At 42.4% G+C, this 72,089-nt stretch overlaps 1 protein-coding gene across 1 annotated transcript; it reads left to right on the forward strand.

Annotated features, from left to right (window-relative positions):
- Nucleotides 1–22,667: 22,667 nt before the first annotated feature.
- On the forward strand, nt 22,668–56,771 carry GNAT3 (G protein subunit alpha transducin 3). The gene is made up of 8 exons (XM_006117150.4): nt 22,668–22,785; nt 32,151–32,193; nt 40,078–40,219; nt 48,464–48,621; nt 50,827–50,955; nt 53,006–53,135; nt 53,355–53,508; nt 56,498–56,771. Exons 1-8 carry the CDS (start codon nt 22,668–22,670, stop codon nt 56,686–56,688), a joined length of 1,065 nt encoding a protein of 354 aa, XP_006117212.2. The 3' UTR covers nt 56,689–56,771.
- The last annotated feature ends 15,318 nt before the right edge of the window (nt 56,772–72,089 follow it).

Consider the following 72,089-nt stretch of genomic DNA (forward strand, 5'->3'; position numbering starts at 1 on the left):
GAGAGACCCAGAAAATCCCAGCTCACACGAAAGACAGGACCTGGCCTCCTAATTTCCTCATTGGCCTGTCCAACCTGTCAATCAGGCTGAGCTGGAGTGTTGGCCTCTTTCCATTGTCCCTGGGGTCTGTCAGTCTCAGGGCCCTGATTTCTCATGGACCCTTCCCCTTTTGATACTGGGAGCTGGCCAACCAAAAACTCCCACTGAGTTTTAGTAAGGGGCTAACAGTCCCCTTACATATGTAAGACCAGATGTCCCTTTGCTGAGTAAAGGTCCTGCACAAGTGCTTAAGTGATGAATAACACTTGTGCTTGTCATACACACGGGTGATTCTCATTCACTGCGAGTTCCACATGTTGAGTCACTCTGGACACCCAGCCACAATGAGGATCAGTCTACATTGCAGTAGCTAGTGGGCCGTTATTGCTCTGAGAGCATTTCTCCTGAATTGTTTCACTTTGGAGACCTCTGCTGGAGTGCATGCTACACAGCACCATTTTGTGCATGCACTGCTTTGGTCTAGATCAGTAGTTGGCATCTTAGGCTAGTGAGTGGGCTGTATGGCTACGTCTAGACTGGCCACATAAGACGGAATAGGCATGCAAAGCAGGAAAGTCAGAATAGGGAAATCCGCGGGGGCTTTAAATATCCCCCGTGGGATTTAAATAAACATGGCTGCTGCTTTTATTCCAGCTTGGGGAAAAGCCGGAAAAGAGCGTCTAGACTGGCGCGATCCTCCAGAATAAAGCCCTTTTCCGGAGGATCTCTTATTACTACTTGCAAGTAGGAATAAGAGATCCTCCGGAAAAGGGCTTTATTCCGGAGGATCGCGCCAGTCTAGACACTCTTTTCCGGCTTTTCCCTAAGCCGGAAAAAAAGCGGCGGCCATGTTTATTTAAATCCCGCGGGGGATATTTAAATCCCCCGCGGATTTCCCTAGTCTGACTTGCCTGCTTTGCATGCCTATTCTGTCTTATGTGGCCAGTCTAGACGTAGCCTATAAGTGGCCCTGCTTCATCTCTGGGGGCTGCAAGATTGCCGTAACCAAGACAGTCTCCTGGGACAGGGTAATATTGCTAAGCGCATGTGTGCCTAGAATTTGTGGGGGGTGCTGAATGAGCTGCAGCAGCACTTTTACTGGATGCAGAAGGGGTGCACACACCTCACTTGAATGTCATTGCTTGACATGTGTCACTTTCATAATACCAATAGGGAAAAAAAACCTACATGACGGAAACCAGCAGGATCTAGCACCCCTGCACGGGGGCAATAGTAGACAAAATATCTCACGGGCCACACATAGAACCCCAATAGGACACAGGTGGCCCACCAGGGTCTAGACTATAAGAATGAGTTCTGGTTAAATTAACAAGTGAGTGCAGCACATGCACAATAGGAGGCAAATTTATTTTTGATTCCTCTTTTTTTCTGAGTGAGTGGTGTTCTCATTCCCAAGCAACAGAACCACCACTGGCATGAACTCATTTTATATCTAGAATCACAGGATGCTGATTTCCTTTTTTAAAACTCAGAAAGTTGGAGTAAAAGAATGTATGAGGAGGGGCAATATGTAAAAGAACCAGAGGTGATATATACAACTTCTGCACCAACTTAAGGTGCTTATGGCATGAACGATCTGATTCTCCCTAACTCTTACTGATTGCAATGGGTGTTTGCCCTTCCCCAGATTAATACACTGAAGTATATGACACCTTCAGTGTCTAGGAAAGACATAAAAATAGGTTATTATGTGTGGTCCCTGTGAGAGCCGACATAAAACCCAAATCTCAGCAAGCTGGGATGAGCTCAAGGATGGCTCAGGAGTCTTTGTCTGACCAGAGGTCTCTGCTGGGTTTCTCTGATGTTGATCAATGAGGAGATTGAGAATGTGACCCATTAGAGCCCAGCAGGTCTGTGTATGCTATCCCAGGGGAGTGAGAAATGAGTAGGCTGGAGGAGATGTAGACAGGTCAAAGGTTAGGACAATGGAGTGGAAACATATCCTTCCCCACTGGCCTTAAAAGAGGAAATGGAGCCTAGGATTGTACTGTCTCCTCCATAGAGCCCTCTTTTGTAAAGCCCCCCTCAAATATAAAATTTGTATTCACATCTTTATCCACAAAAATGAGCCATGGATATCTGCAGATCCAGATCCCTGCAGATATTTGTAGATTTTCAGAGCTCTGCTCTTCTGGACAAGGAATCTCTTTTCAGGGGGATCCCAGGAGAACCTGTGGTTTTTTCCCTCCCATCAACACTTGTGCCAAGTGATGTTTGGCCACAGAAAGAAAGGGACAAGGATGTGGCCTAGTGATCTGAGGTGAGTACTGAGAGGCAGGCACCGAACCTCTAATCCTGGCCTGTCAGATCCCTGGTCCTTACCGTCTACTCAGGAGTAACTCCAGTGAAGTCAATGGTGTAAAATTGGTGTAAGGCAATGGATAATCCACTTCTCATCTGTAAAACAGGAGTTTAATCACTTACCCAACTACCTCTGAGGTATTGTAATTAGTTAATTTTTATAAACTCTCTCATAGATGAGATGCCAAGTATAATAGTTATTACACGTGCACATATTTGCTCAACAGATACTGGTATCAGTTTAATGGACTGTGAAAGTGGCTACTAACTTTTAAAAGTTCTGTGCATTGCTAGGTATTCCGCCATGCATTACCAAGGTTTTATTTATTTGCAATGAAGTAGCACCTAACAGCACCAATCTAGCCTCAGTGTCTTATGCAAAACATTAAGTAGATATGCAATACAAAGTTCCTGGTCCAGAGAGCTAACAATTCAGAGTATAACAGGATGCAAAGTGTTAATGAATCAAACAATTGGGAAAAGGTACAGGAAGAAGGAGAAGGAACAATAAAATGAGCTAATTGACATACAATAAGCAGAGACCACTGCTTATCACCTGCCTTTTGTATCCGTACTTTGTCAATGTTCAGTTCCTTGAGTACACACGCAACATTAAGGAGGAAGTGAACATGTAACGGCCAAACAACTGCCTCATATTAATGACTGAAGAGACGTCTCTGAGAACAAACATGTCCCATTCCCATAAACCCTGAGGGAAAAGCATTTATGGAAGAAAGTTCAATTCACCACTAATGCGAATCTCAGTTGCTATTGGCTTTTCTTTTTTTTCACAACACCAAAAAAAAAAAAAAAAAAAAAAAGTCTGCGACTCCACTACTAAAACTAGACAAACCAGCATGGATTGTTTGGAATGAATGTCATAGCTGATGTCCTATTGTTGTTAAAATTCTTCTCTTCCAGCCTTGCCAATCATAGGCCACAGTTCTGAAGTCCAAATAAAGTCCACATGATTAAAGATTGCAAGATATGATATGTTCCTCTTCTGAAAAAAAAGCCTTTGTGCTCCCTGTAATTTTCTGTAAAGTACCTAATTGTCTTTGCTGTGACCTGGCACACATTGCCAGGCACTGTGGTGTACCATTTCACTTTAATTTGAGGAAACAGAGAGGAACTGTTAGGATTTTTGGGAGTAGCCAAAAGGACTATTTTGAGGAATTGGAGCTTAGTGGACTTGCTAAATATGTGGAGGTGTGTACTGGTATATCATTCCACAGATAAACTTATGAGAGAGAGAAACCATGCTGCTCAAAAGAAAAATCCCTAGATTTCTAAAGGATTTGGCCTTTGTTACTGAATTCTATAAATAGGTCTCTAATTTCATATGCTAAACTTCTTAGGTTAACTTTTAATATGATAATGATACAATCTGGGTATGCTAATTCTTTTCTAGTGTTGAAACTCCTTGTCTTTATTTGGTTACCATGAGTACAGATAGAATAATTTTTTTATATCCTTCCTTTCTCTCTCCTATTTTTTTAATACGTAAAAAACACACACTAGTAGGAGTAATAACATGCAGGGATTTGTATAGCAGTAATCACATTATTCTGTTCAGCAGATATATTGCAGTAATTTTGCAGCATCAAATTAATTTCTCGCGATAACCTTAATACATCACATTAGTTAATTCATATATGAACTGTTCAAAGTCACATGCCTTAGCTTTATTGCAGAGATCTGTTCTTCAGTCGACTTATCTGATACCTTGTTTCTTCTGGAAGTTTGTATTTCCCAAATCCTTCTGTGCATTTATTTAATTGTTCTTAGTATTTTTAATTCAATGCACTTTGGAAGCTGCTAACATTGTCATCTGACAAGCATTTAGCATGCAGCAGAACAGTCTTAGGATGCATCTAGACTGATAAGATTTTGCGCAAAAGTGGCCGCTTTTGTGCAAAAACTTGCCAGCTGACTACATTGGCCGCTTGAATTTGCGCAAGAGCACTGACTTTGTAATGTAGAAAATCAGTGCTTCTTGCGCAAATACTTTCACGCTCCCGCTCGGGAAAAAGCTTTCTTGCGCAAGAATACTTGCACAAGAGGGCCAATTTAGACAGGGAAGAACTGTTTTGTGCAAAAAAGCCCCGATGGCTAAAATGGCGATCGGGGCTTTCTTGCGCAAAATCGCGTCTAGACTGGCCACGGATGCTTTTGCGCAAAAGCATTCGTGCCAATCTAGACGTGCTTTTGTGGAAATACTTTTAACTGAAAAACTTTTCCGTTAAAAGTATTTCCACAAAATCATGCCAGTCTAGACGCAGCCATAGGGTATGTCTAATCTTGCAATAAAAGACCTCTGCCATTGAGTCTCAAAACCCATATTAATTGGCTCAGGCTCAAGTTGTAGGGGCTACAAAATAGTATGGTAGCCATTCTATCTTGGAAGCCCAGGTTCTGAAACCTGTCAATGTGGGAAGATCCCAGATTCTGGGCTCCAGCCAAAGGTATAACATCTATATTGCAAGTTTTATCCCTGCAGCCTGACCCATGCAACCCCAAGTCAATCTACCTGGGCTCTTTTTCTTTGCAGTGTAAACATACTTTAAATGCCATATATTCCCCCTCTACCCCCATTACAGGCACACCTATCCCAGTCTTTAGGATGCTTTGGGAGGCTCAAATGAGGAAGTGCTTTTAGCACTCATTCGTAAGAAGTTCACTGAACCATGCACAAAACAAAGCTATTCAGAAGTTAGCCTGTAGTAACACAGACATTTCTATACATTTTTATAGCCATGAAAATGGCTGTCCCCTGCGTAGTTTCAGGAGATACAAAAACTAAAAAGCCATGGAAAAAATAGTAGGACAAGATATATGTAGAAAGTTAACTTGGTATTTTACAATCATAGAGGAGTTTGCAAGTTAAACATGTGCCTGATTGTGTTTGATATGGGGGGGGGGGGTTAATGTATAGTATAACTGAAGTATAATTCTTTGCTTTCCATTATCCTGGTTACTTACTCTATAAATTAAACTAATTCCATGTTTCACATCTGGGAAAAATAAAGACTTAAAAAGGTGGGGCTTTGCACATCTGAGACATCAGTTAATTTTACAACCCCAGCACCACAAACCATTTCCACTGGCATAATGAGACACAGACAAGATAGCATGTGGTAGTTGGAATTAACTTCTATACATTTAACTCATATCATTGCTTTAACAGTAGGAGACAGTGGTTTTGTTAGGATTATGCTCTGGTTTCCAATTTCATCTGAAAATCCTGCTTTTGGCTTTCTTGGGCTTCAGTGTTTCCCATAGGCCTTTAAAATAAACAGACATTATTAATTAAATTGTAGGGATTGTTCTAATAATCAAAAACTGATGTAAATCTGAAAGAGAAATGCCTTTTCCTACAGAATATAGGGTCTTTCCTTTTCCCTATTACTTTACTTTTTAAATAATTCCTTTTAATGTATGATAAAATACCAGGGAAGCTGACAGCTTCACCTGCCCCGGGCAAGGTGCAGGCAGCCAGCTCCCTGGCCTCAAAAGGGCAAAGCTTCAGGCAGAAGGAGTGGAGTTAAGGACGGCTGGCCATCAGCACTGTTCGGACTATGGCACCCTTCTTCAGCTCTGCCTGGAGTGTCCCCTGCTCCCGCCTCCTCAGGAAACCCAATGTTCTGGTAGCAATTTAAAGGGCCCTGGATACTTTTGAATTGCTAGAGTAATTACATCCTTTGTCTCCCCTTGCCTCCTGTCAGCAGGCCTGTATAATACTACTTGTTAAAATCACAATAAAAGTGTTATCTTGTATCTGCACTAGGAAACATAAAGTTTAGATTGGGTTTAGTTATCAACCTCTTAGCTAGTCTAGAATAAAGCCTATGAGTAACAAATCCTTATAGACATGACTAAGATTTTCAATGTAAATGCTCCTTCCCTGAGCCATACTTCAAGAGCTATGCTCTGTCTCACTAGCACAAAGTGGGCCTTAGCTCAGCACATCTAGGCTACATCTAGACTACACGCCTTTTTCGAAACAGGCTTTTTCGAAAAGAGATTCTAAATTTCATTACTCAGATCGAAAAATTGATCCACTTTTTTGAAAAAGAGCATCCAGACTCCTTTGGGGAAAAAAGGCACCTGGAACTGCTTCTGGCAGGGCATGGGGGCAGCCTGTACTTCCTGGTGCTGAGGCACGCTCTTTGCAGAGATGCTTGCTTAAAGGGATCCCCCTGGACAGCCGTTGCTCTGCTCCTGCTTCTGGCTTGCCTACCTCCTAGAGGGAAAGAAAAGCTGCTGCAGTGCTTGCTCTGGTTGCCCTGCTTTCTTGGACACCACAGCAGTTTATTTTCTGGCTTTTTTTTTTTCTGCTTTTCATTGTGTTTTTGGCCATGGAGCCTGAGCTGCCCCTGGGCAGGCAATGGCCCCACAGTGCCATACTGCAGCTTCTGCTGTATCTTCATGACTCTGTCATGAATCTCCTGCCCTATATGGAACTGGACTACACAGAGGAGACCCTCCTCCAGGATGCAGGAGCTCTGCCCTTGCCCCCAAACTTTTTTGGAGACAGGCAGATTTGGAGGCACGAGACGAGTTCGGACTGGCAGGACCGGCTCGTCATGGAGCTCTGGGATGATGGCCACTGGCTCTGCAACTTCCGGATGCAGAAGGCCACATTCCAGGAGCTGTGTGCCTGGTTTGCCCCTGCTCTGCAACATCAGGACACCCACCTGCGGCCCACCATCCCCCTGCAGAAGCGGGTTGCAATCGCCCTGTGGAAGCTGGCCACCCCTGACAGCTACTGCTCCATGGGACATCAGTTTGATGTGGGGAGGTCTAATGTCAGGGCCATTTTGATGGAGGTAAGTCACTTTGGGGGGACAGGCCCTGTTGAGTGGGAGGTTGAGAAAGGGGGACTGCCAGGCCAACCCTGCACTGATGCGGAGGAGGAGGGCATCCTGACAAGGGGAGAGGTGGTTCAGTGGCCGGGGGAGAAGGGTGTTCTTGTCCCAAGCTCTTAGGTAACCTGTCTAACTCCCTGGTTTCTGTCTGTCTATTTGTCTCTTGCTGCAGGTGGTGAGGGCCATCAATGCAGAGCTGCTGAAAAGGCTCATCCCTCTCGGGGACCTGGCACACGATGCCTGCATATTCCGCAACTCCTATCTGTACCGCAGGTTGCAGACAGGAACATTTTTTCCCCAGCGGGACCTCGTGCTTGGGGACATGCAGATGCCGGTATGCATCATGGCCAACGTGGCCTAACCCCCGATGCCGTGGCTCATAAAGCCCTACCACCGGCCACCTGGATGTGAGCAAGGAGCTTTTTAACACTCATCTTAGCCAGGTTCACATCCAGGTGGAATGCGCATTCGGACGTCTGAAAGAGAGGTTCCGTTGCCTCCTAGAGATGGGCAAACACCACATCCTGGAGGTGGCGGCCGCATGTTGTGCCCTCCATAACCTGGTGGAGAGGAAAGGGGAGGCCTTTATGCTTGGGTGGGAGACAAGTGCTGATGGCAAGAGGAGGCAATTTGAGCAGCCCCAGATGGCTGCCATCCACTAGGCTCACCAGTTTGGAGTCCGAATCTGAGAGGCCCTGAGGGAGAGATTCTCAGAAGGAGTCCACTGACTCTCCCCAGGACCTCCTCTGTAGGGGGGTTGGCCTAGCCCACCCCTGCCTGTTCCTCCACTACCCTCACCCTCTTCCCATAAAGAATACATACACACCCGGTTTTCTTTGTAAACAGACATAGTTTTTTATTAGAAACACTATCAGTAAGGAAAATGTGATAACTGTTTAAAAAACGTTCTTTTTTTACTGTTCAAATGTTTATATACAAGGTAAATCTTTCACTTAAAACAAAGATTTTGTTATATAACTGAAATGACCTTTAACTGGGGCTGTTGGGGACTGAAAACCTGGAGGGGGGAGGGGGGCTGAAAACCTGGAGGGGGAAGGGGGCTCAAGCAGGCTGCTGCTTCCCTGATCGCAGGGTTCTGCCACCTTCTTGCATCCTGGAACCACTACGGCCTTGGGTTCGGGTGAAGCAAGAGCCAGTCCTGGCCTGGGCAGGAGGGAGGGGCAGCTGTTGGGCCTGTGAGGGCTCAGGAGCAGGAGGGGCTGAGGGAACGGGGGGGCAGCTGGCGGAGAAGGAAGTGCTGGGGGAGCAGGGTCCTGGCGTGCAGCAGGAGCAGTGCCCGTGACAGGGGCAGGCAAGGCTAGGACCTCCCACATAGTGGCACAGACGTCAGTGCACTGCTGGACCAGCTCATCCAGCAGCCTGTTGCGCCACTTAGCCTCTACCTCCGTCCTCTGATGAAGAGTCCTGTTGCGGTCCTGCAGGACCACTATGTGCTCTTTCAGCATGTCAGTGTAGACAGGCCAGTGCCTGCGGGTGCCACGTGTCCTTGATGGCGGTGCTCCCCTCTTGGGTGGAGGGTCCAGCTGAGGAGGAAAAGAGGAGACAATCAATGTCTGTGTGCACCCCTGCTGTCCCCGAGGGCATGCCGTCGCTATCAGGGGCTCTCCTTTGGACAGGAGACTCAGGGGTGTTACCCGTGACACTGTGTGTGAGTTGGGCAGCAACCTGAAAGCATCATAGGGGCCCCACAGTGGCAATGGAACTAGATGGCCCCCCACACTGCCAACCTGCCTGTGTGTGGTGACTCCTCAAAGCACTCACCTGATATTCCCTTCCCGATGTCCACGGATGCCTGGGAGGCCTCTGGGGTCTGAAGTACTGTTTCCTGGGAGAGGGTCCCTGCTGTCTCTTCCTCCTCCTCCTCCTCCAGGTGCAGCTCTCCCGTCCCTCCTTCCTGGTCATCGTCCCTCAGAGGTTGGTCCACAATATGGTGGGGTAACCCGAACTCCACTACACACAGTGGAGTCTGGGCTTCCCCACCGCTCAGAATCTGCTCCACCTCTGTATAGTATGGGCAGTCTAGACACACCCCTAGTGTCCAACAGATCTTGTCTACATATGGTGATTCCCTAGGTGACTCTTGGCCTGCTGGGCCCCATCCCCTGTCTCATTTCTAGCTGGCACTGGCTGCAATGGTTGGTGAGCATGGGCAGGTACCTGGCAGTGGCTAATTATATGTCACTTCTGCCCTTTCATTGGCCCTTTACATGCTCACTGTCTCACTGTCCTTCCTCCTGCTTTTCCCCTTCAACTCTCCTCCCCATCACGCTGTTCCTATATATCCCCCTCAGCATGACACGTCCCACTCTCAGCCTCTGATTGGAGCACTGAGCTCACCACCAGCCTGCCCAGCAGGTTCCTCCCTTCCCCTGCTGCCTTTGGCTGGGCTGGTGCCCTCTGGAGAGCTCAAGACCCTCTGGCCTGGGGCATTGGTGAGAAAAAGCTAAGCCCTGCATGTGCCAGAGCCCTACGCAGTGCAGGCATGGGGAAGCCTCTCTGCCTCTCAGGTAAGTTCTGGAGTAGCAGGGAATGATTTCTAGCCTGTTCACACACTGAACCTCCAGGCTCCATAGAAGCTCCTGGAACAGGAACTTAACACTCTTCCCTGCCCCCACCCCCAGCACTGGGTCCTACTCCTAAGGAATGTAAAACTGCTCCATCCTCTAAGCCCCCTCCTCTGCTCAACCCCCTGGCTGGGTTTGATGAAGTCCCTGCAATCAGGCTCCCTGGGCCCTGATGCACAATGTGTCCTTAGTGTTTAACCCCTTCCTGTCCATGCTGTAGCCAGGGGACAGGAGGCGGCTGGCTTATGCTGGTGGCTAGCAGCAGCCTGGAGTTGTTAGTTGCCTTTTGACAATGGTGTGGGCAGGAAGGGACAATCTGTTTCCAGCCATATGGGAGTGGTGTAGGTGTGGGGGAGGAGGGAGAGAAGAGACGAGCTCAGCCAGATCACCCCCCCCCCCCCCTCCTCCTGCCTGGTGGCTGGAAGCAGCTCCCTTCTCTTCCCTCCCACACATTCCTGGATGGCTGCCACTTGACACATTCTGCTGTGAACCCAGGCAGAAACCTGAGGAGGGAGTGTGTGGCCCTGCATGCCCACCCATATGTGGCCTAAGGAAGATGCTGTGCCAGGTACCAGGAAAGGTGTGTCCATCTTGGGGGCCCAGCTAAGAGTGGAGGGTGGAGAGGGCTGGGTCATCCGTCACCCCCCCCCCCCCCCCCCCACACACACACCATATGAGAGAATTGTACAGGACTGTGTGTGTGTCACCCCTCAACATTTTAATCCTAAACCTTAAAGGTAAGAAGGTAAATCAAAGGAACCCACATAGGCAATTTCTGTTTAGCAGGGGCTCGGTCAACTTGATGTTAATTTGAATGTTTGTAAAACTGACTGACATTGAACTCATTTGAATTTGAATAATTCTACCAGGTGTTCCGTACTCAGTAAAGGTAAAGAGGCATTATATTCTCCATAAGAATATGTAAGAAGTCAGGGCCTCGCTTATCTACCCACTCATCTACCCCGCCTCCAACACTCCCCAAAAGCTCAAGCAAATAAACTTGACACCGGGCCAGGAGTGAAAAGGGGCAGCAGTTCTTTTATTGCTGAGACTTTGGTGGACTGAAAGAGGTTTGGGCAACAGTTGCAAGTACAGGTGGGAGTATGACGAGGCACAAAGCTGCAAATGGGGGAAAAAGCACAGTTAGAAGAGAAACAGCATGGCAGGTGAGGAAAGAGCCAACATGAAATGGAATCCTATGTAGTAGGAGAAAGTTATGTGAGGCCTTGAATGTGTGGCCTAGGAGCCTGAATTTAATGTAGAAGGAGAGAGAGAGAAATGAAACTATTATACTAGTATCAACCCAGATTGATAGTGACTCAGATTTGTTACCAGCTCATGTGCTCTCTGTGAATTCAGGTGGGGTCCTATTAGCAGACATATTCGAGATCTAATCTTCCGGTCCTATTAGAAATGTTTCCATATCTCAAAATCACTGCCACAAGTGGCATTGATTGGCTCTCTTATTGATAGGCTACATACTAGATGTGCATGAAAACAATGATTTTCTTGTTCATAAATATGACTCCTGCAGCTGAGGGAAGAAGCATATTGGAGGGCATTTTGTGGGCTTATTTCGGTGTTCTCAGTAGGGCAATTATTAGTAACACTGGACTCACTGAGCTGTTTTGAAGTCACTCTGCTCTCTAAAACCAATCCGGGTTTGCTAGATTCCTAGGTATCACTTCACATTTGAACCCTTGAACCCATTTACTAGTTTCACTAACTGTGAAAGGTCAATCTATGTGCAATTTCTTGGAGAGGAGAAGTGAAGAGGATTATTTTTGTTCATCCGCGGGTGAAGTTTCCTGTACAAATGAATGGGAACACCTTTTCCATTCCATAAACAAATGCGTTTCTGAGCTACGCTAGTTACAATCCCATTCAAGAGAGAAGTGATATTTTTCCCCTTTTTGATACTGGACCAAAAACAATTGAGGACAAAGGTCCCTCTCACTAGGAAACACTGAGCTCATAAAGTTCCTCCCCTGAGTATGGGGCGGGGGGAAGAGAGAGGAGAGAATGCATTTCTTTCAGAGTCCTCTGCAAGAGAATACTGATCTTCCTAGGAAAAGTACTAGCAAAACCTGTGGACAGCTAGCTAGAATGCTGCAGCATGTGGGGTATGGTTATTAATATGGTAGCAGTACCATAATATTCTTATTCTCATCATCACCAAACAGTGACAGGCTCTACTGCTATCCTGGAAAGCAACATCTGTGTGGATGGAACCTATCCAGCTGGAAGCTAGGAATAGCTCAGGATCACCCACTCACTGATCAGAATGTCCTGATTCATCATGGCAGTGCATAATGCCGAATTCTATATTGTCTATGAAGAATAGCAGGACTGAACAAGCAGGGGCTCCACACTGTGGCTAGATATTTTGCCCTGGCTTGGTGCAGGATGAGTAGGGAGCATGTCAAGGGGGCTTTAATCACACTTTCAATGCACAGATCTTAGGAATACCAGCAACTTGATTGTTCCTTGATATAAGATCACCCATGCTTACTGCTGTCTGCCCATTTGCTTGTGGGACTGCAAGGACAGCTGTCTGTCTCCAGGATGTAGGGACATTTCGGCCATAACCCATTCCTCAAGCCACATGCTCTCCCTGCACTGGGAACTGGAAAAAAGAGTGGTATAGAAATCATTAAGTCAGCTGAATGTTACAGGAGGATTCTCTTAGTCAGGGGTATTGTTTCGCAGACTGTAATATATCAGGCTGGTCTGGGCACTGTTGGAAGAGTCAAACGAGGGCAAATTGCTCAGAACCAGGGCTAATTGCAGTCTAAGACTGGGGTCCTTCCCTAAAAGGTGCCAAACTAGGACATAGAGCACTTCAGCTGCCACTCTGGCCAGCAAGAAACCTCAAAAGCAAATCCCCTCAGACATCCCAGCATTCCCTCTGCCACAACCAGCAACACACCTTACACAGATGAGAAGTTATAAAAACCAATCTCACCAACTCTGAACAGGTTCTCTCAGTCCTAAAGGACCAGCAACAGTCCCAGTCAGTTTATACAACAGATCTTACCCAAAAGGCTATGTCTAGACTGCAGGCTTCTTTCGAAAGAGGCTCTTTCGAAAGCATCTTTCGAAAGAGCCTCTTTCGAAAGATCGCGTCTAGACTGCAGGCGGATCTTTCAAAAGAGAAATCCGCTTTTTCGAAAGAGAGCACCCAGCGAGTCTGGATGCTCTCTTTCGAAGACGGCCTCTTTACATTGAAGAACGCCTTCTTTCGAAAGAGGAACTTTCGAAAGAAGGCGTTCTTCCTCGTAAATTGAGGTTTACCGCCATCGAAAGAAAAGCCGCGTTCTTTCGAAATAATTTCGAAAGAACGCGGCTTGAGTCTGGACGCAGGGGAAGTTCTTTCGAAAAAAGGCTACTTTTTTCGAAAGAACCCCTGAGTCTGGACACGGCCTTAGAGTCTAAAACCTAAAGGTTTATCAATAAAAAAAGAACAACAATGTTGAAAGTAGGACTGGCAAAGAAAACAAAGTGACCTGTCCCTATCTCCTTAGGCCAGCAGTCATTGGATACTTGCTTGTCTGTTGGTTCCCAGCCGCATTCCTCGATAGCCAGTCACTGAATAACCATTGCTCACAATAGGTGGTGGAGATCTATTGCCATCTCCCAGACAGAGAACATTTAACATAGAAGTACAGAGCCCATATTCACAACTTTACGTATAAAAATCATACACGTATACAAGTGGCATGCTTAGAGTCAGCACAGCATAAGCTTTCATTAGACACCTCACTTGGCCCACTTTGCACAGAATTTAGGGCAAACACAGCAATGGGTTCAACACTGAGCCACAGTTTCCTCTTATTACAACCTAATAATGTGTCACAGGCCAACATCTATCTGACAACTATTGTGCACAAGGCTACTGCAGTGGAGGTCAGCATCTGGCTCCAAGTGTCCATGAAGCAGGACAGCAAAGCAGTAGACCACCAGCACTGACATGATTGACTGATGGCACTAGTAAAGATCCCAACTGAATGGGACCACAGATCATCATTTCTTCAGCTCTGCAGTAACCTCCCAAGGGAAAAAAAGGCAAATAAGGGCCTAATCTTCATGCAGTATGTTGTCAACCTGTCCAGAACTTGTGAAGACATGGAATTCTCCTTCTGACAACCAAGACAACATTGAATAATATAGGTGTATTCCTGGTAATCTGGGAGTCAAATATTTTCCAGTAACTCTTTGGATACAGTTATGGTGAATAGAGCTACTTTTTCAGGGATAATATTATTTGACTCATCTATGCCATGAGTAAGTGGTCTCTGAGGGCTCTTGCATACCAGTATTTTCCATCTGTAGGTCCCCTGCCTGCTTAAAGGCTGCTTAAAGGCTGATTAAAGGTCAGTTCACTGAATTGGAAGGGAGTAGCTTGCTGCCTCAGCAGCACCATGGAAAAAGTGACATTTTAATCTTTTTTTAAAATTTGCTCACATGTTAATGGGGAATAGGAGGGGAAAGTTTACAATGGGTGAACGCTGCTCATCACATAAGAATTTTGTGTTTTCACTCTTGCTTCACTTCTCGTGTGGTAAGGCATTGTGAGAGCTGGCCAGTTCTAAAGACTTGCTCCCACGGGAGTTGAAGTAAGCCAGAATGGGATGTCAACAGAAAGATGTACTTGTTGTTTCTTCATGTACGAGTCCACCCTATTCTTGGCAAATTACATTTTCATTTGCTCTATTAGACATCAAGATGCAACTTTTTTTTTCCTTTAGAAAGTCTGCACCACTTAAAAAAAATACAAGCTGCCTATCAGCAGTAGGAAATGGGGAAAAGTCAAATAGCCTTATAAGGAATACAGGAGCATCATCCCATACCCCTAATAGTAAACTTGTAAATGGAGTGCTCTGTCTCAGGGGCTGCAGGGCTCTCTCAATCTTTGTCAAACTGCTCTATGTTTTCTCTGGTGTGTGGCTTAATTTCCTCACAAAGTCAGTGACTCTCCTGCTCCTAAATAAACCAGAAGCCAAGTTAATCTCATCACAGGAGGGTTAATTCTCCACTGACTTGCATTTTGTGCACTCATTTATGCAGTGCAAAGTGCGGCAGACTTGGTAGCTTTTGTGCTCATAGAGCACAGGTGTGAGTGACTGCAGAAAGTGAGAGAGTGGAGATCAACCACGTAATGTGCAGCACACCACTTGTCACACTTGCTAGTTAATAACTGGGGGTTAAATAACTCTAGAATGACCACACTGTACACAGAATGCTTGGATCTCTAATGACAGAAATTAAAGGTACAATTAATCTTGGTTTAGCTACAAGGATAATAGCTTGGGGCTTGTCTACACTACAGAGAAGATTGAAGCTGCCACAGTCAATCTTCTGGGGTTTGAATTAGTGGGCCTAGTGTAGACACATTCATTCAAACTGAGAGGGTGCTCCCATTAGCGCTGGTAGTCCTGCTCCTCACAAGGAGTAAGGAAAGTTGATGGGAGCGTGTGCTTCCCTTGACCTCCTGCTGCATGGTTGGCATCAAAACGCTGTTTAAGATACTTCGACTCCAGGTAGGTAATTAACATAGCTGGAGTTGCATATCTTAAGTATATTGGGGCATAAGCTTTCGTGGGCAAAGACCTACTTCATCAGATGCATGTAGTGGAAATTCCAGAGGCAGGCATAAATATATAGGCATAAGAAAAGAGTGCCAATCAAAAGTAAGGCTAGAGATAACAAGATCAATTCAGTCAGGGAGGATGAGGACCACTTCTAGCAGCTGATGGGGAGATGTGAACACCAAGAGAGGAAAAACTGCTTTTGTAGTTGGTCTAGAAAACACCATCCTAGCCACCATGGATATAAAGGCTCTCTACACCAACAGACTCTCTTATACTTTGGCAAATCAAAACCCTGGATCTGAACAACCCTTTATTTTGGAATGTTGAGAATCCAAATTCAGATCCAAATGTTCGAAGTGTCCCTGTTCCTAAAGAAATTAATAATTTTTAAAACCTCTCCTCTATAATTTCCCTTATTCCCAAATAACACCATTTCCACACACTGCTTTGAATACTAGCACCATCTACTGTGCATTCCTAGGATAAGTCCAGTGATATCAATTGAATTACTTTCTTTTACTGTTCAGTTAAATCCACAAAATAAGGGTCCAAACTGATTGTTTTCCATTCATTTTGATATAGAATGTAGTTAGAGATCAAACCAGAATATAATCCATTTCATTCTCCAACATCTGTATTGGCTAATAAAAATAAAATGTAGTAAAATTGTTTTTAATGAAATATTGGATACGATTTAAGAGACAGGCAGTGCGTAGGTCTAATAGTAATAAGATGTTATTTTATAGTTATGATATACCAAATAAAACCCAGTGCATTTGTTTTTATCTTTACGGACTATAAGCATGCTTTCATTACAGCTCCTCTAAGCTAGCAATTTAATTGAGGCAAAGTGTTGTAAATTATCCTACTAACAACTAGAGCCATGGGAAATTTTTATTTTAAATGCCGTGGAAATTATAGACCTGATTTTTTTAACTGTCAAGTGAGTGCAAAGAAGGTGTATCACTCTCATTCTAACCTATTTATACTCACTTTGCACTGGTATAAATGGCTATAGAAAGTGCAAGGCACTAAAGAATCATTATAGAGTCTAAAACAATGAGCAGTCCTGTGGCACCTTAGGGTATATCTACACAGCGGTGTTATTTTGGAATAATTGACATTATTCCAAAAGCACAGTGTGCATCCACATTACAAGCCTTGATTTAGAAATAATGTCAAGCTGAAAGACTTCTTACTCCAACTCCTGGTAACTCTCATTTCACAAGGAGTAAGGGAAGTTAATGGAAGAGTGTTCTTCCTTCGACTTCCTGCTGTGCAGACAGTGCCAAAAGCTGAATTAAGCTATTTCAACTTAAGCTATGCAATTGACGTAGCTCAAGTTGCGTAACTTAATTCAACTTTAGCCCTGCTGTGTAGACATACCCTTTAGAGACCAATATGTATATTATATCATGAGCTTTCATGGGCAAAGCAACTAATCTAATGAAGTGGGTTTTAAAACTCATAATATATTTTTTTGTTTCTAAGGTGCCACGGGACTGCTCATTGTTTTTAAAGTTACAAACGAACATGACTACCTCTCTGAGATTATAGGATCTAGTTCATCATTTTATTTTCAAGCTCATCAACAGAGATGAACCAACACAAAACTGGAGTAACACAATGGTGAATTAGACCCATACTTTTGAGACAGTGTTGTTCTTCCTTCTAGGCATATGACTTAGCATTTAAATTGTAAATCACTTTGGGTATGTCTACACTACAAAGTTAATTCGAACTAACAGACGTTAGTTCGAATAAACTTTGATAGGTGCTACACTAGCGCTCCGTTAGTTCGAACTTAATTCGAATTAACGGAGCGCTTAGTTCGAACTAGGTAAACCTCATTCCACGAGGACTAACCCTAGTTCGAACTTACTAGCTCAAATTAAGGGCTGTGTAGACCCTTAATTCGAACTAGTGGGAGGCTAGTCCTTCCCAGGTTCCCCCTGGTGGCCTCTCTGGGCACAACCAGGAAAACTCCTCTCCTCTCCCCCAGCCCCGGGCCCTTAAAGGGGTAGACTCTGGCCAGACGGCACTTGAGACAGCCAGCCCTGCCAGCGGTCTCTGCCCCTGACCCAGTGGCCCCACCATGAGCCAGGCAGCCAGTGGCAGCGAGCTGTCTCCTGCCCAGTCCCCCAGCACTCAGCGGCCAGCCAGGGGCCGTAGATGGCGCGCGGCCCCCTGGACTAGTGCGGAGGTCATGGACCTCATTGAGGTTTGGGGGCAGGCCCCCAGTCTCCATGATCTCCGCACTAGGAGGAGGAACGTGGCCGTCTATGGCCGCATAGCGACTGCCATGGCCTGAAAGGGACACAGGCGCTCCCAGGAGCAGGTGCGCATTAAAATGAAGCAGCTGCGGCAGGGGTACACCAGAGCCACCAGGGGTGGTGCCGCTGCAGGGGCTGACACCTCCCCTTACTTCCCCATCCTCAACAAACTCTTGGGGGGTGGGGCGGTCCGTGCCAGCCCAGGGGACAGCGAGCCGGGACCAGAGAGCCCTGACCCGGGCACACCGGAGGGGCCACCGCAGGATGTCTCAGTGTCCAGGGAGACCGTGCCGGGTAAGTAGTTCGAATTAAGTAGTTCGGGGGGGAGGCGGGAGGGAGACCAGAGACCACGTGCATGGGCCATGCCTTCCACGGATCACGCAGACACCTGTGCACGTGCTCGCATGTGCCATGCCACCCTTGGGCAGGTGGCTTCAACTGCGTGACACCCAGGGGCCATGGCCCAATAGGCACATGCTTGTGCGAAGAGACCTGACATGCTCCCAACCCCGGGGCGGGACCCAGCAGGATGCTTTCCCTTCACATGTCCCCTCTACACGGAGGCAGGGGACATCTTCCCTTCCCCCCCCCCCACCGCCCCGGCCACACTATACATGGCACAGGGACATGGGTGTGGTCTTGGGGCAGCTCCCAGTCTTGGGGAGAGCCAGACATCCTGACCATGGCCTCTGTACAAGCACAGCGGCTGTGACAGTGCAGGACATGGTCACCCTCACGTTGCGGGGTAGGAGAGAGGGCTGGGCATCATCCTCTGCGTCCCCAGGGAGAACTGCCCACTTCTCTTCTTTCTCTACAGCTGCACCAGCTGCTCATGCAGGGCGCACCACCCCGCCCGGGACATGCACCCGCACCCGTGGCCTGCACGGAGAAGGAGTACTGAGACCAGCACCTGGGGTCCTTGTGAGCCGTACACCGCACACTGGAGGCCTGGATGCGGGCAGACCTCCAGCTCCGCCACTAGCTGCTGGCTGAGGTCCAAGGGCTGAGCACAAACCTGCAGGTCCTGCTGCAGAGCATGGTGCCCCGTGCCAGTCCTGCGCCTGCTGCCCCCCCAACTGCTGTCCCTCCTCCCACTCCTGCCCCCCTCCCACCTCTTCCTCCTCAACCCCCACACCCTCTTCCTCAATGTCCACAGCCCCCACCTCAACCTCCGCACCCTCCACCCCATCCCCCCGGGGACGCTGAGGCCCCCTCCCTCACCGTGCTGGGAGGCGGTTGGCCCGGCGAGACCCCCACCCTGATCCTTGAGTTTCCCCACCCCCTCCTTTCCCTTGCTTCCCACTTCCAGCTCCCTCCTCCCAGTTTTCCCCCTCCCCTCTCCCACCCTCTCTCTTCCCCTCTCCCACCTCCTTTTCCCAGTTTCCCCCAGTTTTGTTAAATAAAGAGTTTCTATTTTTGAACACACGTGTCCTTTATTTTGTACATCAGGAAGGGGGGCTAGGGAAGGGTAAGTGGAAGGAGGTGAGGGTGGAATGGGGCACGAGCCCCCGATGGGGAGGACTGGGCTGGCTCTTCAGGCTCCTCGGGGTGGAAGCTCTCCTGCAGCTCCCCAATTGCCTCCTCTCTCTGGATGGCAGCCTGCGGCAAGTGCAGACGGGCTGATGGCCGAGTGCTGTGATGTGCCGAGTGTGGGTACTACGGGCACTCCAAGCCAGGACTGCTTTGCAAGTGGGGAACCCCTGAGAACTGTCTGTCCGGGGTGGGGGTCGGGTCCCTTTAAGCACAGCCCTCGGCTAGCCTGAGACAGCATCTCCACGCTCTAAGTCCTCCTCTGATGCCCTTCCGGTACTGCTTCCGGCCATCCTTAACCCCGGTTCAGGGTCCACTTAATGTGGCCATGCTAGTTCGAATTAGCAAAACGCTAATTCGAACTAGTTTTTTAGTCTGGATCCGTTAATTCGAATTAGCTTAGTTCGAACTAAGTTCAAATTAACGTTGTAGTGTAGACATACCCTTTAATATTAAGAATTGCATATATAGATATATTGCTCTAAAAATTGATTGCTCTGACATTAATCAGGGCTCAAATTCTAATAAACAGGTGCCTGGCACACATATTGGAATGATATGGCTCTGTGATTTCATCTCTTAAAGAAATACTGGAAAGATTTGCTTATGCACAGAGATCTTATTACCGGTTATTTTAAAGAATAAGCATAGCAGGACTGTTGACTTAACACAGCAGAATGTTTTTTTGCTGTGTAAATAAATATGCAAAACTCAGTTGTTGACACTTACCAACTGGTTTCACACCTATAGAAGAGCAATGGTTCTGGCAGAGCTACTTAACAGAGTAATAAGGAAGTCCTGAATGAGCAAATCTGCAGACCTCTGCACTGGGTTATGTTGTATTCTTGATGTGTGGGGATAATGCTCATTAGCTAATGGGACCTGCACAGACGAAAGGCTCTATTCCTCAATTAGAAAATGTCTTCCTTCTGTTCTAAGGGAAATGTAGCCAATTGATACCATGAATACTCTCTCTTTACTCCTTTCTCTGCATACTCATGTCATCTGGCACTGGCCTCCTTCCTCTGACTGTTGGTTTTCTGGCCACTGCTGGGAACAGAATCTCCTCTGCAAGTCCTGATCCCAGACTGTTGAACCTCTCTAAACTGGCACCCTTGGGACCTGACCAGCTATGAACCAGAGCATTTTCCAGACCACAGGATGTCAATATTGTCTAGCAACATAATCAATACTTCCACTGCTTACTGGGCTGTTAGAGGACTTTGAGGAGTAAATTAGAGCTAAATAACAGCACAGAACACTGAGAGCCAGGACTGGTGACCATAAATAAACTTTATGGGACCATGGGAAACTTGGCCACACCCATGAAAAGTGGACATCCTGCTAACTAAAATCACACCAGATAACGTATGTTTCTGGACCAGAGAGTTCTGGACTAAAGAGGTTCAACCTGTATTAGTGTCTCCACCCCCTCTGCAGTCATTATTGTGTCACTTCTTGTCTGAAAACATATCTAATTTCACCTGTTTCTATCTTGTCACTGGTATTTCCCTCCGTTATTATTTATGGAATAAATCCTGAAATTTTCTATTTGGTTCACTGGAAAGCCAAAGAGCCCTACTCATGGAACAGAATGTCATTACACTAGCTGCTGTACAAACACACAGCAAAAACAGGTGGTCCCTGACATAAAGAATTTCCAGTCTAGCTATAAGACAAGAGACAACAGGTCAATCAAGACAGGGGAACAAGGAAATAAGGGGACAATATCGGCCAGCATGCTCAGCAGTAGTCTCTGGAGAGGCAGCCTAACTGCTGACAAATGTTCAGTAAACATTCAAGAGAAGACTAATTTTGAGGAAGGTTTTGAAGGGGGATAATGAATGAGTTGAAGATGTTTGCAGGGAACTCTTCCCATGCATGAGGGGCAGCCTGGTGCTGGAGGCTTTCGGCATGTGCTAATCAGAGGTGAGAATCAACTTTTCCCTTCTGAGTAAGATGGCAGGTCTGGGGGAGATGGGTCATAAAAGAGCTTGAAAGTGAAGCTTAAGTCTGATGCAATAGAGAAAGGGGTGATGCACAGAGAGGAGGGACCTGGGCAAAGCAACTTGTCTAATCCTCATCAGTACGGAGTCTGAGCACCTACTTACCCATTCAATATGGCAAAACTTTTGTTGAGTGTGACACCGGTATCGTTAAAGTCAATAGCAAAACTCTCATTGACTTCAGGGCCAGGATTTCCCCCACTGAGTTTTAAAACAGTTTAAAGTAAGGAATAACTAAGAACTAGACATCATTTGAATTATAATCCCCCAATATGCAATGCATGCAGTTGGACAGAGGGGACTGAAAGGAGTTGTTTCCATCCCTTCAGTCATTTTGGATTGTGTACCAGCTTTTTCCCAGGTATGGATTATAGCAACCACTTCCATGGCACAAGTGACTTCCTCATGCCAGGGGAAATTTCCACCAGGTTGGCTTTGGAGCCCCATTGCACTGGCAAACTGGCACAGAGACATCATTGCAAGAAAGAGCATTTAATGCTTGGTCTTTAGAAAAACCTGTTCTTCCACCCAAAATCAGGGGAGAATTATATTTCTAACTAAACCTCCAACTACAGGAAATGCAAAGTGGGACACCAGGAAAGTCAAACTGCTCTTGTTGGGTAAATAAATAATAATAATCTACTACTCCTTCGACTGAAGAATTGTTTCACAATGAAACTAAATGGGGTAGTAGGAATTGGCAGGGAATGCCATAGCTTTTCCCAAAAGGTACCACACAAAAGTGTACTCCTGCAGCTACATATTGTTACAGAGTTTGAATAGGAGTCAATTCATATGCTCATATGTGTGGGCATGTTAATAATTAATTCATTCTTAAAAGATGTGATGTCATCAATAACTACCCCTAACCTCGACATTTCTATGGGGATAACAAGAACAATCTGAGCTACATTTGTATGGATTAAAAAAAATAAATACAGCCAAATGTTTGGAAGGGATTAATAAACCTGTAGGCTTCAGGGCATAACACAGCCACTGACTTCTGGGAAGAGAGACTAACTTTCTGCATAACTAAGTTATTCTGTAATTGCCCACTTCTGGTTTCTTGCACCTTCCTCTGAACCATCTGGTACCTACCACTGTCACAGACTGAATACTGGACTAGATGTACTCCTGCTGTTATCCGGTATGGAAATTCCTGTATCATGATTCTCCAGAGCTATAATAGCCGAGTAGGGCATTTTAATTTTTTGACATCATAACACACTAATTCCATGTACCTATGTAAATCTTTTTTTTTGTGCCATCTCTGTATCATGTGATGAATCAAAAGCAACTGCTTAGTCTGAAAGCAATCTGCAGTTAAGAGTCTGAATGGGAATTTTAGACTCCCTGATAACATTGCTTTTGCAGGGGCTCTTTGAACAAAAGCAGATCTTCTAATTAGAAATCAACCAGCTAGGTCAATAAACGGATTCTGTTACACCACACCATGGGTAGTGGTGTCAGTTCAGAGAGTAAGGAGTCTGCGAGAAGATCTAAAGAACTAGAAAAGAAACTCCAGGAAGATGCAGAGCGGGATGCCAGGACAGTCAAATTGCTCTTGTTGGGTAAATAAATAATAATAATCTATTACTCCTTCTATTGAAGAATTACTTCACAATGAAACTAAATTTCAATACAGTGATCAACCAGCTCTTACAATTTTACTTTAAAACAGACAATGATGTAAATATTTTTTTGTGATTTTACAGTGACTCCTGGCACCTACTTTATGTCATGAAATGGATGATTAGGGACAAGCAATTAAGGGGAGATAAATGGGTTGAAAATGAATGTGGTTTTATAATATTTAATCATTTTAGATCATTTAAATAATTGGAATGACAGAATATGAGGAACAGAAATAACTTTTAGAATAATTAGAGTAATTGCTGTTGTCATTTGCAATGTGTAATACATGAAGTAAAAGGTAATGGTACGATAAGCACACCGTAAATGTCCTAGTAAACGGACTGACACATACATCTGATTAAACCACAAATCAACAGATATGACTGTCTAATAAAAATTAATTAATTGTTTTAAATGTGCAAAACTGTTTCAACTTTTGTATGCAGTAAAAACAGATGGTTTAATGAAAATTTCTATATGTAAAAGTGCTTCTGTGTAAAATCATTTTATAGCAGATTATACAAAATTAATACACAAGGATTTTGCTATGTACCATTTCCTCTAATAGAAACTATGTACTAAGGAATGCTTGATGGCAAGCAACATGGGCAATATCACAATATTAGTTCTATGCAAGAAAAAGTGTGGAATATATCAGACCACTTATCAGTATGTATGTACTTCTATAGATTTTCTTAATATTCTTCTTAATAATTCCTACTTGTGTAATAGTTGGCATAACAATGAATTTGATCAGCTGAATAGGACTCATTATAACTGTATTTATGTAATACTAACAAAAACTTTACCATTATAGTTTATTCATACCAGATCCTCAGCTAATGTACATGAGTTTAGCTCCATTAATTTCAACTTTATGCCAGACCTCAATTTAGACCAGCTGAAGATTGAACCATCATTATTTAAATACATTATGGAGTAAATATAACAACTTAGGTATCATGAGCAATAATGAGAAGGTTCCAGTTTAGTAAACATTATTATATTAAAATATTGATTGATTATATGATATTAAGGATATGATGTATTTTAAGTGGGAAAAGTTGTAAATATATTAAGATCTGTTTAGTTGCATATCACTTTGGCAAAGACTATATACATGAAAGGTTTCTCCCTGGAAAATTAACAAAGCAACAATGTTAAAGGAATATATCTCTATAATCTACTGATGAAAAGTGCTACCTAAGGGTATGTCTACACTACAGCACTAATTCGAACTAACTTAGTTCGAATTAGTTAATTCGATCTAAGCTAATTCGAATTAGCGCATCTAGACTTAAAAACTAGTTCGAATTAGCATTTTGCTAATTCGAACTAGCATGTCCACATTAAGTGGACCCTGAACCAGGGTTAAGGATGGCTGGAAGAAGTGCCGGCAGGGCATCAGGTTAGGACTTAAAGCGTGGAGCTGCTGTCTCAAGCTAGCCGAGGGCTGTGCTTAAAGGGTCCTGACCCCCACCCCGGACAGACAGTTCTCAGGGATTCCCCACTTGCAAAGCAGTCCTGGCTTGGAGTGCCCTGAATGCCCACACTGGGCACATCACAGCACTCGGCCATCAGCCCGGCTGCACTTGCCACAGCCTGCCATCTGGAGGGGGGGTCAATCAAGGGGCTTCAGGAAAGCTTCCACTCCGAGGAGCCCACAGAGCCAGCCCAGTCCTCCCCATCGGGGGCTCGTACTCCATTCCTCCCTCACCTCCTTCCACTTATCCATCCCTAGCCCCCCATCCTCATGTACAAAATAAAGGACACGTGTGTTCAAAAATAGAAACTCTCTTTATTGAACAAAACTCGGGGAGACTGGGAAAAGGAGGTGGGAGAGGGGAAGACAGATGGTGGGAGAGGGGAAGGCAACTAAAATAATCAGGGGTTTGGAACAGGTCCCATATGAAGAGAGGCTAAAGAGACTGGGACTTTTCAGCTTAGAAAAGAGGAGACTGAGGGGGGATATGATAGAGGTCTATAAAAACATGAGTGGTGTGGAGAGGGTGCATAAAGAAAAGTTCTTCATTAGTTCCCATAGTAGAAGGACTAGAGGACACCAAATGAAATGAATGGGTAGCAGGCTTCAAACTAACAACAGAAAGTTCTTCTTCACAAAGCAAATAGTCAACCAGTGGAACTCCTTGTTGCAGGAGGCTGTGAAGGCTAGAAGTTTAACAGAGTTTAAAGAGAAGTGAGATAAATTCATGGAGGTTGGGTCCATGGAGTGGTATTAGCCAGGGGGTAGAAATGGTGTCCCTGACCTCTGTTTGTGGAAGGCTGGAGATGGATGGCACGAGACTAATGGCTTGGTTATTGTCTTCGGTCCATCCCTTCCAGGGTCCCTAGTGTTGGCCACTGTTGACAGACAGGCTAGTGGGCTAGATGGACCTTTGGTCTGACCCAGTACAGCCATTCTAAGCTCAGGGCTCAGGGTCGGGGGTCTCAGTGGACCACCTTGATTTTCATGCACACCTCCACCTGGGTGGCCAGGCTGGCAGCTATCCTGCCCTAGATAGCCACTTTCCTGTGCCTAGTGCGGAGGTCATGGATGAGGTCCACGATGTCTGCACTAGACCAGGCAGGCACCGCCTCTTGCGGACCTGGGCAGGCTCCCAGGAGCCGCCAGCCTGGTCCCGGGAAGAGGCGGAGGGCTGGGTGGCAGCGGGTGGCTGGCTCGAGCCGTGCCAGGTGCACGGTCTGCTGGCTGGGTGCTGGCAGGCTTGCACCTGCCACGGGCACCGTAGCCAGCCCGTGCCCCTTTAAGGGCTCCGGGGCTGGGAGGGGGGCAATAGAGTTTCCCTGGTGGTGCCCAGAGTGGCCACCAGGGAAAGCTGGGGAGGGCTAGCCTCCCACTAGTTTGAATTAAGTGGCTACACGGCCCTTAATTCGAGCTAGTTAATTCGAACTAGGAGTTAGTCCTCGTAGAATGAAGTTTACCTAGTTCGAATTAAGCGCTCCGCTAGTTCGAATTAAGTAACGCCTATCAAAGTTACGTCTGTTAGTAACGTCTGTTAGTTCGAATTAACTTTGTAGTGTAGACATGCCCTCAGAGCTGAATAGTTATTGAAAAGGCAGAGCTGTGTGTGACCTTAAAGAACCATGAGAAACAATGTTCCCTGAATTTTCTGATCACAGGTTAAAAAGCTTTAATTGTGAAGAACATGCAGGTCAACTGTGCAAAACAATTAATTAAAATTCTAAAAGTTGACAAAGATTTATTCAAAAACAAAAAAAATTGACTAGGTGTGCCAAAAAAATTGTTGTCCCCAAAAAAAGATTAGATAGATAGATAGATAGATAGATAGATAGATAGATAGATAGATAGATAGATAGATAGATAGATAGATACTTGTGGGAAATATTAGAATTGCCATACTGGATCACACGTCTGCTAGCTTTGGTCCAGTATACTGACACTGACTTGCATTGGTTCCTGCATAGTATGGTGTGGGAAAACACACAGAAGGATAGGACATAGGATAACCTGTAACCAGGAAAATTTTATTTTCAAACTTCCATTATTTAGAGTATTTATACTTTGAATCATATGCAGTTTTATCCCTACCAGTACTTTTCTTTTTCAGGTTTTATTATTATAACTCTGGATATGCTTCTCCAGATAAGAGTTCATTGCCTAGTGGAATCCCATTAAGAACTTAGCCTCAATGATATTCTGTGGCAATGAGTTCCACAATCTAACTGAATGTTTTATGAAACATAGTATTAGAGATGTAGCCGTGTTAGTCTGGTCTTGCTGAAACAAAAGACAGGCCTATGCAGCACTTTAAAGACTAACAAGATGGTTTATTAGGTGATGAGCTTTCGTGGGCCAGACCCACTTCCTCAGATCAAAGTGGATCTGTCCCACTAAAGCTCATCACCTAATAAACGATCCTGTTATTCTTTAAAGTGCTGCATAGGCCTGTCTTTTGTTTTATGAAACAATGTGTCTTTTAATCATTTTAAATTTGTCACCTTTCAATTTTGTTCACTGTCCTCTTGTTTTTGTCTGTGGAAGCAGGGAAAGTAGCCTGGTCTATCTTCACAAAATTGTTCATTATGTTTAAGCCCCTTAAACTGATTTTTACTGAAATTTACTAGTTTTTACAAAAAGTTCTATTCAGTTTTTTCCAATTTTCACTCTACCAAATGTATAAAAATAACTTGTTTATTAGAAAAATACAATACACTGCATGAGATACATGTACTGTATTACAATAATACAGTAGTCTGTGTGTATACACAAAGATGACTGTTGAAGTAAAACTATGTATTAATCTAGAACATACACCCAATAAATCAACAGGCATGCATGTAAGCTCAGAAGTGCTGAGCATCTGAACATACTGGTGAATCTCAAAACTACCATGTACACATTTTAAATTGTTATCACGTTAACAATTTAACACAAAAAAAGGAAGAAAATGAATATCTGTATCAGAATACATTTCGGAATGCAAGGAAGTATTTGAAAGTGTAAACAATATATATTTATTGGCTAGTAGTTCTAAGTCTACAACAGTAAACTGTTTATTCAAATGAAAAGTTTTATTTGGGAATTAGAGATATATTGTTTTCTTAAATTCTGACATGTGTTTTGAGTTCTGTCATACTTCTGGAGCAAACCACACTGATGAACAGAATTCATAGCATTAATCTGAATACTTTTCTCCCTGCCTATCTGTCCACCAAAACCCTGGGGCAGAGAACCTGGTGACATGGGAGCAGGGGAGCCTGGTGATCCGCTGACAGACTGCGGGAGAGCCCAGAGTCTGTCAGCAGAGGGGTCAGAATTGACCTCCCTTGGTCCAGCAAACTCCCTCCTCTGGGACCAGTCAGATCTGAGGGTGCTGGACCAGGGAGATTCAACCTGTAGTGAATAATAACCAAACCATAGCTCAGCCAGATTCATTTAGCTTAAATACCCTCCCACCTGCTTCAATGGGTGAGAGAGTGTCTCAGCAGTGAGGGAGTGGACATTAACTGATAGACACCGGGTCACTTCTCCCCTCAGGAGTCTCTGGCACCCATTCACCAGTTGTGGGGAAGGGTGTTGAATGGCCAGCATTCCCCAGATCCCAGGATTTAACCTGGAGTGGTGGCCATCTTGTGTTCTGTGCCCAGCAGCCCTACCTTACTCCCCCTGAGCTAGGCATGGGAACCAGTCTGACAGATGCTGTGGGTCTAGCTAATCACCCAGGGGGGTAGGGGAGGGAAGGCAGGAAGGAATTTTTTCTCCCTTTGGTCAATTGGCAGAGGACCAAGTAGCATTTTGCATTCCCTGAAGCACCTTCAGGTCACAGTGGGTTAAGTGGGAACAGGCTTAATATCTAAGGGTACGTCTAAACTACATAGCTACGTTGACGGAGCCATGTAGATTTGTTTGTTCAGCAAAGGGAAATGAAGCTGCGATTTAAATAATCGCGGCTTCATTTAAATTTAAATGGCTGCCCCACTCTGCCGATCAGCTGTTTGTCAGCAGATCAGAGCAGTCTGGACGCTCCCCTGCAGACATGAAAGTCCTTTATCGACTTCCCCGGTAAACCTCATCCTACGAGAGCTGTTTGTCAGCTCAGCACGGCAGCCATTTAAATTTAAATGAAGCTACGATTATTTAAATCACGGCTTCATTTCTCTTTGCCGATCAGCCTAATCTACATGGCTTCATCAATGGAGCCGTGTAGTTTAAACATACCCCAACTGCAGTACTTGAATGGAGTTGTTTATTCATCACAACTTGTGGCAGTTGACAATGTGACTAAAAAAGAGTAAATGACTGGTACCCAGAGATAAAAGACCTGGGATATGGTGAGGAGTCTTGGGCTTTGGGATAGGGTGAGACCATTTGGCCTTCACAGGCTGAGATCAGATCTTATGGGCCAAGGTCCCCATCCTTCTGCAGGGGCAAAGGTACTAAGACTCAGAGAATTGAGTAATGGGGGACTGGTTAAGAAGAGCCTAGCCCAACTTATGGGTTATATGCTAAAAAGCTTTGTGGCCTTCATAGTGGAACAAACTGACTGGTATAGATGAATATAGGTGGTGAGTAAGTAGTGCTCCTCCCATGCTGAAATGTAATACAGTTGTGTCTTGCTGCTTAATTTGAAGCATGGGTCTATCCTCATTTCACTACATCAATCAATAGTTGCTTTTTTGAACTCACAGACATTCATAATCTGTTGAATATATTTCCTTCCTTTCTTCCTTTCTTCCTTCCTTCCTTTTGTCATTCATTCCTAATCAGCATTATTCTTTAAAATTATCAAAGGGACGCATTCATCATGGTGGCATTAATTCTGTCAAGGTTAGTGGACTTCCACTTATAACAATTCACTATCCTAGGTATTGAAGAATCAAGTTTTATGTTTAGCTATTTATACCAGTCTGAGCATGAATGAAGAGTGTATTTTAAATTAGAAATGACCTATTATGGGTTTAAAAGTTTCATCAGCTTAGTTCTAAAAAGCACCCGATAATTTTTCAGGAATCTAAAAGGGTGTCATGAGGAGGAGAGAGAAAACTTGTTCATCTTGGCCTCTGAGGATAGAAAAGAAGCAATGGGCTTAAACTGCAGCTAGGGAGGTTTAGGTTGGACATTAGGAAAAAGTTCCTAACTGTCAGGGTAGTTAAACACTGGAATAAATTGCCCAGGGAGGTTGTGGAATCCCCATCTCTGGAGATATTTAAGAGTAGGTTAGATAAATATCTAGCAGGGATGGTCTAGACAGTATTTGGTCCTGCCATGGGAGCAGAGGACTGGACTCGATGACCTCTCGAGGTCCCTTCCAGTCCTAGTATTCTATGATTCTATTATTAGGATGTTTTTGCAAACTTTATCCCTGTAACTCAAACATCTTCACACTCCAAATATCACAGGAGCTTTCTTTCTAGAACATTTCCATCACTGCATTTCATATTCCTTTAAGGAAGAAAATGCTAAGAGAAGTCTTTTCTTATATAGTCAACAAGTTCTGATGGACTGAGTATGGGGCTCAGGGCCAGGAATCTGTATTTTTTATCCTGTTTTACCAGTGAGTCACTGTGTGATCTTAGGCAAAGCAAATAAACATTCTGTACCTAAATAATAAAATACTTCTCTAGCTCACAGTAATGTTGTAGCAGCCCTATCCTGGCCAGAGGATCTGGCTGAACATGAGGAAAGAAGGAAGGAAAGATTCAGGACTGCAATAAATTCTTACTATTCTGCTTCCTTGGGAGTCAGAGCTCCTCCTGAGGCAGTGTATCTAGGAGCAACTGAACCTAAAAGTTCCATGTAGCAAATGACTAAGTATTACTTAGATATTAATTAAGAGTATACACAGAGAAGGAGAAATGAATATAAATTCCTGCTCCTAGTATAAATTAACTTTGTTGGATATTGAACAAGGACTAAATTATGTATTATTTTCACTAACATTGTTCAGGCTAGCATAGGCATTTTGCATGAATGTCCTAAGACCAAACCTGAGGAAGACTCTTCTTGGCTTGAAAGCTTGTTTCCCTCCTGAACAAAAGTTGGCCCTCCTCACTGCTTGTCTCTCTTTGGGCATGTCTACACAGCAGTGTTATTTTGTAATAACTGATGTTTTTTCCGAAATAACATAATGGACATCTACACTACAAGCCTTCATTTTGAAATAGTGTTGAGCTGGAGGACTTCTTATTCTGATTCATGATAACCCTCATTTCATGAGGAGTAAAGCGTGTTCTTCCTTCAACTTCCTGCTGTGTAGACAGTGCCAAAAGCCGAATTAAGCTATTTCAACTTAAGCTATGCAATTGACATAGCTAAAGTTGAGCAGCTTAATTTGACTTTAGCCCTGCTATGCAGACATACCCTAATATCCTTCCAACACAGCTATAACTACACTGCATAAGAACACTCTGTCAAACAGTGAAACTCTGGTAAGAATTGCACAATTGGCAGGGGCCTGCTGTGGTTTGCTCAGTTCCTTAAATGGGTATTCAGACGATACTGACCTATAAAAAATTTGCAAGTTCCAGATGCAAAACCAATTGTTGACACAGTCGTAATTAATCACAGAGAGTGGCAGATGGCAGCATCAGCCAATGATAGTACAATCATGGTATTTTTCACCAGTGCTCTCTGCCACTCACTTTCGGGGTTTTAGAAGAATGTTTTGCATGTGTTTTGCTAGTTGTTATGACTCATTTGGTGACATTTAAATGCTGTTAACTTTTTTAAAAAATCTGTTTAGAAAATGCTTGCCATGAACTCATTCTGTCCAGTCGATGAACATCCAGCTAGAATAGCAATGACATGATTCTCCACTGTCTGTAGCCATGTACACCTGTGCCAAAGGAGGTTATATCAAAAATATTGTGCACAGGTGCTGTAGCAGACAAAAGGCATAGCAATGGAAACTCATGTTCCTTTAATTCCTTGCAATTAGCCCCCACATTTATTCCCCCATTGAAACACTAGGGCCTAAAACCCAGTAAGTTGCTCACCTGACCTGCTAACATTGCTACTCCCGGATATCTGTACTTACACTGTATCAGGCAAGCAAAGGCACGTACCACTTCTTTTGCAGCAGGGGGATATCATGCTGTGATTGTTAGGCATTTCAGTATGAGGGCCAGATTCAAGTATATAAGACTACCCATGGCTGAAACTTGGTCCTACTTCTGCAAATGACTTTACCTGGGCAGACCCATGCCCCGAGGCAGAACCTCAGTGAAGTCAATGAGGGCTCTGTGCAGACACAGATTTCTTCTTAAACTGAGCAAGCCTGACTTTACACATACTCTCTCTCTCTATGTCTCTCTTCTACACAAGAGTCCAAGGTCATGGTACATAGGATGTGTAGTTTTATATCCACTACAAGGAGTTTGCACCCATGATGCTTCTATATATAGATGAAATGCAACCCTTCCCCACTCCCCTCCCCACCATGCAATGGGATGCAGGATTGAGGGCTGTTTGTTCACTGAAATGAGCTTTCACATGCTTCAAGTGCCCAGTGGATGCTGACAGAATATAATTATGGCCCGTGTTCTTTTCTCTTTGTTTCCAAAATCTATATTCTTTTAATTATATCATTGTTCTTTTAGCTTTTACAATGACATTTGTATTAGGATTTCAGTGCAAAATACACCTTGATTGAAAAAGAAAGCAGATTCTAGGAGATAAAATGATGCCTCTGCAGACTGTATGTGTCTCTCACCTTCCCAGTTTTTGTCCAAGAAAATTACAGACTTTGCAAGATGAATTTGATTGCCTGTTAGAGTTATGTGTATATCAGTAACAGTTTTGAATGTTCTTTTTCTGCAGGTGCTGGAGAATCAGGAAAGAGCACTATTGTGAAGCAAATGAAGTAGGTTCATGAATATTAATTTCAGTTATAAAATTTGAATATTTGCAGCTTCTGCAGCAAATGTCTTAGCTACAAGTAATTTTATTCTCAAATAAAATGCAAAAAACAATGAATATCAACTTCCAATTCCAACACACAAACCAAAATACAAAACGATCAGAGATATACAGCTGATTTTCTAATCAAATATATTGGGAAAATATTGCACTGATCCAACTACTTTGGAAGTCAAGCAAAGTCTTTCCACTAGCTTCTGCAGGAGTTGCATGACACCATGAATATTAGATCAAGGAGTGTAATTGAATTTATAAACTTATAAATCAATGCTTTGCTTCTTCAAGTGTCTGTCACAGTTGATCTTCACAGAATTCTCTAATTCCTACCCACAGCCAACCCTCTAGTGAATGGGAAATTGAATCTAGCCCTTGTGTTCTGTGCAGAGTGGGAGGTGCAAGGATACCCCCATTACATATTTTGCACCAAGGCTAGACACAATTGCAGGGAATTATGTCTTTGTGCACCCAAGGATACTAACCACTCCAAAGAGCTAAGGAAGAAGTTAGCATGATTGTCCTATCCCACTTCTATGGTCCCAGCTGAAAGATGCTGGGAAGAAGAGGTGAGATCACCCAAAGGGCAATATCCCCTTCTTGTTGGGGATCTGGACAAAAAGCTATTTTGATTGTGCCATTATCTAAGAGACACCTAGTGCAGTAACTGTTCACTCAACAAGGGTCTGATCCCATTCCCATTGAATGCAATGTATAGTATTTCCATTGTTCTCAAAGGGAGTTGGATTCGGCACTGAATGAGCTTCAATATAGGCTATATTATTATATTACCATCTAAGCTGTACACATTTCTTTGCATGTGTTTAAGCAAGCCAATTTTTCTAAAGGTAACTAAAGTAGTAGTTTAAAGAATAACTCAACTGAGTCAAGCCAATGGCAACATAACTCCTACTTAAACATACAGCCCATGTCCTCCTTTATATTTACAAGCTCAAAAACTCTTTTTGTTTAGCTGAGGCTTCTTTTTACAGGTGAATTTGTGAATTATTGCCTGAAATTCCTTTTTATGGTCATCTGATAAATACAGAGGATGGTTAAAAAATCCCAGAGGCATGATCACTGTAATTATTTGAGCAATGCCTCCACATTTTTGGCATCCATCTGTGCCAATCTACACATTTTTTAAAAGAGTGTTTTTAGTAGAGAGGACCCTTTCTCATTTACATTTTATTGGTTATTTCTTACCCTTATTGACTCATTAAAGAATTATTTGGACAATATTTTGCCTAGGGATAAATGCCATAATGGCAAATTTTTACATTTTTCAGTTCACTTTTCAGCAGGACAATTTTAATAATATAACCATAGTTTTCACCAAATGTTTTGCTAACTTTTCTGCTTCATGTAAAATCAGGTATTTTGTATTTCCTTCATTGTAACTCTGATTGAACAGCTCATCCATACTCAGCAAAGTGCTTTAAAACGTAGTTCCACTGAAGTTGTGCTGAAATGTTTTGCTGAATAGGGCTAAATGTCATCTTGATTATCTGAATTGGAAACGCCAAGAAATGTTGACAGCTAATGTACTTGGATAGCAACAGAGGTAAACCCAAAAAACTCTATGTCTTCAAGATTTAGAGTTTGTTGGAAAATAGGTGGTTTTCTATGGAAAATTATGACTTTTTTTCATTTTTTAAACAATTTCTATGGAAAATTTTGTGATTTTGGTGAATATCAAAATATGATGGTCAAAACCTGAAATATTTCAGTATTCAAAGGTTTGATTGTCAGGTGTTCATTTTTTCAACAACAAAAAATCTAAATTTTCCATGGAAGTGAACAGTAAAAAAAAATGTGTTGTTGAAACTTTCCTGTCAGAAACAATTTTAAAATAAAATTTTCAGCCAGCATTAATGAGGCCATCCTAATATTATTGATATGATATTTTTAATGACTAGATCACAGTACTATAGTTTCTATTATTCATCATGACAGAAATAGCTTTGGATTTGATCCAAACCTCACAGAAATCTGATTTTTGGATAACATTCTCTGACACATAAAAAAGAGTAACAGTATCTTAAAAGAGAAAAAGCAGAAAATTCCAAAGTATTTAATTGATTGCTCTTGCTCAGATTTAGCTAACTGCACCTATCTCAGGAAAATGCACATACATGTACAGATGTGTACATACAAACACACACAGCTAAACTATACCCTCAAATATGTGTATATAATACCATTTTATCATGAATGGTAGCCCAATCCAATATGCTTCCATCTGAGATTTTTTAAGAGTGCTTAAATTTTCAGATGGGATTAAAGAAAATAATTGTTCAGCTGTTTACACTGTTCTCATCCTTTGTGTATTTACAAGATGATATTACTGCTTTTGAATCTTCTCTAAAGAAGGCTATGCTTTGAAGATGCATTTGAAAATGTTTCCTTGTTTGGTTAGGTCACGCATAAAGGGATTAAGAGACTGCTACTGACTAGCTGTTCTTGTGGTGGATAGAATGGAAATGGCATAATATGTGAATATAAATACAAAAGCCTAACAAATAGTTTTTTTCTTTTTGAAATAACAGTTGCTAGTGCTATTTTGAGACCATCTATTTTCTTCCTCTTGTTGTTCAAATGCTTTTAAGGATAATAACAATATTTAAAATGACTGTTTGAGAATTATAAGTGCACTTGCTTGTCTTTCTTCAGATGTTCACAATCCCCTACATTTCAAAACAGACACTAAAAATGTATTATTTTAATCCCACAACTTCCACATAGTACACATTCCTGTGGGACATGCACACTAAAAGAGCCAAGATTTTGAGTGTTCTGCAGTTTGGAGTTTCCTGTTTTTCATGCACATCCTGCTACAAAGGACCTTGACTCTGAGAAATCTTGCAATGGAGCACATCAATAGAAAGGGTACTTTTATGGTGTTGCAAATACTTGTGGATCACCATGAGCATTTTAATGACATCAAGATGGGATGATCTGGAAAAGTGCATGCTGCATACATCTTCAAGAATGCTGGCCAATAGAGAAAGCTGCAAGCAGGGACTTTCTTTCTAGAAGAGAAGATTCCAGTGGGGGATGTTGAAAATTCCCATTGTGATCCTGGGAGACCAAGCATACCCAGTGCTCATGAAGCCTTACACAGGAAACCAGGACAGCAGCAAGGAGCACTTCAACAATAGGCTTAGCAGGTGCAGAATGATCACAGAATGTGCCTTTGGCAGATTAAAAGCTGTTTTGCTGGTGTTGTCTTTATGGCAGGATAGACCGACATGAGGAAAATATGCCCATGGTCCTAGCATCCTGCTGTGCACTCCATACTATTTCTGGGTATGTCTACACTACCCCGCTAGTTCGAACTAGGAGGGTAATGTAGGCATACCGCACTTGCAAATGAAGCCCGGGATTTGAATTTCCCAGGCTTCATTTGCATAAACTGGGCGCCGCCATTTTTAAATCCCTGCTCGTTCGAACCCCGTGCCGCGCGGCTACACGCAGCACGAACTAGGTAGTTCGGACTAGGCTTCCTAGTCCGAACTACCGTTACTCCTCGTGGAATGAGGAGTAACGGTAGTTCGGACTAGGAAGCCTAGTCAGAACTACCTAGTTCATGCCGCATGTAGCCGCGAGGCACGGGGTTCGAACGAGCAGGGATTTAAAAATGGCGGCGCCCAGTTTATGCAAATGAAGCCTGGGAAATTCAAATCCCGGGCTTCATTTGCAAGTGCGGTATGCCTACATTACCCTCCTAGTTCGAACTAGGAGGGTAGTATAGACATACCCTCTGATGCTAGCGATTAAATGTTTCCCCTCGGGGTGGGGTATGGCAGAGGATCACCTGGCAGTTGATTTTGAGCAGCCAGAGTCTAAGGCTATTAGAGGGGCAAAATTGGCATGGGGGACTATTCAAATGGAGTTTTTGAGGCAACATTTTTAAAATGAGCACCTGAAATGCTTCTTTTTATGCAACACTCTGTCACGCTTTGTCAACTTGATGCCTTGCATGAAAGTTTTGGTGATTCCTGAATAGGATTTGTTTTTCAGAAAATGATAAAGTTGCCATTGGATATTAATTTCCGCAGTAATACTCATGTTTTGGAAACAAATAAAGATAGGTTATCTTTCAAGAGTTTTAAAATTAAATATCAATTAACAATGCACACACAAAAGGTTTGGTGGGTTGAAGATTATAGTGAAGAGCAGTATGTCTTTATCTGGCTATTATTTTGGATGCTATCTGAAGGGGTGGAGTGAACGGGGTACTTAGGCAGGCTAGGAACTTGCAAGACATATGTGAGAGGAGTTTGGGGAGTGCATAGAAAGCAGACGGTGAGCGTCCATATTTTCTACTGCAGCATGATTAGGAACTTAACATCTCTGTTTGCTCCTACATCACTTTGATCATCTGCTCCTGGCCTGCTATAATTCAATCCTAAATTCTGCTTCACTATTTAAAATCTTTCCTTTAACGTCTCTCCTCATTCCTTGTGGTCCTGTTTTTCAGCCTGGGAATTGGAGCATCTCTCAGAACATATCCTCCTTGGTTGCTTCCTTAATTTAGGAAGATGCTCCACCAGTGTGTAAGGGGTTCCCCAGAAGGCTACATCTTCAGAAGCACAAGAAACAATAAACTGAAGTGTGATTGTTCATGTTCAACAACCGATTATTATAGTAAAATATGCCTCTTTTTAAATAAGAATCAGTTTTTTACTGTCCACTGGCAAGTACTAAAATCAGCAAATACCCTAAACATGAGGATTTCATCCTGGATGGCGGAGGGGGGCGGGAGCGTGGGACAATGAACCCAGGCCAAAGGATCCAGGTGATTTTTTTAAGGGGATCGCTGCATGTGACTAGGGACAATGTTGCAAATTTTGCCACCATTTTCTATAGGCATGGGTCACTGAAGCCAATAGTATACTCCTGAGGATAAGCAAGGATGCAAAGGTGCAGTTCCTGCATTTGAATGCAGGTCCCTGTGCTTCTCACCCGTGTGCCACTTTGGTCCCTGCACAAGGAATTGCTGATTGGTGCAAAAAAGAGTCCTCCAGTGGATGAAGGCACAAAGCAGCTCTTCCAAGAAACCTTTGATAGACAATTGGAAACTATCCCCTGAAAAGTTTTCTTGAGATCTCACTGGATGATTCCCATGACATCTCAGTGTTCATTAACACGCTCTTCTGACCCACTCCAAAGCTGCACAGGAGAATGTGAACCAGAACTAGTCCTGTACATTTCTATCCCTTCACACACTTCTAGAATATACAAAGCAAAGGACAGTTCTGTCTCATATAACCAAGCAGCATCAATTCAAATTAAAAAAAAGCATTCACCTGAGCTCTTCTCTCCTGTATCATGAACACCAGAGATGGACTTCTGGGAATGCCTGGAACCCTCTAGAGTGGAAAAGGGGTCCAGACTCACCATGCCACCAGATGATCCTGCCATCCTCCCCATGGACCTTCAACTCAACCTCCTCATTTGCAGCTTCATCCTTGGGATTGAGTCTACTGTCCACAGTTTCCAATGCCACTGAAGTAACCACAGAGTTAGTGAATTTGGGGTCACTGCAGAGGATGACATCCAGCTCCTTATAAAACATCAGGTCTCTGGCATAGCATAAGAGCAACAGTTTTACTCCCTCACCTTCTGATATGCTTGCTCCTTTATTTTTGTATGGCACTTCTGTATGTACCATTCATAACCCTTCTCCAGAGTGAAATCTGACCATAGGTATAAAAGTTACTCTGTCTGGAGCAGTGCTAGGAATGCACATCCTCCTCTCCCCACAGTCACAGCAAACGCAACAGTGCAGGTATGCTCCAAGTGAGGAGCCACCATTGTCCTCTGGGACAGTGTGATATGAGCTGTCCATGAGCAAACAGGAAGTAGAAATTCAAAAATTCCCAAGTCTTTAAAGAAAAAGAACCAGATATGTAGCTGGGTGCAGGGCAGCAGAGTTCTAACTACTGAGCAGAGCAGTAATGAAGGTCATTGTGGGATGCATCCTGAAGGCCATTTATAGCAATATAACCAAGTGCAGTCTCTACACTCCGATACAAAAAGCTCATTGCCTCTCATTAAGGTGTTTGTGGGGGTTTTGTTGTTGTTGTCAAAGCAGGAAAGTTTTGTCAGTAGACAGAGCATTGCAGTGTGTACATCTGACTTTTGTCAACAACTGTGTAGTGTAAACAAGGCGCTAGAATAAGCTTGTCCCTGGCAAAACAAGTGTCCCTGTGCACTTCTGTTCATTTAGAGCAGGGGTGTCCAAACTTTTTTCAAAGAGGGCCAGATTTGATGAAGTGAACATGCGTTAGGGCCGGCCATTTTGCCTGACATTCTTTGAACCATTAAAATTAAATGCAAATTAACTATTTTATGCAAAGTTTATTGCAAACGGCATACTTTTCATTTCGTCACATGGATGACAAATCTAAACAGGTGTTAAATCACTCTGCCTTTCATATCTGAAGGCCAGATGAAAAAAAAATCCAGGAAGCTGAAATATATGTCAGGAACATTGTAAAGTACATTACATATTATTGATAATAAAGGTTGTCTGTCAATTTTAAGTTCAAAAAATATGAACAGGAACATAACACCAAGTATACATGTTGTGTCTAAATATATTTATAACTGATTTAGACCAACTGACATTAACTGAGATTTTACAATGTATTCATCTCAATACATATGGATTCGTTGGGGGCCATAAAAGATAGATATTGCCAAATTACCTGGGGGGCCGTATTAAACTGGAACACGGGCCCAATTGGCCCGCGGGCCGGACTTTGGACATGCCTGATTTAGAGCAATGTTGTCACAACCCTTATTCTTCTAGGCAGAGAGTCCTACCTAGCCCTGTTCAGTTTGCAACTCTGACTTTGTCTGGAAATGGATGACAGGGGAGGGATCATATGAGGATTACCTGTTGTGGTCCCTTCCCCTGGGGCATCTGGCATTGGCCACAGTTGGCAGACAGGATACTGGGCTGGATGGACCTTTGGTCTGTCCCAGTATGGCCATTCTTATGTTCTTATGTACAAGAAAATAGCAGGAACACCTCACTCAGTATTCCTGCACCTTTAAGTAAGTGGGGAGGAAGGGTGCAGGAAGTAGGAGTAGCCTTGCCTGTCGGCCCTTTATTTGCAGCCAAATGGCTGGATGGATGCACAGGAGAGAATAAGCTACACACCAAAATAGGGGGAAGCAACTTATTTCCCCCCCCCCCCCCCCCGAGTCCATGAGGAACTGGGTTAGATGGCTTGCCTTTATATAGAACTTAAGTGAAGACACTGCTATACTGAAGGGGAGCTTCTACTTTTGCTGTAATTCATCTGCCTCCCTAAGAGATGGTAGCTATGTTGACAGCCAACATTCTCCCATCAAGATAACGCCATCTACATGGGAGTGGGGGAAGTCAGTATAACTATGTTGCTCAGGAGCATGGACTTTTCATACCTCTGAGCAACATCATTATACCTATAGAAGTTGGAAGTGTAGATCTGGCCTGAGTAAAAATTTGTTCTCTGGGCTGCTCCTGGAGAAGTGTAGTTAAATGCTACCCCTATCTCTGGCAGATCATGAAGTCCCAATGGTATCCCTCAGTGTTAGAGCTTCCATTCACTCTCACTGTTCATCTACCTATTCACCTTTTCACCATCCAGAAGAGCTGGCTGATTTCAGAGACTCACACTTAGCTTTATATTTCCTGAATTGCAAATGGTTCTCCTAGGGCAGGCTATAATAAGTTCTTTGTAATATTCAAACAGAATTCAAAAGCACTTGTTATCCAGTTCCTCTTCATCCTTGACTTGAAAATTGCCTAAGATCACTTTTTCTGTTTGCATCACAGGATCATCCATAAACAAGGCTTCACAGATCAGGAATACATGGAATTCAAATCGGTCATTTACAGTAACGTGTTGCAATCCATCCTGGCTATCGTGAAGGCAATGTCAACATTAGGGATTGATTTTAAAAACCCAGCCAGTAAAGTGAGTATGACACTTGTGCCTTTGAAACAGGCATACAAATATAAACTTGTGTATTAAAATCTTGAATCTCTATGGGATAGCAAGAGAACTCAGCCTTTGTTTCCCAGTAGTGGACACATTTATTCTGCTTCAATTTTGTTTGTGTCACAATGTCCTTAGTCTTTTGAACTCTAACACTTATCCATTAAATTAACCTTTTGTGAAGGATGAAACAAAAGATTTGAGATTTAAACTTTTATGCAAAATGTTATTCAATTTGTACAAACATTAACCAGAATCGAAACCAGTAACTCAGTATAATTCAGCTTCTGACAAACAGAAGCTAGAGACACCATTTCTACCCATACTGGTGAATAGACATTGATGGACCTATCCTCCATGAATTTGTCTAGTTCTTTTTCGAACCTTGCTAAGTCCCAATATTTACAACATCCCCTTGGCAAGAGGTTCCACAGGTTGGCTGTATGTTGTGTGAAGAAATACTTCCTTTTATTTGTTTTAAACCAGCTACCTATTAATTTCATTTGGTGACCCTTCATTCTTATGTTATGGGAATAAGTAAATAATTTTTCCTTGTTTACTTTCTCCACACCAGTCATGATTTTATAGCCTTCTATCATATCCCCCTTTATTCTTCTCTTTTCTAAGCCAAAAAAAATCTCAATTTTATTAATCTCTCGTCATATGGCAGCTATTCCAAACCCCTAATTATTTTTGTCACTTTTTTCTGAACTTTTTCCATGTCAAGATACCTTTTTTTGAAATGAGGTGACCATGTCTCTTTGCTCTATTCAAGATATGGGCCTAGCATGGATTTATACAGAGGCAATAAGATATTATCTGTTTTATTCTCTAAAAAAGCTGTTTGCTTTTTTGACTGCTTGCTGCACATTGAGTGGATGTTTCTAGAGAACTATCCACAATGACTCCAAGATCTCTCTCGACTGATAATAGCTAATTTAGTCTCCATCATTTTGTACACATAGTCGGGATTGTGTTTTCCAGTATGCATTACTTTGCATTTATCAACATTAAAATTCATCTGCCATTTTGTTGCTCAGTCACCTGGTTTTCTGAGATCCTTTCGAAGATCTACACAGTTTGGTTTGGTTTTAACTATTTAAGCAGTTTAGTATTATCTGAAAATTTTGCCACTTCACTGTTTTCCCCTTCATCCACGTCATTTCTGAATATGTCAAATAGTCTTGGTCCTATTGAATGGTTCACTGCCATGAAGAAACTACAATGCAGGTATGTTGCTGGACCTGATAGTATAATACCTACATTTCTCAGGTGCATGGCCTGTGAGTGAAGCATCTTGACAAAGTGCCCTTTATTTCTAAATATATTTCGAAGTAATGGGCGCACTATTCCGGCATGCCTGAGGGTCAAGGGACTTGTTGGGCTAGCAGAGGCGTAGCGAAGGGGAGGCAAGGGGGGCATTTGCCCTCGGGTGCCATGCCAGGGAGCGCAGGGCTGGGCTGGGAGCAAAGCACACGCTGCTCTGGCCCACATGATACTTTTGAACAGAGACTGAGAGTTGGCTAAATGCTCCTGGCTCTCTACACACTGTGAGTTGAGGCAGCAGGGCCGGGTGGCAGCAGTGGCCACTGTAAAGATTAGAATCCCTTACCCGGCTGTTCCGTTACTCCCGTGCCTGGCTCTGGGGGGGGGGGGGAGATTTGATGGGGGCACTCCCGGTGCTGGGGAGAGGCTCATTCAGGGGGAGAGGTGAGTTCATTTGGATGCGGGTTCTGGGGAGTCGGACTCGGGGGAGGAGTGAGTACTTTGGGATGGGGCACTGAGGGGGCTGGCTCTGAGGGAGGTCTGAGTGCATCAGGATGGGGGGACACTGGTGAGGGGCTGGCTATGGGGGGAGAGGTGGGTGCATTAAGGTTACTTATAATTTTTTAAAATAAAAGATACTTTATACCAAAAGGAAAACTTAAAAAAAAATCTGGTTACATTTTAAAGACTAACAAACATATAGATCAGGCATGTCAAAATTGAAGCCCACTGAGGGCCACAAATGAAAACTGATAGCTTTCAGGGACACCAAAGAAAATGTACTTCCATTTGAAAGTTGTAATTATGTATTGTTATAGATTATGTTTTAGTAAATTTTATAATATTTTTATAATTATAATATAATTAATATATTTTATAATCTAATATTATAGATTATGTTTTAGGTATATTTTATAAGGGTTTTCAGGTCTTTTTTTAATAAAGTACAATAATTTGATGTGTAAAATTGTTATTTACTCATAAAATAATTTTTAATTTAAATATAAATTTAAGGTACGTTTACATTTTGTATATGATACATAACTTGTTTTGTTGAAATAAAAACAAGTATAGACCATGGTCAATCAAATAGAACAGGCTTCTGTACAAATTTCAGATACTTTGTAAGTTTGAGATTTTGCATAAACGTATAATTATTTGTGCAATTGCAAAAATTTGACATATATTCGATATAAAACTAATATACATTTTGTGATTTTATTTGGAAATAAATAAATAAATAAATAAATAAATAAATAAAAACCAAAACAGTAACAAAATATCCCCCTCCACTGCCCCAGAGCCAGGCACTCCCATATCCCCGTTCTAATCCAATCCCCTCTGTTCCCCCAGAGAACCCCCCCTCTAACCCAATGCCTCCTCCCTCCCCCAGACCCAGGCACTCCCAGCCCCTCCCCCCCATACCTAATGCCTGGGTCCCAGAGCCAGTGTCACTGCCACCACACGTTTCTTCCTCAGGTGCTGGCGAGGTGTGAGCACAGCAGCCAGCTGTGAGCAGGCACCTCATATTCGTCTTTCCTAGGAATTGAGGGACCGGCCCTGGCCTGATATGCTGGAGTTGAGAGGCACAGAAGGGGGTAAAAATTGTACCTGGATCTGTCCTTTGTCTTAAGTGTACACATAGACTTAGAGCTCTTTAAAGATTAAGCTGTCACTTGGTACCATTATTTCTATTTTCTATCTTTATTTTCTTTGTAACCATTTTTAAGATCTATATTTGCTAGCAGTTAAGAAATAGAGCAATAGCCATTGTAACCATATGATTTATAAACTTCTTTAATAAACCTGTAACTGTTTAAGCTTTAACCTGACTCCTTCAGTTGCTGTAACAGAACCAAGCACAATTTAAAAGAACTTCAGCCGGTCACAGGGAGCAGACGCAGGCAGAGTTGGGCATTTGGATCATGTCACCTCCAGGGGACAGATCCGTAGGGGCATCCGTCAGCCTTCTCAAGGCTGCCCGCTGCGATGGGACCTTGGTCCTAGCAGCTAAAGACACGGGTGTAATAAGCTCTCTCTGCAAACTTTGGGGCATCTGTCAGCCTGTTGGCTGCCCGCCGCGAAGGGACCCCGGTCCTAAAAGTCAAAGATATGGACGTAAAACTTCTCGGGGCACCCGTTGGCCTCCCCTAAGCCCGCCCGCTGCGACAGGACCTCGTGTCCTAGCAGTTGAAGACTCGAGTGTATAACACACACACACACACACACACTGCTCTGGCCATCGGCTGACAAGCAGTCTGCTCAAGGCAAAGTTGGCCTTGAATCTTGATATCTAAGGCTTCAATTGTATGTCTTATGTGAAATTTGGAAGATCAGCTCAAAGAGACCTCTCTCCTTTACTTAAATATAGAATGGCATGGCAGCCAGAAGGAAAAAGTCCTCATGGCAAACAGAAAGCCACTCTTGCAGGGTATCTTCAGCCTTAGGCTACTTATTGCTTCAAGTGCCTTCAAGAGAGCGAGTGTGTGTGTTGTGTGTGAGTTTTATTTAAAAGTTTTTTGGCGTGTTAGTTTAACAGGTAAGTTAATCTCTTACACTGATAACTCTTGTGTAGTTTTTTGCTGTGCGATTATGTGAAAAACAATTAGGTTAAGTAGGTAAGTAAATGGGCAGTTAAGAAACACTACAGATTGCTTATAATGCATTTATTAGGTATCTCGTTAGTCTTTAAAGTGCCATATAACTTTTTTTCTTTTTGTTTTACCAAGATTCGACTAACATAGCTACCTCTCTATTACAATACATTTGATATGCTCAAAATCTTTTTTTACTTTTATTCATTAAAGCAATGTGTTACTCGTTTGCTATAACAGTGGTTTTAAATGCTTGAATGAAATATAGTGATGAAATTCATATTTAGGTTGTATAACATTAACGTCTCATGTTTTATAAAACTTATATATTTAAGAATTTGACTTTTTTTATGTAAAACACATGAACCTAATAAGAACGGGATATGAACAAATTAAAGAGATTTTTTTTAACAGAATGTAAACCACAAAACTATATAATTTATATATCTGTAGTTAGTAAAATAAGTAATTCATTAAACAATAAATATCCTAAGAGGTGGATTATTTACAGTGGGGTAGTGAGAAAGGTGTAGGGAAGGGGGATGGGAAGTGGTCCCTGGGTGCCACACTAGTGAGATGCCTGTATAGTCCCTCTACACTCCCTCTGTCATCCCCCTGCTCACCTGCTCCTCCTCTGCCTGCCACCACCGGCTGGAGCTACCTCCTCCCTGTCTTTCTGCCCCCAGCCCGACTCCCTCCACCTCTGCCAAAGTATTAGTGTGTGCGGGACCTAGCCCCAAACTGGAGGGGGTCAGGTAAGACTCGGTACAAGCTCCCCCCACTCCTCCCAGGGTCGCGCTCAGCTATACACCAGTATTGGGGCCCCACCATATGGCAGGAGGGGGCACCAATTTTGTCTTCGCCCCCGGGCGCATAACACCCTCGCTATGCCTCTGTGGACTAGTGCTTTATTTTGAAATTTGGTACTGTGTAGACAGCACCAAATTTTGAAATAAGCTATTTCGAGGTATGGGTGGTGTGTAAATGCACCCGGAGTCCTAAATGTTATTCTGAGATCAGAAGGTGGCATTGCTTGGCTATAGACTGGCAGCAGCCAAATGGTCATCCATGCTTAACTTGGCAGATCAGTACTTTTAGACACCTGGAATAAAGCTATACAATTTGGCCATGGACATTTGATGCCACAGATCTTTGCTGTCAAACACATTGTTGTTGCTATATAATTCACATCCTGTTACAAATTTCTCAAAGGTTTAATCATAGCCAGAATTTCTATTGGCTTTTTTCATTATGGAATGAGCTGCTTATTGAATGTTACTCTTGCATTCAATATAGATATTCTCCAAAGATTTATTTTATATTGAATTGAAACCATTTATGTGAAATTAACTTCTTATTCCAAAAGGCAGCATTTTATGATAATGGCATATGGCATATTGGCCTAAAAATTATAAACAAACACTTAGCAGTTTGAAGAAAATGAAGAATGATGAAATGTAGAAAAATATAAATTCTGCTAGTTTATAACACAATGAGCCTGTTCCAGAGCTCACTGGCATTAATAATAAAATGGTTCTCTAGAATCAGAGCTGGACCCTGCAGATACAATGTTTTATTCATAACGAGAGATGTGAAATGTTTCTGATGAAGCCTCAAACCATTTGAGTTTCATTATGAATGTGAAATGGAGATCATGTTTGTTCCAAAGTCCATCAATTCATATCCCTCCTTGGTGAGCCTGGACTAAATTATGCTTTCTATTGCACCATTCATAGTTTTTGGAAAAGAAACAATTTCCATATGAGGAGAGGTTTAAAAGACTGGGACTTTTCAGCTTGGAAAAGAGATGACTAAGGGGGGATATGTTAGAACAGTATAAACTCATGAACGGTGTGGAAAAAGTAAATAAGGCTGTGTTATTTAGTCCTGCTAATAACACAAAAACTAAAGGTCATTAAAAACAAAGGAAATTAATAGGTAGCAGGTTTAAATAAACAAAAGGAAGTATTTTTCCACACAGTGCAGTCAATGACTATGTCTAGACTATGGGGTTTTTCCAAGATACCTCTTGTATTCCAAAGAAACTCCACCACGTCCAGGGAACGCATCTGCTCTTCCGCTTTTTTTTGCAGAAGAGCAGACTCACTCTTTCAGAAGCACTGTTTTCCTCCTCCCACGAGGAAGAAGTACTCTTCTGAAAGACGGTTTTTTTTCCAAAATTTGGCCCAGTGTAGATGGGACAAATTTCAGAAAAGACTCTTCCAAAAAAATATGGGAAAAAGTACACAAATTGCAAAGTGTAATTTGCATACCTTTTTCCGATAAAGCCCCATAGTGTAGACATAGCCAATGTATGGAACTTGTTGCCAGAGGAAAGGGTTCAAAAGAGAATTAGAACTAATAGAAGACAGGTCCATCATTGGCTAGTAGTCAGGATGTGCAGGGATGAAAAGCCATGTTCGGAAGTGTTCCCTGCCTCTGTTTGCCAGAAGCTGGGAATGGGCACTGCAGGATGGATCACCTGATTACTTGTATTGTTCATTTCCTCTGAAGCACCTGGTATCAACCACTGTTGGGTGAAAGGATACTAGGTTAGATGGACTGTTGGCCAGATCCTGTATGGCTTTCTTATAGCCTTATGTTCTTACCCTTTCTTGGAGTTTCAACCTGAGACTTGGAAATACTCATAGATTTCAACAGGGCTTTGCTTTTAGTTGCAAGTTTTGGCCAAACTCAAACCTATGAAGACTGAAGCAAGAAAAAAATGTTTGCACAAATTTGTGTGGGTAAAACTACTGAGCTTCAGAGACCTCTCACGGCTACTGTAACCGGTGCTCCAAGCCGTTTAAAAATCACTAATGTCTAGAGGAGCAGCATGCTTTGGGCAGCACACTCTGGGCAGCGCTGAGGGCCTATGGTTATACATAGCCTTTGTACTTGTCTGCTGCATGGAGATGAAGACACAAAACCATGGGTAAGGAAGAGAAATAGGGGAGTGGCTAAACAGTAAAAAATGGATAAAACAATTTCACCAAAATCTTTCAATATTTGGAAACTCTTTCTGTTATGCAGAGTTCAAGATTAAACATTTTTTAAAACCACAAAATATTTTTATCAAAATGTTTTGGATTTTCACTAATTGAAATTTTATTTTCTCCCTCTCCTTCCCTTCTCCTCCTGTGTTCACCACTGAACATAATAAAATAAATGGGGTTTTAAAATTCTGTTTCTTATTTTTTCATTATAACTTGTCAAAAATTAGTCCAACTTTTGGAAAAGTTCTAGTGTCAAAATTCCAATGTTTGAATTTTGCCTGTCTGTAACTTTCACAAGACTTAATGCAATTTTGAAAAATTACAGAGAGGAGAAAAGAAAAAGGAAAAGTGGGAACCAAAAACTAGTCTTTTTAGTGAATTCAATGTCAAAACAGGAAAATGGGGCATAAAGAGAATAAAAACATAAATCAGAAGTTTAAACAAACTCTTTTTGAAAATGGAAACAAAAAAAATTTGAAATTGAATGAAATAAAAATGTCTTTCATTTCTAAATTTCTCATTTGAAAAATTGAAATTTAGAATTAAAAAATGACATTTCCTGTGGGGGAAAACAATTTTTGACGAATCCATCATTTTTGGTTGAAAATTGTAATGCAGCTATGCTGCTACCTGGTTACAGTCATTTCAGGTGTGTAACTATATTACTTGGTTTGGTGAGAAATTATTCTGATAATTTTCTATAGTTATCCATTCTAGCAGAGTGTATAAATTGATCCTAATATGATCACACTCTTTATTTAAACTCTGAGTCTAAGCTATTAGCTATTGAAACGTTTTCCATACAGACATTGCCTGTAGTTTTTTTAAATTAATTACAATAGGACACACACAACTAGAAAGTATATCTAAACTGTTCATCTTTGCTATTTCAATTACAGTCTTCTACCCTAAAGTCGAGATCAGAAAGGAAATGCATTAGCTAGATTCACTTAGTAGTTTTGGGGCAGGAGTTTGAGAGGGCTGTAGTGCCTTAAAGCAGCAAAACCTATGTAATTTTTTCAGCTACATTAAAAATATCCTTAAGAAATATTTAAGTCTTCAATCTCACTAACACTTTCGCTTAGAAGACATGACTCCTACACTACATAATAAAAATCTTTCTTGTCATGTGGATCTGCTGTGAATAGTTCTAATAGGATGAAATTGACCTATAGTACAGAAAGCCACAGGAAGTCTCTCAACCATGTAAGTCCTGATTTGGACCTGCACCAGAAGATGGTGTGATAGCCTGGAAGGTCATGAAGGTGTGTGCCCCCCAGAACTCTGTGATTTGTTATAAGTACACTTTAGAAAGAGATCAAGGACCTCAATATGTTTGAATTATACTTATTGTAATTTCTCTTTAGGAGGATGAAAGTCAACTGTACACTATGGCAAATACTACAGAGGATGGCACCATGACTCCTGAATTGGCTGAAATCATAAAACGACTGTGGCAAGACCCAGGGATCCGGACCTGCTGTGAAAGGGCTGCAGAATATCAGCTCAACGACTCAGCAGTTTAGTAAGTGACAAGAATTATAGCTTCAGAGCATCTAGATAGTATAATATTGTGCTCTCAAGAAAGACCTAAAATTAGATGATCTTTCCCAGAGCTTTAAAAGATTGTGTAAAGCAGTATAGCTCCACTGACTTCTATGAAGATACTCCACTTTATGCCTCCTGAGGATCTGGCTCAAAAAGTTTCATTGATGAATCTTTGAACCTTTCTGTTGGGTGAGTGCAGTAAGTTTGTACACTCTCTTTCTTTGTGGTGTTTTTATTGTTTGTTATTTTTCTTAAACTTCTCAAGCTCTGGGGAGTGTCTCTACTATTAGGGAGTTATAATTTAGAAATTCCTTGTCCAAATCAGTTCAAATTTGGCTGAAATTATTTACCTTGGAATCAGACATAATTTATCTAGATTTAATGTCAGTATAAGGTGCAAAATTAGGATTATAATAAAAATGCAGTTGCTGCCGTAATCATGGAATGAGTAAGACTAGCAGTTAATACTTCCTGCATGTTCAGGCACTTCACTGTTTTTGGTTTAAAAAGATCCAAAGTGTGTGTATATTGACTAGCATCTACTTTACTACTTCAGTATCTACTGAAGACTGCTGTGGCTGCTGACTTGCATAGAACTGACCACTGGCTAGAATAACTGATAGCCCAGATGCTCGGAGAATGGGAATTTAGGCTTAATACATAATAGTTAGACTGAAATTTTAAAATACTAATTTGGCCATTGTCTGCTGAACATATACATCAGGCTGACATTGAAATGCTGAGAAGAGCGGAATTACACCTTCCTTCTTCTGATCCGGCTTTTCAGTTTACAGTGTGAAAATCCTATTTCAAAACATATATTTACTAATCTGCAAGGTCAGAAAAATCCCAGCACTTGCACTTTTTAAATGTGCAGTTCTGTTAATATTGCCAGATTAGAATGGTGAGCTGTGGAGTTTGCTTGGAGTTGAACTGTATGTTTCCCTCACTGAGCAGACCTTGTGTGAGAAATGAAAAAAAGTACAAAGCCTAACAAACATCAGAGAGACTTCCACCTGGGCTACATTCCCGGTTTGCCTTTGCTTAAACAAATCACTGTCAAAGTGCCAGCTCAGAGAAAGCCTAGGGGTCTGAAGATGTTGACGACATTGTTGAGACACATATCAAAACTAATGTATTTTACCTTTACATTGTGTTCCCTGTTTGGATATCAGTTGTAAGAGTCAATGTATTTATAAGCCAAAAACAATCTTGCCTTCCTTTTTTGTTGCTAGCTCACAACTCTCTTTATGTTAGCTTCTAAGCTCTGAATGAAAAGAATCTTTACATGTTAGGGAGTTGGGTTACTGATGAGCCCTTTCTCAACCTTTTCTTGAAGTTAAAAGTGACAAGAGAAAGGTGGGTTTAAGGACAATCCAGGCATTTAAGATTCAGGAGATCTGATTAAATCCCTGACTGAGCCACAGACTTCCTGTGTGATTTCAGGAAAGGCATTTAAACCTACATGCCTCAGTTTACCCACTCTGTAAAATGGGGATATTTGAGGATATTAAAAAAAATGGGGCTCCCAACTTGGGTTAAGGTTCCCCCTAGCACTACTATAATATAAATTTTAATTAACAATAGTAATTTATAATAAAGAGCACACACACATTCCTGGACCTTCAACTTGTGAATTCATGCATGTGCAGGGAAATGAACCTTAGCTGTGAATTCTTCTGAAGCATTATGTTGTCTCATTATGGCATTATTCCATTTAGAAGCTGAAAGATATTATACGAACAACCTGGCAGCATTGTCTGATGCTCAGTTTCCTGGCAGATCTGCCTCTATCAGGGATTTTGTCTCAATGGCAATTTCTACTTGATTGAACTGATTTTAGTAGACAAACTACCTTTCTTACCTGTTCTTCTATAAAGCAATCTTGAAGAATATTAAAGAGATTAAAGATTAAATCTGTCCTGAATCTGAAGTTTTCCAGTAAACATTGAATTCATGGGGCTAAATTCTTGTGGGTATCCCATAGATCCCCACTGATATCTATGAGATTCCACTATGTATGTGAGAGTAGAATTACTTCAGTGGAGTTTCTCTCAGTTTACCGGTGTGCAAGAGAGAAAGAGAAGTAAATACAGGTCCATTTATACCGGGAAAAACACTTTATTGGTATCAGAAATCCCTTTTGATTAATGGATTATTAATCTCTCTTCAATTTCTTTAGCTATCTCAATGATCTGTCCAGGCTGACAGTTCCTGGATATATTCCTAATGAACAAGATATTTTGCGCTCACGAGTGAAAACAAGTGGAATTATTGAGACTCAGTTTTCCTTCAAGGATTTGAACTTCAGGTATAAAACCATCTGAAACTTCTTCCTGGATTTGTCACATTTGAAGCTCTTTGTATAAAGTTGAGAGAATAATTACAAAAGGCTGATTCCTCTGGATGCTATATATATAAAAAGTCTGGGATATTAATAACTCAGGTGTGACATTTCTGAAACTTCTCTTAGGGTATATCTACACTACCCCGCTAGTTCGAACTAGCGGGGTAATGTAGGCAAACCGCACTTGCAAATGAAGCCCGGGATTTGAATTTCCCGGGCTTCATTTGCATAAGCCGGCCGGCGCCATTTTTAAATGCCGGCTTGTTCGAACCCCGTGCCTTGCGGCTACATGCAGCACGGGCTAGATAGTGGAACGAGGCGTACAGATAGTTCGGAATGGCTTGCTAGTTCGAACTATCTAGCCCGGGCCGCATGTAGCCGCAAGGCACGGGGTTCGAACAAGCCGGCATTTAAAAATGGCGCCGGCCGGCTTATGCAAATGAAGCCCGGGAAATTCAAATCCCGGGCTTCATTTGCAAGTGCGGTTTGCCTACATTACCCCGCTAGTTCGAACTAGGGTGGTAGTGTAGACATACCCTTACTTATTTGATAGTTCATAGATGAAACAAGGCAAATACTGGGCTGTAAACTTATCTCATTTAAGTTCATAGTGAAATGACTTGCACGTGTCAAAGAATCAGGTTCTTTGTGACTTTGTGATTTTTGACTTCAGTGCCATTTGCCTATCTAAATGACTTTAGCAGCATGCAAACATTCTACCAGTACTGATTTGCATCAACTTTCTTTCTTTCTTTCTTTTTTTCCATAAGAAGAACTACACTTGCATTGATATTGAAAATTATTAGTGTGGGTCAAAAATTGGAATTTCTGTCCAGTGGGAAATTCTGTCCCCTGCTGAACTACCTCCCACCATTGTCTTGAAATTCTCATGATGCACTGTGACTGTTCAACTAGGTGAGGGGGGTGGGGGAACTGGAGGTGTAGTCCAGCCAAGGAGCCCAGCACATAAGGAATAGTAGGGGCATGAGTCACCTCAACTACAACTCTGGTGATTAATTCAAACAAAAGCAGATTAATGTGCACAGGCCACAACAAAATGTTTCAATTTGACAAACTAATATGTTTACATTTGAGTTGTCCCCACTTGGATTTTCTCTATTATGAATTTTTTTTAAATCAGCAAATTCAAAATTGTTCCATAGAAAATTTGATTTTGAATCAACTGAACATTTCATTGTAAAAACATAACCAACTGTTGTAGTTATGTCTGCTTCCAACTAAAGTCTTTTCCATAAAGACTAAAGAGTAAAGCAACCCCCAACCAACTGATCTGTACTTCCAACTATACAATTTTTGAAAGGATTCATATTAAAAATATACAAGTACCTATACAGCTGGGTGACCAAAGGTTCTTGAGTGATTAAGTACCTGTTAAAAAGTAGATATTTTACTCTTAATTCAGTTAAGCATTTTGATTCTGAGCGTAGCAATATCTAAACACCTTTAAAAATCAGAGCCTTAATTGTTACTGCTAAGTCAGCCTGGCTTTTCCTGGTCCCTATGTTTCCTATTGATCAGTTTGCCCATTTTCTACATGCAAAAGAATTAAACAAACAAAATGCTAATGGATCTGTGTTGCTTGCTTTCTCCCTGCCTGTATCTGTTACAAAGAGACCCTTCCCCATTCATTTCAATGGGAAATTTAAGGTGCACTCCTGCACTGAGCTCTGGATAGATGGATTCCTTCACCCATGCAGAGCCCTAGTGATGTAACAGAAGCTCTGCATGAATGCATGGTGCCAGCCACATACAGTTCCTTGCAGAATTAGGGCTTTAGTTTGTACTGGATCCCCAATACATATTTGGAAGAAAAATGCCAATGTGCTTGGCTTCCATGAGGAGAAACAAGAATTCATGCCCACCCATGGCTTGAGCCAGCTGGGGATTTCAATATCCATCCATCCATCTAGTAACTTTATGTACTTTAGAAGTGTGAGTGTGTCTTCAGTACCTATTGACATACATGAGATGTATATTATTCTTTTCTGCCCAGAATGTTTGATGTGGGTGGACAACGATCAGAGAGAAAGAAGTGGATTCACTGCTTTGAAGGAGTTACTTGCATCATATTTTGTGCTGCACTCAGTGCGTATGACATGGTCCTGGTGGAAGACGAAGAAGTGGTGAGTCAGAAGTTGGGGGGGGGGGGACTTGTGAGTTGGGAAGATTTAATGTCTTCCCTGATAGCACATTAGACTCCTCCCCTTTCCTTTTCCTAATACCCTTATTTGAATGGCTAACACACTGTAGTGGTATAATGCTAGAAGAGCACAGCAAAATAAAAGCACCATGAGGCAATGGACTCTATCAGATTCTAATGGGTACTGTTTGCATTTTAACAGAACAGAATGCATGAAAGCCTTCAGCTCTTCAATAGTATCTGTAACCACAAATACTTTGCTACCACCTCCATTGTGCTGTTTCTAAATAAAAAGGATCTCTTCCAAGAAAAACTAACAAAGGTTCATCTCAGCGTCTGCTTTCCAGAATACAATGGTAAGTTATAGGTTTTAAGAGGAAAAATACATTAAAATAGTCAGCATTGGCAAAGCTGCCGAGAGCTGTCAGTAGACTATTAGGACAAAGGGCCACTGTTTAATTTTCATTATGTGTAAATGCTCTATGGATACATATCAAACCAAATGCAGACCAACAAAAGTGGGTTCAGTGCTACTGAAATTGATGGAGTTTCACCACAGCCATATCCACACTACAGATAAGATCAAAGCAGCTGCAGTCAATCTTTCAGGGTTCAAATTAGCAGGTCTAGTGAAGACATGCTAATTCAAACTGACAGAGGTGCTCCCATCAATGCCAGTAGTGCTGCTTCCACGAGGAGTAAGGGACATGCTCCCTTCAACTTCCCACAATGTGAATGACGTCGAAATTCGAGTTAAGATACTTTGACTTAAGCTGCGCAATTAACATAGCTGTAGTTGCATATCTTAATTCAAATTTATCCCCTAGTGTAGACCCAACCCTATTTATACTGGGCCTGAATTTGGCCCAATCTGTCTTCATTACATAAAGATATACTGTAAAATGTGTGAATGCTAGTTCTTCTTGGAGGTCATAATTTCTATGGATATAGAAGAAAGCTGTCATTATATGCTGGTACAGTAGAAGATGTAAAGTCATGTTGCAATGCACCAGTAGAAAAACCGTACCGTGCTCCAGACTGTTATCCTAATGTGTACATGAAGGCCCACATTTTCAAAAGTGACTACTAGTTGTGAGTGCCCAACTTGGGATACCTTTCACAGGGTCTGATTTTCAGAAGATGCATTCTCAGTACTTTTTGAAAATCAGGCGTCTTAAAAGTGTCTTCGGTTGACCAGCCAAAATTGCTAATCAATTTTGAAAAATGAAGCCAAACATTTAAACAATAGGGTCAGACTTAATGGAGTGATGCTGATACTGGATTAGGATGTAGTCTTGCATAAACTTGACTGAGGCTCAGCACATGTCCGGGCAACAGCTCCATCACATCCCTAGATTTCTCCACCACATCCCTAGAATCTCCTTCTAAGATCCTTCTTTCTGTTAGAGAAGCTGTCAGCCGACGGTCAAGGCAGTGTGTGTGTTTATGTTTCCAAGAAAAGGTTTAACGTCCGTGCCTTTACTGCTAGGACCGGGGTCCCATCGCAGAGGGTGGCCAGCAGGCCAACAGACGCCCCGTTATATAGGAAGAGCTTATTACATCTTAGATTTCAGCTGCTAAAATTTCATAATTCCTTCGCAGCGGGCAGCCTTGAGGAAAGACTGAAAGATGCCCCAGTGGATCCTGTCACCTGGGAGTGACACAGATCCAAACGCCCAAGCTCTTCCTATAACTGTCCCTTTAGACCGGCTGAAGTTCTTTTAAATTGTGCTTGGTTCTGTTACAGCAACTGAAGGAGTCAGGTTAAAACTTAAACAGTTACAGGTTTATTAAAGAAGCTTATAAATCATATGGTTGCAATGGCTATTGTTCTATTTCTTAACTATTAGCAAAATATAGGTCTTAAAAATGGTTACAAAGAAGATAAAGATAGAAAAATAGAAATAATGGTACCAAGTAACAGCTTACTCTTTCTATGTGTACACTTAAGACAGAGGACCACATCCAGGTACCATTTTTACCCCCTTCTGTGCCTCTCGACTCCAGCATGTCAGGCCAGGGCCGGTCCCTCAATTCCTAGGAAAGACAAAAATACGAGGTGGGCGTCCCCATAGAACCTCGGGAGGTCAAACACCTAACCCGACCAGCAGGTAGAGGGTAGAATGACACTCAAAGTGAGTGTATGCTGGGCCCATCTTTTATAATCATGGGGTCACGTATTTCTCTTTCTTATCTGTAATGCCAATTGATGCTGGTCTGTCTGCTGTGAGACCAGTTCTTACAAGGGAGTTGTGAACTTAATTTACACTTGTAAGAGAGATTTGAGATGATTAAATTTTGAAGTACTGGACATTGTTTTCTCAGTGGGAAATTCCTCTTCCTGGGACTGTGTGTGTTCGAATCAACATAGGTGCCAGCCGCAGCCTCGAGGCCAGCTTATTGACTTAGCTGCTCTCTATCCACATATCTGTGTTTCAGCTCTCAGGATCAGATGAGCCAGCATAGACTATGCTGATTTTATTGCTCCTTCTCTTTCCTGTATGCTTTAGAGAGGCAAATAAGATGGATGTGATGGAGGCGGGCTGTCTGGCCACAGAAGCACAAAAAGAATTCAAGAAAATTACATAAAGAAAAAATATTGCATTCTAAGAACTATTTGACTTTCTTGCTTTTTTCTTGATCTTTTTCCTCTTTCTTCTTCGTGCCTGCTTTCCTGTCAGCCTTTTTGTTTCTATGCTCATTCTTGTCTTCCTTTCCATTTCTGACCTGCTGTTTTTTATCTTGTCTTGGTTCTCTCCTTACTGTTCTCCTCCCATTGACAAGTCTCCCAACACTTTTGCCAGCAGAAAACTGGTACCATGTTCCAAACTGTTTCAAAGGGGTCTAGTAATTTTGAGAGCCCAACCCGAGACCTCTATCAAAAGCCCTAATTTTCAGAGGATAAGTTCTCAGCATTTTCTGAAAATCAGACCCCTTTAAGGTGCCTTAAGTTGATCCTCCAAATTTGCTAGTCAATTTTGAAAATTGAGGCCTATGTGGTTTTTTTCTATTTCTCCACTTCCCCCCGCTTTTTTACTCCTTCCTTTTCTCACCTTCCTTTCTGCCAGTCCTTTCTTTTCTATTTTCCTTTGTTCCATTCTATTTTCATCCAATTATTTTCTCATCTCTTCCTGTTTCTGCTACTTACTAATTTCCTCCTTTTGACAAGTCTTAAACCAGGCCAATTATTTACATGTTGAGATATGAATTTTGGTTCTGACCTTCGTTTCAGAATTTTAAAGCATGAGTACCTCAAGTTATTTACCTGACAAAATTGTTTCCTATCAGCCTGTGTGAAGACTTTGGTGAAAAATGTTTATGTCATCTGCTGTTGTCTCCAACTAGGACTAAACACATTTGAAGATGCAGGAAATTACATCAAGCAGCAGTTTCTAGACTTGAATTTAAGGAAGGAAGACAAGGAGATATATTCTCATATGACCTGCGCCACAGACACCCAAAACATCAAGTTTGTTTTCAATGCAGTAACAGACATAATAATCAAAGAAAACCTGAAAGACTGTGGGCTCTTCTAATATCTGTTCCCTGAACCGGAATCCTTTCTTTCTTCCTCTGCCTCTCTCTTTTTTTCCCCTCTTTATCCTGCATATTGATTGTAGTAGAAAAATGAGAGAAAAGAGAACATTCTATCAGCTAGGCTTAGGTCAGATGCAACTTTATACGTTGGATGTAGTTTGCATTTTAGGGGGGCGAAATGTGTAAGGAGTGTGCCACTAAAATCAATATGAGTGAAAGGTGATCAGCACTTCTTAGGATAAGTCCATGAATACTATAGTTGAAGGGGGGGGGGGGGGGGGAATGGTGGAAAGTGAAAGACAATATCCAGGAACGTTCATGTTGGATTTCTTAAGGCTTTAGAAAAACAATATTAAAAAATAACTCCAAATATTATCCAACCATTTCAGTTCAGTGTTCTTCTTGTTTAATGTTACATTGATGGTTTGAAATTATGCTGCATGAATTCAACAATTTTGTGCAAATATAGACTAAGGTGCCCCCCGCCCCCTATCCCCCAACCCCCCGGAGGAATTTTGATTGTTGTGTTTAGTTGGCTTATGACATAGCAATGCAAATCAGATTTCTCAATATTATTTGTGCTAAATTGATTACAGAATATATATGCCTACATATAAATACATATATATCAATTCATTCAAGAACTATATATAGAATTTGAAAAAAAAATCAATTTTGGAAGAAGCATGAGGCATCCATTTTGGGATATGGGATAAAGCAGAATTAAAGATATACCTTACAGTACATCCCTTCTTTGATGTGAGTTTAGGGCTCTGAAACCACTTATCTCTGGTCATAGTGTGATAGCTGCCATCTTGGATGATTGAAAGATCTGTATATGCACAGAAAAGTAAGGGATACAAAGAACAGTCTATAAATATATGAAAGGCAAACAGCAAAGACTGAAAGGATTCAAAGGTAGGATTAGTGGAATAAAATTAAGAAAGATAAATTTTAGTTCTTGTTTCAGGAAGATCTTCTAGACAATGACACCCATTAGACTGTATATAGCTGCTCACAGAACTTTTAAAACTAAATTGAGCAGAACACTAGAAAATAGAGTGTAGCAGAGAGTCCTTCATTATACAAGATGACCAAATAGAGTAGGGTGTGCCATCCCTAATCTCTGTGTTTCTGTTATCTTCTAAATTGCAAGCCTTTTACTTAAGTAATTCATCATTTGTATTTTAGTAACTTGTATTCAACATCAAGGTCTTGAGATGACTTTAAGCCAACCAATTATGTTTAAAATGAACTCTGTTAAGAGTGGCAGCATCAACATTAATTTCTGAGTGCCATTATGGAATAATGCAAAGCAAAACCTTTTTTTAATTGCAAAATCCTTGTGTTATTTATGATATTGTCCACACCACTTTGAGCAAGAACATGAGCAAAAAAATAGACTTTATACTGTGCCCAGAAGGTCAACAAATGCAAATTGCACATTAGAGGGGTTTATGTTGCATTCTTTGAAACATTTGGCTGGTCTCAGAAACAGGATTCTAGGCTGCAAGATCCATTGCTGTGATCCAGAATGGCAATTTCTTTGTTTTTAAAACTGAGCTCTTATAAGCTAACAATAAGAAAGAGCTCCCCAGTTGAAAGCCCAACTCCAAAAATGTGCTAATCCTTCAAAAGTGCAAAGTGAATGACTTTTAAGAGAATCACCTCTTCTGATCTCAGCTGTCAGAGATGCAATGTTTATTATAGCAAGAACGTAGGTCATGCTTATAAAATGACCAGGTTTTGCTTTGGGATTATTTGCATGCAAAGCCTGATCTTTTCCCAAATATTTGCAAACTTGGTCAGAGGCAAATTTACCACCGAATACAGCTCTTCATGGCAAAATGATCTATTTCTGCCATCTAAGCAAACTCAACAACTTTCTTAATATCACCCTAAGAAGAAATTCATGATGGGCCCAGTCCTCTGAGGTGCTGAGAGCTAGACACTCCCTTTGAAATCAACATTCACAGTAGAAAGAGTTTGTTGCTATAAAGTAGAGATACTTTCAGGCCTATAGATTATACATCTATTCCTGCACAGTGATCTTTTTAGGAATAGAGAGCATGGTAATAAAAATGAACTACTAATTCCTGATTTCTCAGTTGCTTTCCTTGCTTAAAAAACATAATTGATGTCATTGATTATTTTGTAATTCATAATACTTCTTGAACCAGTGCACAAACCCAGCAAATGCGCTGTATCAAATGATAACTACCAAAATTTACAGACTGGCACATCATGGTTCTGACAGCTGCCTATAGAACTTTTTTCAGAAGTCCTGATTTTAAAAAACTACACCTAAAATTCTAATTTAGAATAGCAGCAATTATATGATTAGTAAAGTAAAGAAAGGCCCCCGGGATCCCTTTCAAGTCTCATGAAAATAAATGACCATTAAAAGTTTCTACAATGTGCTTGAGATACTGTAGTAAGATTTTTAGAGAAACCACTTCCATATATTCATTTCATTTTGCAGTGAAATGATGAAGCAGGATCATTTAAAGGCAAAACACTAAAGCTCTACATGCTTTATCTGTATTTGATTCTCAGCTGAATAATTAGCCTCTAAATCTCTCCCAGATAGTGAGCAAACAATAAAGTATACAGCCACTTGGGGGCATGTTGACACCATTTTTGTCCTTTCAAAATATATAGCATAATTTCATGGCTTAACTTCAGTATCAGTTCTGTGCTTCAGTATCAGTTCTGTGTGTGTAATGGAACAATAAATAAAAATGGATTAGACATCATTCCTCCTAGACACATAGTTCATGCTCCCAATCCAATAATATTCAATGCCATTCAAGCAATACCATAATATAATTTAGATATTTTGTATGCACATGCATGCACACAGTGGCTAAACATTGCTGACTAGATACTCTCCCAAATTACTGTGTATGAGAATGGATAAAATTGAATTGTGATAGAGATTATATTTATCATTAAATCTTCCATCAAGTAAATGTTATTTACAGGAAATCATTGAAATCCAAACTGCCATCCTTTGTCTGACTTCAGTACGTTATTATACAAGGGACTGATCTCGCTCACACTAACTCCCAGGAGGATAGAGCAAGCCTTTACACTTTAAATACTCTGTCTTCATCTTATACAGAATCTTTCATCCATGAATTTCAAAGAACTTTACAAATAAAAATATTATGTCTTGTTGAGTGACAAATGAGGTCCACTCCAATTGGGATTTAGTTTCTTGGAGCCTTTATTTTGTATGATTTAAGACAATGTTATTACCACCTGTCATTTACGTGGAAAAAATAAGACAATAAAAGTGATTGATTAAATTACCTCTCTTGGGAACAGGGCAACTTTTTCTAAATGTCCGGTTTCTGCTATGTGCTGCCCATATTTTCTCCGCTTCCCTATTACCTGTATTTTTACTTCAGTTCTAGGCAGAATGTTACCTCATCTGTGTACCTATTCATTCTAAGCCCTTGAATAAATATTTTATGAATAAAATACAATAATTTACTAACATAATACATTTTGCTTAGCCTATCAAAAACGTATCTGTTTACTTGTATCATTTGTTTTCCACGGTTAGTCCCACTGGCTCCCTCCAGTTGCTAGAATTGATCTATTTTTCCACCCTTAGGTTTTTGCTGGTCAACTGGTCTTGGAGTGCACCTGAAGCTAACAGTTCTTTCCTGACACTCTGATTCACCCTGCTATTTACACAGACCAAAGTTTTCAAAGTAAGACACATAAACCAGGTTTCATGGTTTATACAACTCTGAAGCTGTTTCAGCTAAGTTCTGGAATGCTGTATCAGCAGAGATACTTAATAAGAAAAACATGCTTTTTGGTTTTTGACATATATATAGGAAATTATATATATATATATATATATATATATATATATATATATATATATATATATATATATATAGTCATTTCTTTTCCTTAACACACTATTTCACAACAATCTATTGTACAGTAGCAAAAACTGATGCATGGACCGATGAAATGACTAGGCCAAGGTCAAAGAACAGGCCAGTGGCAGAGTTGAGAACAGAAGACAGGTCTCCTGACTGGAGGCTAGTGTCAAAGCTACTAACTTAGGGGTGGACAAATACTGGCCCTTAGGCCAGATCCATGCCGCCTGGGCTAGCTCCTAACAGGTCCCCACCACTATAGTTACCTGTACTGGCAATCATAGCTTCCCTCGGCTGCGGATCACTGTTCCCACCTATTGGGAGCTGCGGGAAGCAGTGTCCCAATCCACACTGCTCCCCACCACTCTCACTGGCCAGGAATGATGACCATGTTATTTCCCACCCTTGCACTAAATCATGCTACTGCTATAGTAGCAAGACTTGTTGACCACTGAAATTCAAACAAAAATGATTTGCTGATTGATTATTTTGCTCCTGACAGAATGTTCATTTGTATTTCATTTTCATGTGAGGGTATGTCCACACAGCAAAGTTATTTTGAAATAACAGCCGTTATTTCGAAATAATTTTCCTAGCGTCTACACAAGCCAACTGCTATTTCGAAATTAATTCAAAATAGCGGCAGGCTTATTTAGAAAATGGTTAAACCTCATTCGATGAGGAATAGCACCAATTTCGAAACTGTTATTTCGAAATAAGTGCTGTGTGGATGCTTATTTTAAAATAGGGGGCCTCCAGCCCTTCCCAGGTTGCCCTGCTGGCCACCCTGGCCACAAGATAACTTCTGACCTGATGCCCTGCTCGAAACAGTTCTGGCTGGCCTTAAATGCGAGTTAACATCCAATCAGTGTGGATGTGCTATTCTGAAATAGCAAAAAGCTATTTCGAAATGCATTTTGTGTGTAAACACGTTATTTCAAAATAAAATATTTCAAAATATCTCTGTAGTATAGACATACCCTGAGAGAATTTAAAGAAAAGAAGTGGCGATAGTCTCTAGCTCTAATGTCTGCATTCTTTCATGTTGTCACCTCCCTTTGCCCCCTTCACAAGTAAATGGGAAAATAAATCAGGACTGCACATTTGCTTAGTTGATTATTACTGTTATTATTAGACCAAAACAAGATTGGTCAGGTAATAGACCTTATTTGAGCAACTTCTATTGGAGAAAAAGACGATCTTTCAAGCTACACCATCTTAAAGAATAGCTCTGTGTATTGGAAAGCTTAGCCAGGTCTGCCGTAGCAGGTTGCACAGGAAGGTACCAAGTGGCAAGTGATAGCCACTGCTGACCTGACTAAGTGTTGAAGTAGATGTTGAAAGTGTGTCTCTGTTACCCACAGAAGTTGAGCCAATAGATGAGATTACCCCCACTCACTTTGTTTCTCTCATATCCTGGGACCCAGATGGATACAACGGCACGGCACACGTTATTAAATGGAGGGGTCTTTTAAACCCAGATGTAGAACAAGTTTGATTTTCAATCATGTTTGTGTCGCAAGCAGGCCTGCTGATGGGGAGGAAGGGGGCGGTTGCCCCGGCTCCCATCATTCAAAGGAGCTAGGAGCTCCCGGCCTCTGCTCCTGCTATTGCAGCCTCGCGACAGCCAGAGCCCTGGGGCCTTTTACATTGCAGCCAGAGCTCATGCTATATACTCCATGCAGCTCAGAGGGCTGGGGAGGGCGTGTCACAGTCCAGATGGTGCAGAGAGCTCTGCAGGCCTGCCCCTTCAGCCCAAGGCAACACACATTCTGGGGACTCAGAGCCAGGACCCCCACATACCTTGCCCAGACAGAAGCACAGCAAAATAGCAGAAGTGTGCAAAACAAAAGGAATAAAAAAGAAAACACTATTTCACTCTGCCAGGATAGAAAGAGCCTTTGATTGCACCTTTTAGATGAAATACAATATGCAGTGATGTCTTATATGACTGTGTTCACATAATTACAAACAATGGGTTAGGATTTTCAAATACCTAGGAATCTGGTGACTTTGGGAGCATTCAATGGAAGCAGAGTTAGGGCAAAGCTAATCATTCGTGATCCCCTCTAGTAAGCTGTCAGCAGGTGCAGGAGACTCAAAGGCCTCAGTGAACCTCTACTGACTCAGCTCTCAAAGTGGGTGTCACCCTTATAAACCTATAAAAGCCGCTGTGATGTTGAAACAGGCACTCAGATGAGCTACCCCGACTTGTTTGTAAGTCAGTGTCCAAGGCTGTCAAATCTTTTGAGGCAGAAATGGACATTTACACCATTTTTACTTGCTGGATAAAACTGGAAATCCAGGTCAAAGTCTTTGTAAAGAATTACTGAGTCATGCATTGCATGGTTCGCATTTTGTGGTGTTTCCGTATCAGTGTACAGAGTATGTAAAGTTGATGGGCCAGATGCTGCACCCCATTGCTACATTATGAACATGAAAATGCAGGACTGTACATTAAGCCTCAAACTAGGTAACAGAGGTTTTAGACTCTTTTTACTAAAGGGTATGGATACACTAGCCACCCTAGTTCAAACTAGGGTGGCTAATGTAGTCATTCAAACTTGCAAATGAAGCCCGGGATTTAACTATCCCGGGCTTCATTTGCATGTTCCCGGGTGCCGCCATTTTTACCTGCCCGCAGCTACACGCGGCACGGGCTAGGTAGTTCGAATTAACACTCTTAATTCAAACTGCCGTTACTCCTCCTGCAATGAGGAGTAACAGTAGTTCGAATTAAGAGTGCTAATTCGAACTACCTAGTCCATGCCGCGTGTAGCCGCAGGCAGGTAGTTCGAGCTACCGGGCATTTAAAAATGGCAGCGCCCGGGAACATACAAATGAAGCCCGGGATATTTAAATCCCGGGCTTCATTTGCAAGTTCGAATGACTACATTAGCCACCCTAGTTCGAACTAGGGCGGCTAGTGTAGCCATATCCAAAGAGACTAAAGAAACCGTTAAGATCCTACTTTTTATATCTGATGTGGATTAAAAGATATGATCTATCACTTACCTGCTTTTGTCTTTCATAAAATATAAAGGTACGTGTGAAATTTCTGTGCATGAGATTTTGTGATCACCGAACAATGATAAATGACACAATGGCACAAAAGACCTATTTATTCATTGATTTGTATTTCACATAGGTATTTCCTAGCCCTCATCCTTTCTTTTCTCCCTTCTTTTGCTTTTCTTTTACTTCCCTCATCTTCCTCCACTCCCATTCACTTTGCATCAGGCAACCGTCCTCCCACATGAGAAGGCCAGGAACAGCCCCCTTCTGATCTGAAAGAGCAATTACTAGAGCAGAAGCAGCAAGCTATTCCTCTTGTCTCTGACACTTCCTGGTTGAAAGATGCTTCTGAGAAAGAAATAAGCTGCCCTATGGTTCACATCAGTATGCAGTACTGCATCTCACAAGATGGCATATTTCCTCATAAATAACCTTCCACCACTGTGTCAGGGAAACCCGAGTGTGTTTAATCATGTGAGCAGTCCCTGAAGTGAAGGAACTACATGTGCTCAAGTGCATTGCTGGATCAGGGCCAAAGTGGTCAGAGAGGTCACTAGAAAAAGACACAAACAACATTTTCATCCTCTGAGATTACACATAGTTTTTCCTACCATGCTTCTAGCCTAAGAGCAAATAATTGATGTTAAGTCTCAAATATGGAGCCTCAAAAGTTCACGTTCCCTCTAGACCTCTCAGTCAGCCACTCTTCACTAAAAATAAATTCTTCATCTACTAAATTGAAGACTGCAGTCTATTCTCCCATCCATGGGGACCTATAACTCTTATTACTGTCAATAAAGATTGCACATGCCCATGGAGAGGAAAATAAACCCCTACCGATTTAAATCAGCTACATTCATTACATATCCTAAAGCCATTTGTAGGGTACCGTTGCTCATAAGCTTTAAGTAAATATAGCCCCAACTCTGAAAGGAAGGGAGATTCAGTTGCTGCAGGAAGGGCCTGCCCATGAATCAAATGGATTTTGAGGCTGAGATAATGAATATCACAAAAGCCTCTTTATTCTTGGCACAATCCAGAGTCCATTAGAAAAAAAACTTAAATATTAGAAAGCATTTAAGCATGCTCATCTGGCCAAGCACTTAGCTTTTGATTGCGTTTGAATGGCGGGGGAGAGGGTATAAATGCTGTCTATATCAACACAGAGAGCACTATATGCAGTGGACAACTGATTACTCACTGCATGGGCAGCAACCAGGTAAGGGAACCTCCAAAGACTTGGCATGACACTACGTGATGCTACCCGATGGCTCTCTTTGCACCCATAGGGTGTACAGCTAGTGACAACACTGTAACCTCTGGTTAACACTCTGCTGTTGGCATAGAGAAGAGAAACAGCAGCTACAGTTGCTTTTGTAGTGTATGTAGAAGTGGCTGTACTAATGGTTCACGATCTAGGGGAGTAGAAGAATCCCTCATCCCCACCAACTTTATGTACAAGGAATGTTTAGTCAGGCTTTGCACCGCCCTCCAGAATTCCACCCTTTTTGCCTTGCTCTGACATGATAATGGGTTTTCCTATTTTTTTTACTTAGTAGGTGTGTCTAAATTACATGGCTCCATTGATGTAGCCATGTGGATTAGGCTGATCGGCAGAGGGAAATGAAGCCGCGATTTAAATAATCGTGGCTTCATTTAAATTTAAATGAAGCTGATGATCAGCTGTTTGTCGGCAGATTGGGGCAGTTTGGACGCGCCGCTGTCGACAAGGAAGCCTTTGTCAACCGGAGCAGGTATGCCTCGTGAAAGGTTTACCTCTGCCGCTCAACAAAAGCTTATTTAAATCACGGCTTCATTTCCCTCTGCCAATCAGCCTAATCTACATGGCTCCATCAATGGAGCCATATAGTTTAGACACACCCAGTATGATGCAAAATAATTTCCATAATGCATTTCTAAGATGTGCTAAGGCAGTCAAGAACTGAGGCACTTCTTCCGAATCACCATTAACATATCTAATGGGATGGAACAAGAATCAGAGCTAGAACACCACATCTGCTGTGCAGATCAGTTGGATCTTGAGTGCCTGTCCTTATGGCTTTAGTTCACCACGTGGCACCTGCTTGCTGATGCATATATGAGGGTCAGCTCCAGCCTCACTGATGCTTCATGCAGCCCCACTGTATGTGAAATTGTAAGGACCTCAGGGGTGGCGAGCTGCATGGGTCCCTGGTGCCTGTGCTCTACCAATATGAGAGCACAGGGGCACAGCTCCACCAAAGTTCAGGGCTGGATCTCCCCTGGCCATGCCTACCACTCCTACGTGCTTACCCAGCATGTCTCCTGGCCCCGCCTGCCACCCCAGGCGAATGAAAAGGGCCTCAGGCCCCCACCACTACCACTAGCAGTGCAGCAGATCTTCCATATCCAGAAGTGGCTGCTCGCACCTCGCTGCAGCCCCTGAGCTTGGGGGGCAGGATATGTCTCAGTGCACTGCCCCCACCCTGAGCACTCCTGCAGTCAATGGGAGCTGTGTGGTGGTGCCTACAGGTAGTGGCACTTGGCAGCCCCTTAACCCCCTTGCCTAGGAGCCAGTGCCAGTCACTTACAGAACTGGCAGGTAAGTCCCAGGTAAGCACCACACCTCTCATCCCCTCCTACTCCCCCTCCCAGCCTAGAGCCTGCACCCCACCTCCAAACTCCATCCCAGAGCTAAACTCTTCACCCCTCCAGCCCTCCTGCACTCAAACTTCCTCCTAGAGCCTTCAACCTGCACTCCCCTTCTGTACCTCAGTCCTCTGCCCCTGCCCAGAACCTGCAACCAGCTCCCAAACTTCATTCCAGAGCTTCGGGCAAACCAGGGGTGGACTTGTACCCAGTCTGGGCATCACCAATATTACTATAAAACCACCATGCCTGATGGGCGGTACATCACAGATAATCCATCTGTCTGAGGAATAGGAGGCCTTACAACTCGCCTTAGCATTCAAATTGTTCTATTCTTGGTGGTATCATTAATCCTCAAGAGGTTAGAACATCTTCCCAGGTGAGAAGGGTTTTAAATAGGGCCCTACCAAATTCATGGCCATGAAAAACACATCGTGAACCCATGAAATCTGATCCTACTATACAGCTATCACAGGGGAAACCAGCATTTCTCAAATTGGGGGTCCTGATCCAAAAGAGAGTTTCAGGGGGTTGCAAGATTATTTTAGGATGTTTGCAGTATTGCCAGCCTTACTTCTGGGCTGCTGCAGAACTGAGTGGCCAGAGAGCGGCAACTGCTGGCTAGGTGCCCAGCACCCTGCCAGCTACAGTGCAGAAGTAATGGTGGCAATACCACACCATGCCACCCTCACTTCTGCACTTCTGCCTTCAGAGCTGGGTGGCCAGAGAGTGTCAGCTGCTGATTGAAGGCCCAGCACTGAAGGCAGCCAAGAAGAGGTAAGGGTGGCAATATCATACCATGCTTCTGCACTGCTGCTTGCTACCTTAAGAACTGGGATCCTAGGTAGCAGCCAGCCCTCTCCTACTACCCAGCTCTGAAAGTAGCACCATCAGCAGCAGTAGCACAGAGATATGGAAAGCCGTACTATACCACACACACACACACACACACACACACACACACACACCTCTCCCTTCACCCTTCACTCCCGCTATCAGTACTCTGAAGTTGTATCTCAGCTACGGGAGTGGAGTCTATTGGACTACAGCAGGGGGTAGAAAATCTGGGTATAGAACATCAGTATAGCCAAATAGGGACAGACCAAAGTCCATCTAAGTCATTATCTTGTCTTCTGACAGCTGCAAATGCCAGATGCTTTAGAAGGAATGAACACAACAGGCACTCACTGGCTACATCTACATGGCAGCACTATTTTGGGATATTGGAAGTATCCCACAATAGCTATTCCACATCTTTTTGTGCATCCCCATTATTTTGAAATATAACGGGCTCACTATTCCGACGTCCCTGTAAACCTCGTTCCATGAGAAGTAAGGGACGTTTTGGAATAGTGATTTATTTCCAAATAAGTGCTGTGTCGACAGTGCCAAATTTCAAAACAAGCTATTTTGAAAATGACTCGAAATAAGCTATGCAATCTGCGTAGCTCAAATTGTGTAGCTTATTTTGAGCTCCAGGTGCAGTGTAGATGCACCCACTGAGTGATTCATCCCATCACCCATTCCTAGCTTCTGGCAAACAGAGGTGATGAATATGCATAGTGTTGGATCTCTGCCCACACTGGCTAATAGCCATAGAGGGACCTGTTCTCCATGAATTTATCTCATTCTTTTTTGAACCCTGTTATAATCTTGGCCTGCACAACATCCTCTGGCTGAGTTCCACAGGGTGACTGTGAAGAAATGCTTTCTTTTGTTTATTTTAAATCAGCTGCCTATTAATTTCATTGAGTGACTTCTAGTTCTTTTGTTATTTGAAGGAGTAAATAACACTTCCTTTTTCAATTTTTCCACATCATTCATGATTTTATAGACCTCTGTCATATCTCTCCCTTAATCATCTCTTTTCCAAACCGAAATGTCCTAGTCTTTTTAATCTCTCCTCATATGGAATGTATTCAGTATGCTTAATACTTTCTGTTGCCCTTCTGTGTACCTTTTCCAAATTCAATATGTCTGTTTTTGAGATGGTGTGATCAAATCTGCCCACAGTAGTCAATATGTGGGTGTACCATGAATTTATATACAGGCAATATGATATTTTCTGTTTTATTATCTATCCCTTTTCTAATGAGTCCCAATATTCTGTTAGGATTTTTTGATTATCACTGGATATAGAGTATATATTTTCAGACAACTATCCACATTGACTTCAAGATCTCTTTATTGGTGGTCTCAGCTAATTTAGATCTCTTAAGAGAGAGAGAGAGAGAAAGAGAGAGAGAGAGAGAGAGAGAGAGAGAGGGAGTGTGTGTGTGTGTGTGTGTGTGTGTGTGATTATATTTTGCCAAGTGCATTACTCTGCATCTCTGCATTTATCAACATTGAATTTCATCTGCTATTTTGTTGCTCAGATACCCAGTTCTGTGAAATGCTTTTTTTAACTCTTCCCAGACTGCTTTGGATTTAACAATCTTGAATTAATTTTATATCATCTGCAAATTTTGCCACATCACTGTATACCCTTTTTTTTTCCAAATCATTTATGAATGTGTTGAACAACACTGGACCCAGTACAGACCTCTGGGGGACACCACTAATTACTTCTCTCTAAGGGTGAAAGTAACTTAACTTTCTTACAGGTACTCTGCTATCACAATACCTTTACTTCTCACTGCTCTCACCATTTATTCCCACCCTTTCTTTCCTATCTTTTGACTGGAGCACCTGACAATGTTTTCTGGATCATCTAATGATCCTTAGTTTGCTTGAATGACAATCATTCTGTTATCTTATTCACCCTGCCCCTGTTTAGAAACAAACTCCTTGATGCAAAGAATATGTTGCTCCTAGCTTCCAAATTCATCACATATCACACCCAGGATGTGTTGCAGGTAAGGATTCTATCTGGGACTAGGGTGACTAGACCTCTGGCACAAAAATATGTGGCGGGGGGGCGGGGGTACAAATCCTCCAGCCCTGCCTAAATGGCACTCCTGTAACATATTCATAAATGATCTGGAGAAAGAGGTAATCAGTGAGGAGGCAAAATTTGCAGATGATACAAAATTGCTCAAAACAGTAAAGTCTGCGGCAGATTATGAAGTGCTTCAAAAGGATCTCACAAAACTGGGAGAGTGGGCAACAAAATGGCAGATGACATTCAATGTTGTTACATGCAAATTAATGAATTTTGGAAAGCACCCTCCCAACTATGTATGTAAAATGATGGGGTCCAAATTAGCTGCTATTAAGAGAGAGATCTTGGAGTCAGTCTCTGAAAACATCCACTCCGTGTGCAAAGGCAGTTAAAAAGCAAACAGAATGTTGGGACTCATTAAGAAAGGGATACATCAGAACACAGAAAATATCGTATTGCCTTTCTATAAATCCGTGGTACCCCGCATCTTGAATACTGTAGGCAGATGTGGTCACCTCATCTCAAAAAAGATATATTGAAATTGGAAAAGATTCATAACAGGGCAACAAAAACAATTGGAGAATGGAACAACTGCCATATAAGGAGAGATTAATAAAACTGGGACTTTTCAGCTCGGAAAAAAGCTGACTAAGGGGGAATATGATAGCAATCTATAAAATCATAAGTGGTGTAGAGAAAGTAAATAAGAAAAAGTTATTTACTCCTTCCCATAACACAAGAACTAGGGGGTCACCACATGAAATTAATAGACAACCGATTCAAAACAAAAAAGGAACATTTCTTCATACAACGTACAGTCAATCTGTGGAACTCCCTGACAGAGGATGTTGTGAAGGCCAGGACTTCAAGATTCAAAAAGGAACTAGATATTTGCATGCAGAATATGTCTATCAGTGTCTCTTAGCTAGGATGGGCCGGGATGGTGTCTCTAACTTCTATTTGCCAGAAGTTGGGAATGAGTGACGGGATGGATCACTTGAGGATTACCTGTTCCATTCATTCCCTCTGAGCATTGTCCACTGTCAGCAGACAGGATACTGGGCTAAATGGACCTTTGGTCTGACCTAGTATGGCTGTTCTTATGTTGCAAAGTAAGTTTCAAAGGAAAGCTTGGATATGTGACCTGAGTATAATCCAGGATGGGCAATAATTTTTCAGGAGAGGCCACTCCAAGAACGTGGTAAGTGGTCAAGGGCCACACTTTTCTATGATATTAATAGAAGGGGAGCATGGTCTGGGATTGAGCTTGGGTGCAAAAAGGAACTCAGGATAGGGCACTGGGGTGCAGGAGGGGATCTGGGGGTGAGGGGGTTGGATGAAGGATGGGATTGTTATGGAGGTTGGGCATTGGGGTACAGGAGGGGATGCAAGCTCTTGGATGGGGGTGGGTGCAGGAAAGGATTATGACCGAGGGAGACATGTAGGAGGAGGTGCAGGATCTGGGAGGGAGTTGTAACCTGTGGCACAGGTGCAGGATGGGGTGCAGCGGTTTGGATTGTGATCTAGGGTAAGAGGGAGTTGTGACCTGGGTTAGGGAATTGGAATGAAGGAGGCAGTGGGGTTCCAGGTGTAGGCTCTTGCCAGGAGGCATTTGCCCAAGACAGCCCCTTTCCAGTAGCTCCCTGCCAGCCACTACCCCACATGTCGCTCGTAAAGGCCAGCGGCTGGAGCCAGCATGTGCGTCTCTGCACAGAACATGCCCTGGGAGGAGGGGCCGGTTGCACATGCCCACACGCATGGCCCAAGTAGTTCCCATTAGCAAGTTTTCAGCAAATGGGAGCTGCAAGAATTGTGCAGGGCAGGCAATATGCGGAGAGCTCCAACCTCCCAAGGGGTGCGTGCCATGCAGAGATGCACATGCTGGCCCCAGCAGCTGGCCTCTTTGAGTGGTGTGTGGGGCCGCAGCAGGCAGGGAGCCTATCCAAGGGTCCTGCTTTCGCTCTGGACTTTGGCAACCCAGAGATTGTGGCGGGCCAGACCCAAATGTATGGTGGGCCAAATGTGGCCTACGGGCTGTTTTTTGCTCACCTCTGCCTGGTATAACTGAAATAGTGATAACTGTCTGAATCTGAAAACAACCCGAAACTACAGCTCAGAGAGAAATAGTCATCCCCTTGCATGTCAGGTAAGTGTAACTCCCAAACCCACTGCTCTGGAGGGCCCTGCCAACATCACCCCAGAATAAATTCATCCATTCCAAGGCCAGCAGGGACCATGGTGATTACCCTGTATAAAACAGGCCACAGACTGTCCCCAGAATGATCCAAGAGCAGATCTTTGAGAAAAAACACCCAACCTTGATTTACAAATTGTCAGTGATGGAAAATACTCTTGCAACTCTTGATAAATTGTTTTAATGGTTAATTACTCTCACTGTTTAAAATGTAGAGAGCTCTATACAGACATTTGTGCAGAGGTCTGTATGTGCAGCAGCCAGAGGCGGATGCGCAGGATTACCACACTTGTAGAAGAGGATTCACCCTCAGCAGATACACCCCTTCTCACACACCTCACCACTTTCACCAGTGTCTCTACAGGAGCCAGGGGACCCCAGCTGCCACACTTGCTGTTCCTAAGAAGAGAAAATACTGCTGCCATTCTTCAGGCAAGGTGTTAACAGACCATGTGCCACAGTCTGTTAAGCTCCCCTGCCACTTTTCTCCTCTAGGTAGAGGACAGGACCACACGCAAAGGGGAGGGGCTGCATTGTGATGTGCTTAAGTCCGTTCTGGTCTCAATGAATTCAATGGGAGTTGTGTGTACACACTGCTTTCAAGATCCAGCCCTTATTTCGGACTTGATATCAGAGCTGACCAAAAAAATCTGCATCAGAACCATTTTCCATTGGCAAATGCAATTCCTCCAAAATAGAAACACTTCACAAAACTGTTTGGATTTCATCAAAACTTTTGTTTCAGAGATAAAAAGCAGGGAGCGGAGCTTTGACAATTTT

Source organism: Pelodiscus sinensis, chromosome 1 (assembly GCF_052426305.1).
Source record: "Pelodiscus sinensis isolate ZL-2025 chromosome 1, ASM5242630v1, whole genome shotgun sequence".
Lineage (NCBI taxonomy): Eukaryota > Metazoa > Chordata > Testudines > Trionychidae > Pelodiscus > Pelodiscus sinensis.

Excerpts from the sequence above, each read along its gene's own strand:
- GNAT3 (XM_006117150.4), top strand. The coding sequence starts at position 22,668 with ATGGGTAGTGGTGTCAGTTCAGAGAGTAAGGAGTCTGCGAGAAGATCT. Across the intron at positions 32,194-40,077 it reads ACTATTGTGAAGCAAATGAA|GATCATCCATAAACAAGGCT; the intron begins GTAGGTTCATGA and ends TTTGCATCACAG. Across the intron at positions 48,622-50,826 it reads CTCAACGACTCAGCAGTTTA|CTATCTCAATGATCTGTCCA; the intron begins GTAAGTGACAAG and ends CAATTTCTTTAG.